Raw genomic sequence first — 58,974 nt, forward strand, 5'->3', positions numbered from 1 at the left:
GGGCTCATTAATTTTAGTCTGTTTAACGTTTTTTGACTGTTTAAAAGAAAAAAAGCTGCTACAGAAGCTCATAATCATGCAACCCGTAGCCTATTTACTGTTTCCCAATCCCCGACAGTGGCCTACTTCTGTTTACAGTACATGGGCTCACGCGTATTCATAGTTCGTGCAGCGTTTTTCGGTTGTAATTTTACATGTTAAATTAACATTAACTGCAGACAGTGCACACCGTTTCGACCTCCCGGTCTCATCAGTGCAGTAGTTACACTGGAATAATGGCCATGGAGATATATATAGCTCCATGTGACATTTTCCCATTTGTGGTACCTTATCAGTAACCAAAAATGGTACTACTGCCAACTGTTTTTTTTCTTCCATTTTTACAAAAACTTCTCGTTTATTTTGCTCGCTCAATCACATTTTAATCACCACCAGCGATGTTGAGCCTGCATAGTTTGAGAAAGTGGATTAAGGGAGTAAAAGTTTTTTTTGTGCCCCACAAAAACTAACAAAATAGCGTAATATAGCGTAAATAGCTTGACTTGACTTGACTTGACTTAGGCTATAGGCTAATATTCCAAAGTAAAACTACTCACTTAAATAACTTACTTAATTAACAATCCAATTGATAAATTTCAGTGTTAATGGAAATAGGTTATAAAGTGAAATGTGCCATGAAAAAACTTTAGGTGAAAGCAGGGCCGTTGAGACTATATTTTGACCCCGGTAGGCTGCCAAAATAGCCGTACGATACCAAACCATTTTGGGGGGGCAGAACCTAAATTTGCCCAAATTTACACGTTTTTATAGAAATTGCCCAAATATAATGTATGCGGTGCATGATAACAGTGAAAAACTAACATAACAAGATCACCAGCTAGCTAGAATTTCTTACCAAAGCAATAGAGAACAACTGAATTCATCTTTGAAGATACGCATGCAGCTCGCCGACATTTTTTTTGCAACCAGAAAAAGCAGGTCAAGTTAATGCAAACAACTGGATCTGTCTCCACCGAACAGAAGTCAAGATATTAATGAAAATAAGTGGAGCTGCCATGTTTCACACAAGATCTTGCAAAGCAAATAGGCAGTGGCGCCGACAGAGGGGGGGGGGGGGCAGGCGGGGCAGCTGCCCCCCCCCAATGTTTTGGGCATCATCTTTTCATTTTTTTTTATATTAATACATATTGTTTTGTTTTTTTAATATTTGGATCCCAACCTGAAGTCAACTCAAGGTGCAATGGGGGGGGTGGGGTAAAAGCTTTCTCTTTTATTTTAAACTTGCTCTTCTCGCTGCTGTTATTATTACGATTTTGTGATTCTATTCACGTACTTCACCTGCTGCCTGTCACGTAACAATTGTTACCGGCTGTTCAGCAGATTGGCTCTTGCTTGGTTCTTGAGTGGTGGCAGTGCATACAGCAGTGGGTCATTCAATGTTTCAAGATATAATGTAGATTTAACTCAACGAAATCTACTAAAGTATTACAGTAAGTAACCGGTGGTTTGATGGCTATCTCTGGCTGGAGTATTCAGAAGCAAAGGATGCCACATTTTACTTTCCCTGTCGAGTTTTCAACAGCTTGGTGTGTTATAGTCCTGTTAATATTAGTTAAAGTTTATTCTATTAAACTGCAATTATGCTCCACCGGTGTTAAATGATTTTTTATTCTTAATGTTTCTTTATCCTATCCACGAAGATTTCATGTGCAATATGATGACGATAAAGTTTAAAACACAAAATGAGCGAACAATTATATTATATACGTATTAAGATGCAAAAAATGCAGTATGACGAAATAATGCAACTAAAGTCAACATGTTCCTACGTTTATCAGACGTTGAAACACGTTTCACTTGTAGTAAAATTATTTTCTCATTTCTTTATTTCTGAGGATATTGCGTTACTTATTGCCTTTAAATTGGAAGACTTGTGTCCCCGCGAGCAAGATTGTGCATTTTTTACATCAATTCAACGCCCTGCAACGTTGAATCGATGTAAAATCAGCAGATTTAGCTGGCTGGGGTTGGAGTTTTAATTGATTATTTTTACTTTCAGTGAAGCTTGTTTTTACGTCTAATAAACGTAGAAACATCTTGACTTTAACTGTATTGTTCCGTCATACTGCATTTTTGGCATCTTAATAAGAAATATAAAAATTGTTCTCTAATGTTGTGTTTTAAACTTGTCGTTTGATATTGTGCATTTTCCTGATGAAATCATCGTGGACAGGAAGAAGAAATATTAAGAATAAAAAATCATTTAACACCGGCTGAGTATTTATTGCAGTTCAACTACGCCCGGCGGCCGTCACAGTATATTTATTCCATTAACTTTTATTAGCCTCAATTCTCGCAATGTCATAGGCAGGCTACGCAATACGCATGTGATCGCCTCTGCGTTTGATGTATCTACTTTTATTGTACTATGTTTTGACATCTGTATTTCTATTTTCAAGCATGGAAAAACGTTTTCACAGCGTTTCAGTACAGTATTTGATAATTTCTCTGTCAACTAACAGACTAGTCAAAATCATGAGGCATATTTAATTAACAGACTGGTGGAAGCCCTAGCAAACAGTGGTGCCACGCGGCGTGGTGTAAACAATGGTTAAGCAGCACGTCCCCACTTCGCCAAGTATTCAGATCCCCGTCCGAAAACCAGCTAGGACATGGCCTCTCTAGACTTGCCTCATCAAGGCGTAACCGTTTGCTCACTGGTGTTGGACGCTATGGTGCAGACATGTTGCGCTGGGGCTTGGCAGAGAGTGCTGCTTGTGAGTGTGGCAAAATGCAGACGGCAGCCCACATTATCAAGGATTGCCGGCTATATAGACCACCCCATGGTATGGAAGGCCTAATTTCCATCGATGACGACACCAGGCAGTGGCTAACCAACGGATGCCCTGACATATAGCGACAATACGAGAGAAGAAGAAGAAGATTGTTGGATAATGAGAAAGTGCATTTGTAAAAATAGTTTTTCAATCTGGAAAAAAGCTACGCAGAATTTCGCTAGCCATGGCAGTTGCAAGTCCCATACGGAATCAAACTGTGATTTATTTAGAATTTTATTTTTTTCACCAGATCAGACATGACAAAAATGTGGAACTTTTGGTAGGCTATATTGCAATAGACAATAGCAGTAGAAAACAAGAGAAATTAAATAATATATCACTGTCTTGCATGTTTTGCACCAGTGGCGTAGCCAAGGGAGGGAGGGTTTGGGGGTTTCAACTTTTCAAATTGAATTTACGGATGTTAATACATTGTTTGCAAGAAAAGCTTTAGTCTATGATGTAATTTCACGTCAAACTGTGCAAGGATGCAAGCCATCTGTAACTGCTGAGATCGCTTGTTCGATCTAGTTTAACGTCTAAACAGCTATTCGTTATACAAAACTTGAATATATCAGAAATAAAGTAACTTCATTGTCTCAAAGCTTGTTGTTTGACACTCATCAAGATGTATGACGTCTATGACGTTACATTTTCTAAACTTTGGGTTGATTTAGCATAAAAGTTAGTGACTTACCGGAATAAAATCGCTTTTTGGATCGACCAATGAGAAAATTGATAAATAATCAAACAGTAATAATCTAGCAAAAAAAGCAATCAACCTATGTCTCTAAAACAAAGTTTGCCTAATTTTAAACGAAACTGCATTAAAAGAGCGAGTTTGGCCAATACCAAATATTCAAATATCTCAGTCTGGAATTACCAACAAGAAAACCTATAGAGACTTAGCTTTATTTCCGAAAAATGCCGAAGAAAACATGATCTTATCCTTTTGTTACTATGCCACCGGACAGCACCATTTTACAAGAATATTCATACCCACAATTTTGTTGAAAATGCTCTCAGAATGCACCAAACTGAAAGTAATTTTTCAAAATTTTCTGGGGGAGGCCCTCCAGACCCCTCGTCGCTAAGTGTCGCTTTTGGCGAACACGCCATCGGGCTTCGCCCGCCGGCCGTCAACACCCCCCTTCAAAATTTCTGACTAAGCTACTGTCTTGCACTGTCAATATTTTGTCCCCCCATTGTTGAAGGTCTGGCGGCGCCACTGCAAATAGGCTATTTTGCCAGCTTGCATGGCAGGTTTTGAATTTGGAAAGCTTTGAAGTAAATGAATGTAGCCTATTATGATTGGTTTGAGATTATATATTTCAGCAGTAGCATTTTAAATGTTGGTGAAATTAACATGACACAGTTGCATAAACAAACTACATATTTTTTATCAGGATCTACAACGCACGGTTATTCAATTTGATTTTTTTTTTATGGCACGAACACGTAGAAAACTTCAAAGTAAACACACGAGTTTGGCACCAACAAAAGGAAAAGATGGCAAAACCAAAAAGTTTAAAATATGCATAAAACAATCTTTAAATCTTCAATTTGCACAGCCACCAAACCTAAAAAAAAATAATACGAAAGAATTGACACTGCGAGAAGAGCACAATAAACACAGCAATGTCAGAGACTTTAAAGAGCCGGCCTGCTACACCCCCGCGGGAAGCAGTGTGATTTTGAAGTGGCGATGCACCTGGGTGAGGGTCCACCAGCTTAGGTTCCGGGGCCAGGCTGTGGAGTCGAGGTGCCAGTGAAAAAAAAGTGGAAATTCGAGGACTGTAGGACTCGTCCGCAAAATTAAAAATGGCGGAACAGGCCAGGAAGACAGGCTTAGCTTTCCGCAATGCAAAAATGTATGGCGGTCCTCGGGTTAATTCACAAGTATTCATTTGGCCCTTACAGCAATTTGAATTTGAGACCCTTGCTATGAAGGCCGTTTTTACGTGGACTTCAGAAGTCCATGGTTTTTATCTTCAGCAGTGCTTCTTTTCGCTGCTTCCTGTCTGTTGTGGTATTTAGATAGCTATGGTACTATTTTATTCGTATTGTTTATAATTGTACCGTACTATTGTCGCAACAGACGAAATAAAAGGTTTCTCTCTCTCTCTATGTTTTAACTTTTCCTGTGCAATTTGTTGCTGACAATGCTCATAATGATATCACAGTGCATTGTGTCGGACGGCTTGTAATAAAACGGTTTTGTTAAACAATTAACTCAATTCAAAAGAACCAGCGCAGCCTGGAGAGTGGGTGCTTGCACTAATCTCTCCACGTCGATAAGTGTTTTAGGGGTTTTCATAGGTCAAACAGCTGGCCGTTTTATTGATCTCATACTAAAGACGCTGTCATAAAACTTTTGAACAATTTTAGTACTACAATGAGATATGCTTGGGAACAACTGCTGAAAGATCGTGGGTTCAAAATATTTGACACATTGGGAGAAGGCGCATATTCAAAAGTAAGTAGGTAGACTACAAATAGACAATTTATTGCTAGGCCACAGAGCACCCTTGTTTCTTCTTGCGTTTGAGGCCGCCGCAAGTCACGTTGTTACCTGTATATCCAGGCACAGTACGAGGGCCAATAGATTGTGTGGTTACCAAGCAGGGTGAGTTCTTTTCGTTGGACGCCGGGCTGAGGGTTTGTCTTCTTGACGCCGCGGGTGCCCTGTGAGTTGCTAATACTGCAAAATAACACCAATAGACTAAAAAATAAGGGCAGTGTTTCTCAAACTTTTTTTGCCACGGCCCAAAATGTATTTGTGGTGGCCTACTTTTTTGCAGCCTACTTGTAGGCTAACCTCATATTGCTTTTATTTCACTTGCTATCAAAGGCTTTGCGTCTCACATTCAATGACTCCCCGCCCATGGTTTGAGAACCACTGTGCTAGAATGTTAGGCTTATAGACGTTCTGCTGTAGCTTTGCAGGCTACACAAGGTAGCCTATACGTAACCGCTCCTGTGTGCCTCATAAACGAATCGAGTTTAAAAATTGTGTACATGTTAGGTCAAAGCAGCGTATTCCACTGAGCTGGGCGAAGAAGTTGCCATCAAATGCATCAGTTTTCAAGGTGCGCCCAAAGATTTCATAGAAAAGTTTTTGCCCAGAGAGCTGAAAATATTACCGTTGTTGTGTCATGAGAATATTGTCCAAGTTCATGAAGTCCTAGAGGTAGGTCGTCTGGATAAGAGCAAGTGTTTTTCCAACATTGTAGGACAGTTTGTCGCCCACAAATGAGCATAATAGGTTATCATCACATAGGCCGGTGTCAGTGGTGGCCTTTGGGGTGGGCGAACTGGGCGACCGCCCAGGGCCCGCGCTTATCCAAAATATACACAAATAAAGTTTACATTAAGCACTTACAGAAAGCAGTAGGCTAACTTAAACTTTTCCACCATAGTTTATAGTTTGTATAAAAAAAAATGCTCAAGACCTTGACAGACCGCGCTGGAGACCTTGACAGTGAAGAACTTTACACTGAAGTGCAGAGCTCCACGAGAATATACTCACCATTGAAAACAATAGAAACTACAGTTCTTTCTGTTCTACAGTATCTGTATCAAAACAAACTGAATGTTGTGTACCCTAACTTGTGTTTGTTACTGAGACTATTTCCTACTGTGCCAGTTACTGTAGCTTCAGGGGAAAGATAATTTTCTAAACTAAAGTTGATAAAAAATTACCTTCGCTCTACAATGAGCCAAGTGTTCACGAAATTATGGCCAAGTTATCTGTCTCCGTATTGTGACATAGATTGTCGCGCAATGGTGACGTCATCATTGCGATGCACTGTCACGCTTGAGCGACAATCTCTTGTTATCCTTTCTCTATTTTACTGACTTGTGTTTTCCAAACGTGTTTCGTCTTTACGATGTGTGAATCTAACGGACGGACGTAATAAGAGTGTGAAGTGACTATTCCACATCACAATTGAACCCGTCTCTTGTTAACAATATACAATCAATCTTCACTCAACACATGTGGAACTTCAGTCGAAAGTTAGGAAGAAGACAGGTTGGATAGCAGTTCATACATAGCTGTTATCAGAAAGAAAGAACATCAAGAACGCTTGGTTGGACTAGCTATTGTTTCAATTGAGCACAACGTGGGCAAAACATTGGACAATGCTTCTCTTATGAAAGAGTTTGCCGCAATAAAAGCTAGAAAGGTGCATTTTGTGTAAGTGCTGCAGACGAGTGGTGTAGGACTCGGATGGCACTGGGTGAGGTGGTACTACATAGCATCAGAGTGATGTGAAGATGTCACAGGCTCACAGCATGAAATATACCTTTGTCTCTTACCATCGCTGTTTGTTGTTGTATCATGTTAATTCCTTTTTGTGTTATTGTGATTTATGGTTATTAGAGTTTGGGTATTTTAATTTGTCGATACGTAGGCGGTAGAGGGCCCTCATATTACTTTTTGCCCAGGGCCCACATAACCTTAAGGCCACCACTGGCCGGCGTCCATCCAGGATCTTCAAAATAAAAGTAGCTTATTTCGAAACACACTTTCGTGTAGACACAATAATCCTTTTCTCTTGAAAACATTTGATTTAATTTTAAGATATCTGGTTTCGTTTCAAATACTTCTACCGCAGTCTGGATTTTAACCATATCTATATTTCCTAAAGAGATATGTAGTTAAGTAGCCTAAATAAAATAATTCAAGGTTCGCCTTAGGCTGTGTGGGCAACTCGCTGGATGAATAGGCCTTCAGTTTAATCTAGGAAAATACAGGAGAATGCGGAAAATCTCAACGAGGTTGCCAGGTCTATATATGATAAGATAGTTATTTATGAAGCGATTGAACAAGCATATAGCTTACTTAGCTACAGCGTAGCATGATGTTTGTGCACGTTACCCCACAGACCAAAGCAACGTATTTTTTGCATGTTATACCTTGCAAAAGGTTTTACGTCATAAATTTTTCTATTCCACTGTCACCCTTTTTGTTCTTGGCTTCACCAATGATGCCACATTTTTTAGTACATTCGCAAACATTCATCTGCTGTTATTTTAACCTCTTGCTTTTGAAGTTGGTCTAGCACTAGAGGTAAGCTTTTCGATCAGCCTGAGAGTTGCCGTTTTGAGCAAACCTTCTTCATGTGGAGTTGAAAATAAAAGTTAAATGTAGTCTAGTGCAGGGCTTCCCGAACGGGGGTCGCGACCCCGCAAGGGGTCGCGTAACGAACTGCTGGGGTCGCAGAGAGTACACCAATTTTAGCCTACATAAAGTAGCCTAGTGCGTATATCCTATGGTACTTTTCAGACGTTTATTTTATAACGCAGTTGTTAAAACTGATAGCCTATAACTGTTAGCTAAATATTGAAAAAGTAAAACTAATCGAATCAATCGAAGGCTGGTAAAAAATCGAACGGTACGGTAACGATAATTTCGTCAATTTTTGCACGGAAGTGGAGCTATTTAGGAAGGACTGTGTTGGCATGTCTACTGAGGGAGCTTCTGCAATGACAGGACATACACCTTAATAGCTAAAAAGAATATATCCTCATCCAAATGCTATTGCACTTGTGCAAGATGCTATGAAAATATTAACTTTGAGTCGTGCATTCAATACCCGTATTTTTGCAAGTTTATATGGTGAAATGTAATGAGACTTCAGTTTAAATCCCTTTTACTGCATTGCGAAGTAAGATGGCTCTCAAAAACAAAACTTTAAAAATGCTATTAACGTTGAAAAATGAAGTCGTGGTTTTTCTAACGGAAAAAAATCAAACTTGGTCCATCATTTCTGCAATGACATCTGACTTTCAAAATTATGCTATTTGTGAGATTTGCTTGAAAAATGGAAAGAACTTAATTTATCCATCTAAGGAAAAAACACCAATGTTTTTACATTGAAATCAAGAAATCAAAAACTTGAAGCGTTTGTTAAAAGTCTAAACATCTAGAAAGAAGAAGTTGAAAATGATTCATTTGCAACTTTTTCATCTACTGTAGAGTTTTTGACTACCGGTAACAGTGATGTGGAACCAAATGTTTAAGCCTGTGGTTATCGACCACTTGTAAAATCTTTTGAAACAGTTTTAAAAGTATTTTCTTCTAGAATTAAACAATGCCAAGTTAGATTGGTTCCAAAACCTATTTGTAATACAAAAACAAAATACCGAGCACCTCTCTTCCAAATCTCAGGAATAACATGCTGATCTATTTTCTGACTATACATTGCAGCTTGAATTTTCTGGAAAAAGTTTTACACTTTTTGACTGGTTAAAGCGGATTATCTATGGGCCTAATTATCTCACTCAGCACTTCAGCAGTGACTGCACTCCTGCCGTTTGTGTTCACGCGTCAGTACGAGTCAAGGTTATCAAAGTTGACGACAATCGCAAGAAAATACTGTACTTCCAGACTAAGCAAGATTGAAACCGCCTTGGGACCAGCAGTAACAAACATTGAGCAATGATTAGATTTGCTTTGCAGCAGAAAGCAGTCGCACTCATCACACTAAATAAATGTGTTTTCGGTTGTGTTTTGTTTCCAGTGGGTTACGTGTAAAGTAGCAGGTTTCGAGTATCGGTAGCTTGATGCTAGCCTACTCTAGTTTCGTTCGAATTAAGCCTTTTAATAAATATCACAAATGTATATTTCGCACTGTTTATCATGTCAGCTGTAAAAGATCGCGAAAAATTTTAGAAGATTAAAAGGGGTCGCGAGCAAAAAAGTTTGGCAAGCCCTGGTCTAGTGCCTTCGTAGACCAACATGACCACGTTGTTCAGTTTTGACTGTTTAAATCTAAGTTTATGGAGTTTTTAAGTTTTTCAAATCAGACCTGTGAAACTATTCATGTTTCAGGTCAAGATTTTTTATTCTTTTAAGCTAAACAAAAAACGCCGAGTTCTTTGAATTCAATTTTGAGCCCTGATTGATATAGACTACGCTACGTTTAATAAGTTATGATAAACCATTCACAGTCGACTCAATTGATCTAGATATTGTCATAATTTAATTATTCGCTTAATTAGATAACTAATAGCCTATGTCTAACTAACTAAGATGTTTTGTTTTAAATCTTTTTTGAATTATTAAAGGGTTGATTAATTTATTGTCCTGGTCATTTCATAGCTCCTGCAGGCGACATATTTTAATGGCACACTATAAGTAGTTGATGTGAGGATTACCTAAAGATTAATTTTGCAGCACTATGATGCTGACCAAAATAATAGCTACGTTTGCATTGTGATGGAACCAGCGAGGCACGGAGATTTATTGGAGTACATTCAGAAAAAGGGAGCTCTTCCTGAAACCGAAATAAAAAAGTTTTTCTGGCAGCTCTGTCAAGCCATCCATTACTGTCATTCCCAAAATATATGTCACAGGTTTTTATTAGCCTCGTAATTAATTATTTGGTTGGTGATTAGTAGTGTGTTTGTGATTCCGCGATAGGCCTATCATATACAGGGTGATCCGAAAGTAACTCCCTATTCTAAAATAACTGTAATTTATTCTTGAAGTGTAATTTCTCCAATTAATGAATAGGAGAAGAAAATATATTGCATGGAATTTTATTTAAAGTTCAATATGGCCACTATCATTCACCACAAGCTTCTCAAGTCGACCATGAACAGCATCAACTGATGTCACAAGAAACTCTCGCGGGATGGAACTCATAACTTCACGTATTCTCGCTTCAAGTTCTTCCAAAGTTTTTGGTTTGGTTGAGTACCGTAGACTTGTTCTTTTAACCAACCCCAAAGAAAAAAGTCGCAGGGTGTTAAATCAGGACTTCTGGCTGGCCATTCGTGTGAACCACGACGACCCATCCATTTTCCAGGAAATTGGGCATTCAGCCATTCTCGAACAACAATAGCAAAGTGTGGAGGAGCTCCATATTTGTTCATTAGTTCATCCTTCATGATGCCATGAATGCCGAAAGGTACCTCACCATGCTGAAAAATGAAGTTTGGCCAATTATCAGTACTTGGAATAATATTGAAGATTTAATTTTCATGCAAGATGGAGCTCCTCCACACTTTGCTATTGTTGTTCGAGAATGGCTGAATGCCCAATTTCCTGGAAAATGGATGGATCGTCGTGGTTCACACGAATGGCCAGCCAGAAGTCCTGATTTAACACCCTGCGACTTTTTTCTTTGGGTTGGTTAAAAGAACAAGTTTACACAACCAAACCAAAAAATCTGGAAGAACTTGAAGCGAGAATACGTGAAGTTATGAGTTCCATCCCGCAAAAGTTTCTTGTGAAATCAGTTGATGCTGTTCATGGTCGACTTGAGAAGCTTGTGGCGAATGATGGTGGCCATATTGAATTTTAAACAAAATTCCATGCAGTATATTTTCTTCTCATATTCATTAATTGGAGAAATTACACTTCAAGAATAAATTACAGTTATTTTAGAATAGGGAGTTACTTTCGTATCACCCTGTTATTATAGAGGTAGAGTGAAAAGAAATCAAAGACGATGGAATTTTAAATAATCATCAGCTTGTTCACATTCGTTTTTTTCAAACACAATTTTTAATCAACATTTCATCCACATTTGTTTCTTTAAAGATAATAAGGTCTCTCGCTAAAGGCTTCGCTGAGAAAATTTCGCTAATTTTGCTGAGAAAATGACTTCACAGAACTTCGAATGGGTTGCTTCGTGTTATAGTAATGATTACTCTGTGTTTGCCATAGTTGATTTCTGATCGGTTTTGTGTGGTGTTGTTTATATTCTTAACTAGTAGTTTTCGTTGAACTGTTTTTGTCACTTTGGTCCGATTTGAGATTTCCAGGTGTTCTCTTTGGTTTGGTTTAGTGTTGAATCTTTATCCTCGGACTGACGAAGGGTTGATAGGTTATTCCTGGTAGTTTCGCATACTTGTAGAGGCTCTTGACGGAAGGCCGGTTACAGAGATTGGCAGAGTGACGTTTTCCGATTGTTGAAGTGTTGTTGCCAAGGAATTATTCCACCCATTAGGTGTTGATAAATGGAGAGCAGTCGTTGCGTTGCTCAAGCGCACACCGCGAGAGCCGAACCACCGTCGCGTGATTTTGAGTTTGGCGCGTAACCACTGAACTAACTGGGCGAACAAGTTCTGTCCAGGCGAGAAGCGTTAGGCTACGTCAAGAGGCAATTAATTACGTTTTTTCACTTTGTTGCCTCAACTGAGCGATTCAATTTAAAGCTTGAGGTAAAGCTTTGTATTTGTTATGAGTTGTAATTGTGCACTCTCAAAGGTCTTCCTATGTCTTTTATGGAGTTATGATTAATTTGATGTGGTTACCAGCGCAGCCAACGCACTGCTTAAAAAAATATTTGCAAAACTTAAAAAGTTTATTGTGATATTAGTTAATTTGAATTATAAGTGCAATTTACAACAGCTGTGTTTAGAACAGCTCAAAATAGTATACTTTTTCTTGTAAAGTTTTCAGTTTTTTTACCACGTGAACCTTTTTTTTAGAGACTTGAAATGCGAAAACTTGCTATTGGACAGTCAAAATAATGTTTTGTTAACTGATTTTGGATTCGCGAAGCCTATTCGGTTCAACAATATTGGAGATGTGGTGTTGAGCACAACATTTTGTGGATCTGCCGCCTATGCTGCTCCAGAGATTTTGCAAGGTGAAAATTTCAGCAGGCTATTTCTAAACGTTCAAAACAAAACTTCGTTATTAAACTTTTCAGCAAACCTTAGCTTTCGCCACACAAGTGTGGCTTCGTCAGTATAGTCTGTAACTTACTAGTGATTTAACGAGCTTCGGTTTTGGTTCTGGCTCCGGTCAAAATCGGGCTATTTTTTCAACTCATTCGGTTCGGGCCGGAGGGGATAGTGAGCCGGAGGTGTATGTGCATTGTGCAAGCTGTGTGTGTGGCTGTGATCAGGTTCATCACTTTGGATTTATCTATTTTTTTTGTATTGCTGTGGTACTGCAAGAATAGGCTACACATATTGCCTGTAACATTGGTCAACCCCGTAGCCAAGCACCCAAGAAACAAAGTCAAATTTTTCACTTTTTTTTTTCAAAAAAAGTGTAGTTTCAACAACACAACCGTACAATGTGTTGTACATTTACAACATTGAGTAATAAAGGGTAAATTAAAAATATTTTTTGTTTCATTTTCTTCACCAATATATTATATTCATTCTACTCTCCCAAAGTCATGCATTTTCCAAAAATTTTTATTGCATATTTGCAACATAAAGCGCTAATGTAAGGTTGAAAACGGGGTCAACGAAGTCAGTCAAAAATCGCAATAAAGCTTTACACTACTTAATAAACTTGAGTTTTCCAATTTAGTGTGTTACTGTCTACTTTTTTGTTTCTAAATTTTCGCTATTTTTCATAATCTGCGTCGCACTACCAATTCTTTTGAAGAAAGGGACTGACCTTTTTGGCTGAAAACGGTTTGTTCATGAGACCTACAACTCTTCGAGCTACCGGCCAGGTTTTTTGCACTTGTCCATCAATTTTTAGTAGAAAATAGGCGATTTCTTGTTTTTCCACTGTGCAGTTGTGTAGTATTATGACACTATAAGAAAGTATCATTGACTTTGATTTGGCTGTGTCTTTTTTTTTTATAGATGTAGTGCTGCAATAAATTTGATCTTTCAAAAAGGTTTTTGTCACGTTAGCGTTGCTTTGTCTTTTTGTTTAGCCTACTCTTTCCAAAATGATGTTGAAGTTACTTTTTTAGACTTATTGTTTTGAAGGCAGACCTTACGATCCTCGTGTGAACGACATGTGGAGCATGGGCGTGATCTTATACATCATGTCTTGTGGTCACATGCCTTTTGACGATTCAAACGTGAGGAAGATGTACAAAGTTCAACTTCGCAATCGCATTCGTTTTCCATCCCGAATCAACGCAACTCTTTCTCATAACCTGAAGGTAATTGTGGGTTTCCCCGAGGCATGCTTGAAACGATATTAGCTTGTTTCAACGAGAATTGACATGTTTTTGGGGCTTCTTTTCTAGTTCCATTTTAAAGTGGAGAATATTGATTTGCCGAAGAAAATTCGTTTTAAACACCCCCGTACGAACGCTCTAAATCTGGTCGTAAATCTGAGCTTACGTTTTTTGCAAAACAGACTCTTTGTCTGTCATTACAACATAAATCACGTAAAAGTTTATTTTTGTGGCGAAAGCGCAGAGGCTACTAATAGGTTCTACAATTAGCCTAATTAAAACCGTAGTTTACGTGAGCTGACTACAAATATTTTATAAAAAAAAGATTTTATTTTTAGACAGTAGGTTGAATTAAATTTTTACCGAAATGTCTATTATTTTAAATACCTCAACAGGGTAGCGTTTAATTAGTAAATGTGGCCTGTATAACTAGAGAGCTATGCAGTCACCGCTATGGGGTAGGCTATTTTTACCAAGCTTTAACTACTGGTTTCACAATATATTTTTTTCTGTATAAATAAAGTTTAACTGTAATTAAAGAATAAAGTTAAATCGACTTCATTGGTTCCAATAACAGAAACAATCACTTGCAGTAATTTTCTGAAACCAATAGATCGATTTCAAAATCGAATGAATGAGAATGAAAATGAGAGTGTTGATAAGTTGACAAAGGCGAATGGAGTGAGATGGTATGGGTTTGTTTTGAGATGAAAAGAAGATGATGTTTTGAGAAGAGCGCCGAAGTTGCGAGTGGAGGGTCGTAGAAAACAAGGAATACCCAAGAAAACGTGGAAAAGGCAAGTTGAAGGGGAAAACAGCAAGGTGGTCTTGACAAGAGAGGACGCGTTGGACAGATCGATGTGGAGACAGGGTGTGAAGGCACTTGGAGGTGAATCCGGCCACCTTCGATAACGGGGACATCAGCAGATTAAAACTGGTCTACTATTACTAAAACCAGGCGTTTCAGTCACCAACTCAGAAGTTATGACAGATCAAACCTTGTTTCAGTTGCTGTAGATATATTAGTGAATGTATTCCGTCATTCCTAACTAAAAATTAATTGATTGATTTTATCCTCAGACTGGAAAATCTTCTTTGAGAGCTTAATCCTGGCCGTTTCGCATACTTGTAGACTTGTAGAGGCTTTGAATCACTGACGCAGTCCCGGTCACCGAGATTGACATCTGGATTGAAGTTTCCTATAGTTGTTAAAGTATTGTTGGCGGGAAATTATTCCATCAACTTGGTGCTGCTGAAAGGAGAGCAGTCCTGAAATGCGTTGCTCTTGCGCACACCCCGAGAGCCGAACCAGCGTCGCTTGATCTTGGCTGAGTCGGGCTGAAAATACCGACTTAACAGTTGCCTTAATGAAACTTCTGCCTCTTCATTTGGTTTACCCTAATGCAGGACCTTGTGCGTCGTCTCATCGAAGCGGATACAGACAAACGTTACACAGTAGAAGAAGCTTTGCAGCATCCGTTTTTTGACTGTTACCACGGCTATTCCTTTGAAAGGTTTGCCTGTTCAGTGTTCATTTAACCTAAGATAGTTATTTTGTTAAAGAAAATAACGTGTAACAATGTCAAGCAAATTCAAGAATATCATTCCAAGGTTATTTTATTTGGAATCACTGAGCGTTTAAATCACTGGTTCCCAACATTTTTTGAATTATGAACCTTTTAAGAATTGAAATGTAAAATTTGCAATGGTCTAATAGTAATGTAAGCTACATATTAGTAATTTGCAATTATAGTAATGTAAATATACAAGTTTTAATGTTTAAACCATGTAAAAATAGTTTTCCTGAAATAAAGGCATTTACCGACCTCCTTCGGCAGAGTTCCACGGACACAAGGTTAAAAATAAGCTCTTACTTTTAATAGGGACTTCTAAATTTTGCAAAAAACTAGAACTCTTCAATTCTTTCAACTTCTGCCGCTATAAACGTGATTTTGTTAGTGATTTTATTCAAATTGAATTAATAATAGGCTTGAGTTGCTTGAAGTAAATCATTGTAGCCGGAAGAACTTCCGCCGTAACTCGGACGATATTTTCTGTTATTCCACTCTTGGACAGTTGTGGCTTGCGATTGCTATTTAGACATCATGTGACAAAATAATTTTTTCTAGTGGGAAAACTGACCCCTGCTGCTCCAAGGAACAAATAAGACAATGCGAAAGCTATCATCTTCATACTAAGACTCCTTCTCTGCGACCGTACCATGAAGCGAGTGACTTTTATCATCCTACAAAGAAACGCACCTTTTCTCTCATATGCTGCCGCGATGCGTCGGCTAAAAGACATTTCGGGAAGCTGAAAAGATTGCAGTGCAAGAGGCAGGAAAAACATAACTTTCTTTGAGAATAAACGAATTGTCCACATGGCTTTGTTTCTACATATGCAACCGTCCTGAGGTTTTGACAGAAGAACAAGCTTTAGATCTAAAAGTGATTCATATTTGTCAGTATAGGGCCTATACGACTTGCACATCGTTTGTACGACTTGCACATCGTAAACCAAAAATCACTTAAATTTCTTTCAGAGTGCACATCGCATGCAAAGCCATCATGTTGGAGTTCAATCAGTTCCTCTTGCATTCCTGTCCCAGCCTGCAGTGCAGGCTAGCCTTTGTAATTACCGTATGGTTCTCATAGCAATCAATCGGCTGTTTTATCTTGTGTGCTGTGATTGGACAAAATAAGTCAAGTAAACTTGGTAGTCACTGTAGTTGTAGTTAAAGCTTCTACTGTACGGGTGAAAGTGTGACTTACTAAGGAGTTCTTAATCTCAGGTCTTCAAATTATTAACATCATCAGGTGATAAAAAATATTTTAAGGCAGATTAGAAGTTATGGAAAGAATATTCTCATACTTAAATAATCTAATGTACCTCTTGAAAAGTCAAAATGTACCCCTGGGGGTACATGTACCCCAGTTTGGGAACCCCTGGTATAGGCTATACGAAGTATTTTTTTGCTTTGAGAAACAAAACCTTTAAACATGTAGCCTACAGTGGACCTACTGTTAAAAGTACATGCCTTTAGTTTAAACGATCAACCTCAGTACCGTAATTGAACTTCTGTCAGTCATTTTAAATCAAAAACTATGTAAGTAGGCTATGTGAAACTGTCAGGATTAAGCTTCTGGAAACGTTTTCTTAGTGTGAGGATGAATATTTCTAAAGTGTAGTAATATCTGATCTAGTAGAAGACTGGTGAGTGTTGATGTAAAACGCTTAGGATCACGCTGAAAAGTAGGGCTATTGCAGCTATTTAAAATGCATTTTGTTGATAGGACAATAAGACTTCTGTTGATGGTTTAGTAAACTTTAATAGAGTGCTCTGCTCTTTCATGAAACACAGAAGTATATCTCTCAAGCAACATATGATCATCGAGCCACATAAGTTAGTAGCCTACCGGTATACCAAGAAGGAATCAAAAACAAAAATTTCTAATTCAACAATTAAATTGTAGCCAAGTTTTCCAAAATGATTTCGGGGTTAATATGAGGACTGAAGAGTGCCGCTCACATACAGATAGTTTGAACTTGTTCTGAAAGTTTTTGTGTTTCAAACTTTTAAATTGAAAAAATGAAAACTTTAATTAATATGATCAAACACGGATTACAGTTTTCAGAATTTTTTTGTTTATCAATAACGTGCAAAAACATATTTCCTTTCAATGTTATTTCAGAAGATTATATATTTACTTTACACGACATAATTTTTCAAGACTATCATGTTATTTTTGTGTTTTTGTTGCTGCAGTGGTTAGCGGATCTGATGACACGCTAGTACACTAGTATAGACCTAATAAGAAAAAGTAAATCATATTATATACGAAAAACCCAACAAACCAACTACATTTGTGGCGTAGGCATGGACAGTCATACATACATTTTGACCGGATTTTAAGCAATGATGTCAAATTTGCAAAAAAATATGAAAGCTAAATCAGTGACGTAGCTATAAAGATAGTTTTAGGGGGCAAACGTCATTTAATGCGAATTACAACGGTGCGATATTAAAACGTTGTAATAGCATTAAAATGTATTTTTTGGGGGTAGGGCAAAATAAATTAGGAAGGAAGCGATTGTCACCCCCAAGGCCTCTTGTGGCTAGGTCTCTGAGTTAGCCTAAGTTCGCTTGGAACCAATGTCAGATCTCAATTTGTAAAACAGCAAGTAGCCTATTTAGCCCTAAACATCGTTGATTTGTGAAAATAAACATAAATACAAGTAATAAAAAGCTTTTTTCTTGAGTATAACTGTGAAGTTTAATGTAGATGGTGATTATGCATACATTTTAGCAAAACAGTCCTCTCCAGCTCACAAAATTGGTCTTTTTTACAGTCACTCATCGTCTAACTAAGATGTCAAATCAAAACCTAAAAAAGAGTCATGTTGCTTGCTGGGACACTGTTTTGCATTCAGGAACAAAGTGACACATAACAAAAGAAGAAACGTAAAGCAAACATACAATTTTTAACTAATTTATGAACAATTAACTAATTTGAGTCCAAACTGCTGTTAGGTTTTGTAGTTACCATAGACTGCATCTGTCGCCCCTTGTTACATGTTTTAAGTGGTATGCATAAGACTTCAATTCAAGGTCGTGGAAAAAATACTGTGGGCTCGTATTGAATTGTACAGTCACAAAATCTTTTAACAGCAGAAGGTTACAATACAACTTTATGAAATTACATTTTTATAGTGACTCTTAATATTGCGATGCATATCTGGCATAGGATACGTATAACGCAACACAATTAACAAGTGCATTAGGCTACTGTCCATCTCTTGCTGGTTTTACAAACTTACACTGCCAATACGATATTGATTGTTATACTGCAATAGTCATAACCTAACAAGTTGTAATTTTCACGCTTTATCCAAATTGTGTGCAGCTGAAATGCAGAAATAAAACTCTTTAGTCTGGGGTTAGCTTTTTCGCACTTGATAACTTTTTCCAGATACACAGATAGTCTGTAGGCTATGCAGTGTTTCAGTGTCTGATACCCCTTAGAAGTTTTCAAAGTGGTGCAAGAAAGATGGACCCTCATATTTGTTCAGCTGACTGCATGTCTCATCGACCCCGTTGGTCATCGGTGGAGGACCACAGCTAAAAACTCCAAACTTGTCAACCTTAAAAAACAAGAAAAATTGCATAAGGATATATCTATTCTATGGTCAATATCACTCTTTCAACCAAACCGAAGTGTTGCTAGTTTTTCTGCATTTTTGTTTCACTTTGTGTAATCCCTGTCTGCAAGGGTGTAGGTGAGTGCTAAGAAAAAAAATCTTGGAACTCACATTGTTATATATACCATAATGAGTATTCCAAAATACTTGATTATATTTTTAATAACACTTCAGATTTACTGCTATGTTTTGGTAAGCTAAAGTTATGGAAAATATTTTTTTCGTTATAGGGCAATTAAAGGCAATTGTCCGCCCCGTTAACGCAGTAGTTAAGCGCCTGACTCAAGAAGATGGAATAATTCCCTGGCAACAACATTTCAACAATCGGAAACTTTACCCTGTCAATCTCGGTAATTAACCCTGCGCAAAAAGCTTCTACAAGAATGCAAAATTACCAGAAATAACGAATCAAAGACTTTGTCAGTCCGAGGATGAAGATTCAAACTGACCAACCAGCCTATACTTCAAAAAAATTGTGCTGAATCGTTTTTCTTTAGGCTATTACAGCGCAAATGAATACTGTACCTGTTTATGTGTTTAATGTAATAAATTAAATATTTCCTCGAAATTAGATTTGATTCTTGATTTGTGAATACGCAGCATTTTCTCAGGTTGGAGAAAGTAGCAATGTAAGTTGATGTGCGTACAGTAGTAACAAAAGAGTTGTAGCCTATAGGCCTACTACCGAAAAAAGTGTGATGTTAACAGTACGTATACATTACAGCAGAGTAACCAAATAAAGTTTTAATATTTTATGCTTACATCCGGGTGTTCATCAGACAAAGAAGCAAAAAAGGCTTTAAAGTCTGGACGTCCAAAGTGGGTAACAGCCCTAAGTCCGGTGAAGAGGGATTTTCCAGCAACTTTTTGGAAGTGTCTTTCACAGATATACTGAAACGTAATATTACGAATAAGTTTTATGTAACAACCTCAACAAGCTGATGGATTTTAATACACGGAAAGATCCCCTACTCAGTTGCTGAGCTTCGAGGAATGAAAAGACAAAGTTTTCATCACACTAGGCCAGGGGTCACCAAATGGCGGCCCGCGGGCCGCATGCGGCCCGCCATGGCATATCGCTGCGGCCCGCGGAAGGTACCAGCGTACAAGTATAACCAAAAATACTTTTCTTGAGGAGTCAATGAGCATGAAGGTAAAAAATACTTTCCGGGAAGAATATTTTCGCTGTGCATACGATTCCACCGACCGACCATTCAGATTGTAGTTCTAGGTGGGGGTCGCTCAACGTTATTCCAATGCGATGTCCAGCCACACTGTCCCAGTGGTTGATTAAAACGTCTGTTTTCAAATTTCGAAATTGTCTGTGAGCATAGGGTTGCTTATTTTAAGTTTGTAAGTGTCATGTAAACACTAGTGTGCGTTTCACCGTTATTGTGTTTCACAAGCATTGTTCCCTTTAAGCAAGTTTTTGTTAGCAAAATAGGCCGGTGTGCCAACTCAATTTATAATAAATTGGCAAAGTAAGCTTATTTGCCTACCGGTATATATAAATTTAAAGACATTTTCTGGTGGTATCAAGAAAATGAAATATCTTGTCACAGGTATTGGTTGTAGGCCTATTATTTCTGGTTGTATTTTCATAAGACAACTTCTGCTTGTATTATGAAATATTTAGTTCGTTACTGCAAAATTTTGTTAATCAACAATTCTTGCCATGCTGATAAGCACTGCAAGTGACAGTTGTCTAATAATCAAGAAATACGGTTTTATAGACTCTCACAAAAAGATGAAAAACCAACTCATTGCTTTTTTAGAGGGAACACCGTTCATGAGTTACGATAGAACGTTTTTTTAGGTGATTTCTACAAGCGTTTGTTTCATGGTGCCTAGTTTCTTTCTCCGCTGATATGTTAGCAGCATAGCAGGTCACTGTTGTTGCCTGTATTGCGATGTGTCAAACATTTCTTTGGTTACTGAAACTGTTAATTGCAAGATATCTTTTGCGAAGCAAAGTGACATCACTCTTGCTTGGCGATGAATATTCTAATGAAACCGTTCGCATCGCTACAAGTGCGCAAAACAAGTGGCCTTGTTTATTAGACATTGTTAAGGAAGTCAAAAGTGTTGTTAAAGGAGCTTGGCCTGGCGGTAGCGTTGTTCGACTAATTTTGTTGCTGCGGTATTCTAAGATAAATAGTAACAACATGTAACGATGAATACTGGGTACGAAATGCGTTCATTTCTAGCATCAGAGTCAACCTACCTAAAATTTTATTAGTGCGGCCCGCCACAGCTCTCCTTAGTGCCAAAGTGGCCCGCATGCAAAAAAGGTTGGTGACCCCTGCACTAGGCCATCGGCACTAACGAGAGTAGGGGGGCCAGTTGCTTTTTCTCGGATGCCTTTTCTTCAGCAATTACGCCCACCTAATTTATTACGCTCTGGCTAGAGATAAGCAGACAACAAAGCCCGGTGTCGATCCAGGTTTACATTATTGGAAAACCGAAGCCTCATCCGCTACACCATCCAACCGCCGAGCCATTCCATCTTCCATCAAAAAGGGAAACAGTTTATGTTTTGATACATTTGCAAAGTCATGACTTTAGTTTCTTTAATTTAGGTTCTTTAAGGTTCTGCATTAAGGTTCTTCAAAGGTCCCGATCCCAAACGTTTTGCATTTGGGTTATTTCTGGTCTAGCAGAAATTGTTTCAATTTACATAGGCTATAAAACAGGCGTTTAATAAACTTTGAAACTGACAACTGTAAAACAATCTGACAAACTGTAGCCTACCAAATTATAATTTTATAAAAAGGGAAAAATAAACCACCCAAGTCTATGCTTAAAACTGTTATCATTGTAGTTATTTTTTTCACTGGCGACCGTTTTTGATACACGAGTCAAAAGTGTCACTAAGCTTTTTTCTAAAGTTTCATAATTAAACGGGTGAAATATATTTTAAACACACCAGCATAGTGGTTCTTAGGTCAAACTTTTGGGGGAATTGTGTGATGAAGATATGGGTGTCCAGAATTCCTTTCACGTCCTTCTCCTCTGCAGCTTGAATGATGTCAGTCAGCCATTCGTATTGCTTTTGATCACGGGTAATCCAAATAAAATAGACCTGCACACACATATTGCAAATAATGTATTTGCAAATCTCTGAATGTCTGTAAATAGCTTTCCAGATGCCGTATCAAAATCGGTATTTTTACATTGATTCAATGATTCAACAATTCGTTTAGACCAGGGGTCACCAAACTTTTTTTTAAGGGCCTGATTGCTGCAAGATTAACAGCTGCGGGCCGGATGCAAATTGCCAAAAATATTGCAAAATATTGCGAAAAGATACACAACTATTTAAAATCTCCATTGACTTGAATTGAGCACAATAAATAACAAAGTCAGCGGTGGAATAGCAAAGTTGTGATGAAAATCGAAAGGTTGCTGGAAAATTTATCCCCTGCTGTGATACACTACAGGGCATCGTGCTCTTGAAAAAACATTACATCTTTCCATATTTGGCTTAAGCTGTCCCCATTTGTGGTGGCCTAATGATAAACAGCAACGTCAGTCCTTTACAAAAAGTTTGGTAACTTTTTTCCTTAACAGTTGTAGTGCAGCTGTTATTTCCGCAGTACGTGGCGGGCCGGATGAAATCAGTTCGTGTTCCGGATGAAATCAGTTCGTGTTCCGGGTGAAATCAGTTCGGTTCCGGCCCGCGGGCCGTAGTTTGGTGACCCCTGGTTTAGACTACGATAAGTTTTATTTTAGCAAAGCAATAACAAGCCTATGTTGTTACCAAAGCGCAGAGACAACATCAACGAAGGGAAAGTATGGGAAGTGTATCAAAGAAATTAAAAATCTTCAGGCAGGTGTAAACCACAACAATACTTGATATGAACGACTCGGTTACATGTCTTGTAATACAAACAAATTGATTTTCACACGAATCAGTTCAATCACAAACAGCTAAAAATCGATTTCGATCAGCTAGCAGCTAGATCATCTTCAGTTAAGCTGAAAGCAAACAGTTTTGATTGTGCTGTTTGCTTTCAGCTGAATTGAACATGATCTCTGCTAGTTGATCGAAATCGATTTTTAGCTGTTTATGATTGAACTGACTCGAGTGAAAATAAATTCGTTTGTATTACAAGTGTAGTATCGTTCTTGATTTCAGGCGAGTCAGTTCAAAGTTAAAAGTTCAAAGTTCAAAGTTTAAAGTTAAATAGAAATGAAAATAAACTCATTAGCGCAACCAAGGAAACGACCTGAATTAACTGGCGCAACCAAGCATCTTGGCAGTGCCAATTTTTTTTGATTATGTGGTAATTGTTAAATTGATGTGGAATAACAGATGCTCAATGGAAATTTTTGAACGCCAGACAGTCAGACCGTGCGACATATATTAGCCGTTTTATAAATCGGATTTAGAAAGTATTTTACTAAAAAAACATTGAATTTCAACAGCGGCCACGGCTTAAAAATTCCGAAATCATTGTCACACCTGCAGCAACGGCATGATCCATATGAAACATGCCTGACCAAGTTTTAAGTTGCATCGGCTAAAACTAATATCCAGAACGGACTTATTATGACAATCAGTAGGCTATAGGCCTAGGCCTAAACCATGGCGACCCGGATTGCTATTGCCTAATAAACTATGCAAATTAAACTAAATTGAGGAATTTACTGAAAAAATTAATCTACCTTTTTGCATGTAATCTTGGTTCCAGAATGAGTGACACTGATCAGATCCTTGAGGATGGATGCGAACGGAGTTACACCAATGCCGCCGCCAACCAACACAGAGACATCGTACTTGTACCAGTCCTGATGTCCTTCTCCAAATGGCCCGTCAACCAAAAGCTGAGATCATCATAAAAATGAAAAGATTGAAACTAAATTTAAAACTTTTTTGTTGAAAAAACGTTAACAATACTGTTCAACGTATTAAGACTTGCAAGAGTAAGAAAAAAATTAATCGAATAATTGCGCAATGTGATTTGGATATCATAGGTTGTGAAAGCCAAAAAAGGTCCAAACTTTTTTGTACCTTAGGGTAAGCAGCGTCTCGTAATACTTCCGGATTATAAATGTTTCTGAGGTTGATTGTCCAAGGTCCAACTGCACGGATGTGGAGCTTGAGAGTGTCTTCACTCGGAGCAGATGTAAGAGTGAAAGGATGGTATTCACCAGGAGATTGAGCAAGGCAAGCAATCCGAACCTAGTCAAGTATGGTCTTATAAGTTCTGTTGTTATAAAATAAACAGCCTACAAAGAACGGAGTAACAATAACGTAAACCAAATATCATAAAGGGCACAAAAAGTTTGCCTTACTTATTGTAAAAATACTAAGAAAAATAATAATTATTAGGTTATCTATAGGCTAGTAGTTTGTTTAAAAAAAGAGCAAAAGCGAAAAGTTTATTATTTTAAGCATTTCCATACAGTGAGTGCTAATATTCATGATTTCAATTTGTTAAAAATAATTCCTTTAAGTGCCTTCCGTCTAACGTCATGCAAGACATTGTATAACATCTTTGTCTCAAATACTTAAGAAATTTGATCTATAATTGTTAACCTAAAACTTTGTCCATTAACCTATACTGAGAGTCTACTTTTCTTTAAGCTTTGATCTTGTCCTTCCCAGGTGGAAGTATATTTTTTTTTATAAAATTTTTACTCAAACAAACTTGTTACCCATTGTCCAGCTTTGTAATCAAAGTTGGTTGGTCGTTTGAACTCAAGGTACGTCACGTCGGAAGGAAGAAGCTCTGCGTTCACCACCGATATCTCAGCTTTGTTTCTGCTCAAGCTGTAGAGCTTATCGAGCGTGTAAAGTATGAGCGGTCCCAGCAAGAAGTAATAGGTAAATGGGTTCTATACAAAAACATCATTAATGTGATGCTTTATAACTTATATATTTTATTTTTGGTCATTTTGCCACAGTATTTAGAGATGCTTCTTTAAGGAAACAGTGGTCTAACCTAAAGCAAGGCACTAATTTATACAAACTTATTGTGGCCTCTCAGTTTAGTAGGCTATAGCTTAAAAAAGTAAAATTTTGATGCAGACTAAGCAAATGAATCTGGTTTCGTCGGCTGGGTGGCCGAGTGGTGAGATCATCTACGCTCTACGCGACATTCAAAAGAACGTTTTCAAGAACGTGGGTTTGACACCGTTCCAGAGCACGCGGCTGTGTACAGTATCCATAAAGACACTTAATGGCAACTGAAAATAAGGGGATCAGCTGACTCGAAAACTAATTTTATGTCATCTCGCTGCTTCTTGTTGTCTGTTGGTATCGCATCTGTGATCACAGTGTAGCCTACTGTTGTGTATATGTTGTCGCAATTGACGCAAAATAAAACATGATTATTATTATCTGGAACTGAAAGTGGTGAAGTACCTGCACCAAAAATCCACTTCCGTGAAGGATCATAAAAAGATAAAGGATAAAGTACCCAGATTTGTGAGTCCACCAAAACCACTGGAAAACGTGCTGTCGAGCATAGGGGGTAGCAAAGGTGTACCTTAAATACAAAGTAAAAACCTGCTAGTTGGAAAGTCATAGGACAATATATGCATGTATGCTTACTGTATGTTACTTATGTATGTATGAAGTGACTTAATTACTTTAAATTTCGAAGTACGAAAAGCATTTATTTGGTGTTTATTTATTGAGAAAATATGTTGAACTAATAAGCTATTTTCACTTGAGAGTAAAAGCAAAAAACGCAACTATTTTTGAGTTAAATCCCTTACATGACAATAAGGTTCAGGGTCAAAATCACTCCGGTGATTCCAGTAATAGTCTGCCAGCACCAGTAATGGAACTTGGGCAATACGTCACTAGGTCGGAAAAAGTCGCGGAAGAGGCAGGTCAAGTCACCAGCTGGTTGAGTCGCAATCGAATAGAAATTGCAAGAATGTCCAATGATATGAATCGCTAAAAATATTATGATTTAGTTTAGCTATGAATGTTAACTTTAATCAAACGGTACAAATGTGAAGGCATAAGTTTTGACTAAACGCAGTACAGCTCCAGACTGCACGGCCTTTGAGAAAGTATAGCAGCATCAGCCTACTTAAACTTACTTAGATTTAATAAAAATACAGAGGCATAAGCTACAAATCAGTTCACTTTTTTGTTTATACGGATCTAGACCTTGAAATGCATTGTGCAAAACAAATATTCAGTTTCAAAGCGTTTTAATTCCGTCTCTGAAACTACAAGATTGATATTGTGTGACTATGAATACATATACACACAATCTCAGACCGAATTGCATCTTCACGTAGACGCACACTTTCATCGCAAACACTTCATTAGCATTACACATTAAAAAGAGTGATCTTTCCACTACAAACGTTGTCATCTTACCAGTGACCAGAACAGCAGTCCAGGCGATGATTCTATGCATTGTCACAGCTGAGTCAAAAGGAATGAAGCGATGAAGAAAAGTCTCACGAAGAGCAGTGATCGTGTTCCGGCTCATGGTGACGAGGAGCGAGGAGTAAGTGAACATCATTGCTGAGGCAGCCCCACGAGTTATTGACACACCAAAGCCAGCAATTCGACGAAGGCCTGCCCATTCTCTCTCCACAGAGAAAACTAAAATATGCATCGTGCATTTATTATGTCTCTGTGTAAGATTAGCCAACTTTTAATAACTTAGATAAATATATAATTGGTTTATAAAACGTTTGAAGAATGGTCATTTTTTTTTTCGCATTTTTGTATATTCAAAGGTGGCTGTATTCAGCGCCGTATTTACCATTAGACTAGAAAGGCTGAAGCCTAGGGCCTCAAGATTTAAGGGCCTCAAAATTTAAGATGTACCACGTATATTTAAAAACTTTTAAACACCATTGTAAAAACCTTCACCTGGTAATAAAGTGAAATTTTCTGGTGAACTTAAAAGTTTCACCAGTTCATAATAGTTGTATTTTTTAATTAAATTTATAATACCAATGTTGGTGTACACCCATCAACTGGATCGAACATGTATGATATACTTGATACCTTTAAACAAATTGAAACATTCAAAAAGTAGTATTTTTTCGATTTTTAGTTTAGTTTCTAACTGGTAAGATATTGAAGAAAAGGATTTCGATGCCGCAATTATCATTCAGTGACATTGCCCTTAACAGGACTGCAACAACCGGAGCAAGATCTTCGCAGAAGTAATCAAGACATTTCGTTTTTGAATTTTGCATCTTTTTTTTGCATTTTCTGGGGCCAGTCAATGGCATAATAATATGGTCTATCCTCTAGTCTAGTAGACTTACATTTGAATACCTGAAATGAGAAGGGTCCAAGTCCACATTTTTGGCAAAATGCGTTTTACCCACCATCGTAATACTAACGCCTAGAGCTACCTTATGAGCAAATCAAAGGTCCAAATCCACGCTTTGAAACGTGTTATCGAAGGCAAATAAATTTGTATGATTATCAGAATGGCCCAAGTCCAGGACTTCGGCCATTCTTTCATAATATTTTTTTTTTACATTTTTAGGCCATATACATTCTTATTCTTAGGCCATTCTTTCATAAATTGACGTTTCAAAGAATATGATGGGACTCGTTCGAAATAAATTTCGGATCCTTAAGCCTAACGCTCTTCCTACCTTAGAAGCTATAGTCAGTGCTATACTAGCCAAGTGCCGATTAAGGCTGCAAAGAAGCAAGATGTTATCAAACTGAAAAAATACTTGCGCCAAGAAACAAGAGACATGATAGACCAACTCGTTACAACGGAAGATGCATTCTTTGATGCACGAAACTTAGACTATGAAAACTAAAGAGTTACTTTTTACACAAACTGCTTTTATCTTACGCAATGAACTGAAAAACTGCTTTTACTGTACATAACAAAAGTCTCAGATTTCTTTCATGATGAATGTATTTTGATATGACAATGGGGCAAGGTCAGTGGCGTACCTAGTGAGAGCGCCTCCTCCCCCTGCGTGGCTTTTGTCACTGCATCTTCAGCTAAGAAACGCTCCGTTTTTAGTCCCAGAAAGTTGTTTTTCAAAACAAAAAAGGTCTTCAACCTCGAGAGGGGGCCCTTAAACGTGGAGCTCTTTAGGTGTGGGCCCCCCTGCGACTGCAGGGGGGTTACTACGCCAGTGGGCAAGGTGCTATCTATCAATATATTCAAGCAAAGCGCAGTGCATTACAAATTTGTGAGGTCCTGAATATAAGAAGGGTTCAAATCCAGTGAGTTTGACGATCCGCACCGCATAAACTATAACGCACAGCAACACACAATACAGCTTTTTTGTTGTCTATTCCCATGAGTAACTACCCACATTAACCAGGCTTGGATATCTTTAACAAAAAAAAAAAAATTGTGAAGTTTTTTTTTGATTTTCTCAAAATAGTATCACTTGGACTTGGGCCATTCTCATTTTCAGGTATTCATTTGTCAAGACCATCTAAGTTTTCATCAAGTCTATAACTTACAATAAAAGCGCTCAGCAAAAATAGCTGCTGTGACGATCATGTACAGAGCCAACCAAAAGATCTGAAGACGGTAGTTTTGAATGTAGTTTTCAATAGCGTAGATCTTCTGCCAAAATGGACTTTTCTCGTACGTTCGTTTTTGGACATCGACTCTGATCTTTGATTTACGATCTGCTCTACTGCGGATGCCTCCTGTTCCGGCGGATGAACTTTTACTCCTGCCAAAAGAATCAATTCATTTTTTGATGTCAATTCGCTTACATAAAGCCGTAAAGATTTTAAAGAATGCAGCAAGTAGCCTATAGTTGGGTATGCAAATCATGTTTTGCAGCTTGTATCCTAAACAACCTTTCAATCTACACACTGTAAATATCAAGAATCATTAATGGCACTAAGCAAACTACTACGTTACATTTTAAGCTATTTGGTCATTTTTTTGGTTTATATTTTCACTAACATGCAAGCTATAAAAACAAAATTTAGAAACCATAAACTTTATAAAAAAAAAAGAAATATCGAACAAGAAAAGTGAGAAAATAAAATGACACGCTGCATCATTTCTATAAAGAAGTTAAGTCTATCTCCAGGCAACAAAATACAAAAATATCTACCCCAACAAGGAAATACAAGACTACTACTGAAAACTGCTTCTGTGTAAGATGTAACCAAACAACTTACTTGTCAGCGTATGCTCTGACGGTCCGGCGTGCTCTCACCCCCCTGTTCTCACGAGCAGGAGCAGAATGCATCACAGTTTGCTGGCGATTCTTGTCAATTCCTGAATGGTAATAGTATTTTTATATAAATCAGCAGAAGTTTAGTGACTGTCGAAGTGTGCGTGTGCATTCCATTCATGTGCAAAGTTAGTTAGGGAAGCACCAGAGGTAACTATTTTGACATGCTTTAGCTAAGTTTTATTGGTCAGATTTAGCATACAATATCCTTTAGTCAAAAATTTAATTTAAATTAATTTCCGTCATGTGCATATAACTTCTATAATAATTTCACCATGACAATCGATACATTCAAACTTGAAGCTTGGGTCACAAAACTAAAAGCTTATGATTTCACTTGTCAACTAGAAATGAATCTATTTCTAATGAATTTAGCTAATTGCTGTAGCCAATTATTAAAAATAAAGGAGGTAGCATAAAGTTATACTCATGGGTTTATATTTTTGTAGCAATCAAACATGCAAGGTTAGTTTCAATTCATCTTCTTGAAAGGAAATTGTTTTAATTATTTGTAAGAAAAGGAAACTGTGTTTTATTTATAACGTATTTTTATTGGTTAGTGTGTTAGCGTTTGAATTAACAGAAAACGATTGAAGAATCCATGAATTAAATAATGTAAAAATTAGAAGCAAGGTTACTTATTAGTAAATTCATTGGTAATCACAATGTATTTCTGCAAGCTATTGGCTTAATTCGTAAATAGTATTAAAATTATTATCAATCATTTCAGAAATTTCATCAGGTTAATAATTCTGAATCAAGGATTTCACCTGAGGTTTGTCCGCTGTCCGCTTAAAAAAATAATGTCAGGTCATTTAGTTTATTGCTAGAAAAATCCGGAAACAATTAAACAAAAACGGAACAGCAGTAGACTACCAAAAATGACCAATGGAAAGTAAGCTACTTTAATTTATTTCTCCAAACACAAGTATTCTTAATTATCGCGTAGCCTTCACGCTGCAATAGCTAGTCATTATAGAATTGACTTCCATGACTTGTGATTCCATGGATTCTATGATATCTGTTATTATATTGACTACAGAATAATTTTACTGGTGACGAGTAGGATATCACTAAGCTAAAATTGTACGAAAGTTTTCACACAGTATAACAATAGCCTTTGAATCTATGAGCGGCTTTAGGATCAAAATAAAGGTGTGTGATGTAATAATAAAACACTAGTCTCTACCACCTAAAAGTAACGACTTCGATTTTATTAGTGTTGTATTTTATACCAATAAAATAGAATTGTTACGTTTTAACATTGAAATATTATCAACAATGATCCTATCTGTACGACTCTGAGACTAGCGCGACAGGCTATAAATGAATTGTTGAGTTAGCTAGGTACCGTCATCTACTATTATGCAATTGATTGAGTTTCGCTTTTAGCAGCATGATCGTAGCTTACTTCACAATGTAGATTTAAACGATCTGTCTTAGCCTGATGCTGCGAGTTTGCTGTGGCAATAGTAAGTTGCGCAAGCTTTCGGAACACAGTTCCCTAGTCATGTGCTATGATGATCGTTCATCAGTTCATCATAGCACATGACTAGGGAACTGTGTTCCGAAAGCTTGCGCAACTTACTATTGCCACAGCAAACTCGCAGCATCAGGCTAAGACAGATCGTTTAAATCTACCTTGTGAAGTAATCTACTATTATATAACACCTTGACGTCTATAACACCTTGATGTCCTATACAACATCTTGATGTTCTAATATATAGACATAATAACATAAAAATTGATGAAAACGAGATTTGTTATAGCCTACACAGTCTATGACTACTGTATATGCGACAACTTTATTACTTGGTGTCTGGAGAGAAGCATCACTGAGTTCCGCATTGTACTTGGACATGAGAGTTTGGAAGTCTTGGAGAGAAAGAGATTGCTTGTTTCCGAACCCATGAGATGACATCATAGTGTTGACAAGGTCATCTAGTTGCTCAGCAGCCACCGAGGCATTCACCATTTCCATCATGGACCTTTGACATCGCGTTTTTTACGTTATTGCTCAAATGCATTGTTTTACGTTTAATGGGGGTCAACGTTTTCGGTTAAAGCCAGAACAGGAATCGCTTAGTCATGAAAGTCATTTTGCTTTAAGCTTGCACTTGTACGTTATTCTAAATTGTCTTCTTACCTTTTAAATACCGATATGCTTTATATCACTCTTACATTGTATTGTATTGTGATCGCCATAAATATAAAAGTTACATCTTTGCATTATGTCTTTATATCTTTGCATTGTAAGGTACAGTATACTCATCGCTTTAAATTTGTAACTACGGTAGGTTATAACAAGTATCATTTTTGCTGTGATGATCAGAAATACAAACAACTACCATTGAGCAAATAACGCTTCAAGGAAAAGTCAAAAAGAAGAAAAGCAAAAAAACGTAAACTCAGGCTGTTAACACTGCCCCGATTATATCCACGTATACAAATAAACGTTGATTGAGAATGAAAAACATCAGATCCATGTTTTCCAGATCCCACAACCAATATGCCGAATACATTAGGGTAATACTGATTAGTTGATATAGCACCGAAGTGTTTATATTTTTAATTGCTTACTTCAGCATGGTTCTGAACTCTGTGACCGAAAGGCTTCCGCTCTTATCCAAGTCGTACATATCAAACATTAGTTTGGCTTTATCCTGTGGTGAACCTAGAACATATGCAATTGATTGTGTTGTGTACCTACTTACGTACAAGGCCGTTAAGGGGGTAATTAGGCCCAATACCAATAAGATCTTCGGGCCCCAAATCAAGACGCTACGCCACTAAATAAACGCACTATATATAAAGAATTCAAGTTCTTGGACCCCTGAAAATGTTACGAGCCCGTAAAACTATCTCATAAAATTATCCCTTTTGGTTTGGTCGCTGTATAGTGTATATGTCTTCATTTGATAATGTTAAGGAGCTGCAATATTTCATATTGTTGTAATTACCCTATCAGTATTCTTTATGTCCAGTGTTTTTTCCCAGCATATTTATACTTAATGCCCCTTAATCAATCCACCCTATTAATAATTATTAATGCTATTATAATAGGCTATAACTTTCTTTGACTAATTTGACAGTTTGTATTTTGTTTTCTAATACAAGCTTGCATATACTTTATATATCAAAAAAATATCCAGTTTAAGTTTTAAATACACTAATAGAAATAAACAATAGTTTTCTCAATACTTTTTTCTACTTTTTATTTAGCAAATAGCCAAAAAATAGCCTGTGTTGTTTTGGGGAAGTCTGAACAACTGAATAATATTCCCCAACTAGGTTGACAAACACCCGGTAGGCTTACTGGGTTTCCAAATAGGTTACCTTGCTGTAAACAACAGGTTTGTTTCAACAACTACACATACATTTCAATAATCAAAAACGTACCTTTGGTAAATAAGACCATAATATCTAAGAATTCTCTGAATGAAATGGCTCCACTTTGGTCAGTGTCTGCTGTATTGAACATCTGTTCGACGAACATGCTGCTGGGTTTCAGTTTCAGGTACTCCGCAAATTCCTGTTTGCTCAATTCAACATGAATAAACTTTCGTGATTCTCTGGACGCTTCGATTTCCGTAATCCCTTCTTGGTTGCTGTCTCTTTCTAGCTTCACTGACTACAATTGAAAAGTGATGTATCAGTTATCAAGAAAATGAACTTTTAGGGGTAGGCTACAAAGGTAGACTAAATATGTTTGTTTATTATATTGTAGTTGGAATGTATTAATTAGTGGTTTACTGTTGATAAAATGCCAATTGATCAAAGTCAACTTATGTTGCATTTACAGAAGTTGGTGGACTTAATTTAAAAATACAATTTTGGTGAAGAGGTAACTTTCTTTAACCATAATTTAAAAACGTATCCACAACCAATAATTTAATGTCGTTTTCAAAAGTTGATGTATTGCATATAACTTGTATTCAGTAATGTCAGGAATAGTTTCTGACCGGTTCGGTGCAAAGCTAGTGGACTATTTAATATTAGAAAGCAGCTTTTTTAAGCAACATAATTTGCTGCTGTAGGCTATCCTATGCAGTATACGCTTCTTTAGAAGACTTATTGATATAGAATCTGTTTGTAAATTTTTTGGATTTTTCTGCCGGTGATATTGGTCTGTAGTCTATACCTGCTGTGTAGTGAACGCTACAGTAAAGCAATGCGGGAGAAAGATTGCCAGCAAAGTGTTGAATTTGTTTAAATAAATAATCCACTCCTACAGTTTTACAGTACAACCTCTTGATCAAATGCCCGTTAGCTAAACGTTTCCAAATACAAGGTGACCGGCCTATCTACAGTGGGTCGGGGTACAACATCTTGTGATGATCAGTTCACCTTAACATTAACAATACAAAATAAAAGATGAGAGCTTACAAGTGGCATGCTTGAGCTAGAGGTATAAAAAAATAATGAAGCGCTTTTTGAGTAAGCAACTTCAAAATGCGATTTTTGTAGTTTACATACAGCGGCCAAGGCTGTTTTGAAGAAGCGTTGAAGCAATTCATCTCTCATTTCCTTGGTACTCGCTTGCGCCATCAACTGGCTGAGTGACACTTCGTTTTCGATAAACGCTAATCCGGCGCCTTGAAGGAAAGTCTTCAATCGGACTATGAAACTATCTCTTTCTTCACCGTCGTTGAAACGGAGAACCTGCAAAACAAGATTAAACTAGATTTGCTCTTTGGTATGTAAAGGTGCTATCAAACAAAGTTTTTTGTGGTGCAAGCATGAACTTGCTTGACCTTGCTTTCTTGGCTTTGTCATATGTCTTACTATCTTCAATGTAACTATATTGGCAATAAGCTGCAGTCATTTTGGCATGCCAAAAGAAGCATTTCAAAAGTAGTGTAGGACACTTTAAGTGTGTTTGCAAAACTTTCTATACCAGTGAAGAGTGTGAGCTATAACATTTTTAATAACGATTAAAATTAAATTAAATTGGTCAAATCGATAAGCAACACTTTACTTTTTATGCTAATGCTGAAGTATACAATGACTACTGTGGTAGATCGACAACTACTTTTTCAAACGTTTCCTATGTAAGCTATAGCATACTACACAAAAAAACTGTTCGAGAAAACAAATTGCATAAAAAACCTGTATAAGAAAATCTGTACTTACCAAATCATGAGTGTCTCCAGATGCTCTCAGGAACATTGTGTCACGACCGCTGTTGTATGATCGGGACAGTTGGATTTGTTCGGATTTATTCAAGTCAACTGTCCTCAGCAGCCTTCCGCTGATGGCTTTCACTTGGATTGTTTTTCCAGGGCCAAGTTTCACCTAAAATTAAAATGCTATATTTACCACAGCGTAAGCCATGTGGCATATGCAGGATGCTAACTGGCAGAGCAGAAATAACACTGACCTTTTTATTTTGTGTGTAATATAATAAGATGGTGTACACTTGTGTACAGTAATAAATACTAGAAATATAACACAACAAACAAGCAGCAAAAGACAATACAATCATAGAACCAGCTGCTCTCACTTAGACATGCCATTAGTTTATTGGCAAATTAAAAATCAGCTCATGAGCCACCTAAAAGCAAAAAAACGAGGTCATTGATCACACTCTTCTTCATAAGCATGGCACAATCCTAGTTATATAGTAGTAGGTGAATCCATTTCTCTTAACTTTGATGTCCAAAGGCACAAAGCTTTAGATACGTCTTTAGCAACACAACAAGCGTTTAGAACTGGAATATGTTAATTATTATTTATTAGTTCAAAATATGTGTAGGCTACGGATGTAAGAACACAAATGAACCCGCACACTTAACGTACTTTAACTTCTCTATTGGTTTTCTGTCCAAGAATCTCAGTCGCAATATCAAATTCTTCCCCACTTTGTTGAGTGCTTTTTTTCTTATTGATTGCTGCCGTTTTCTTCTTCATTTGAAGCTTTCGTTTTTCTGCTTGCTTACCGAGCAGAAACAGAAAACAGATTGTCACTGAAACAGAAAACACAAGCGTTGACGCCAGGGCCGGATTTAGACCGTGAGAGGCCCTAGGCTATTCCATTTGTGAGGCCCCTCCCTATTTTGAGCTCAGAAATTTTCTCTAAACAACATCACATGTCATTGCTTAATGTTAAAAATATGAGTGTATTAAACTCTTCGTTCTTTTAATTTTCCACATTTATGGGTGCAAATTTTTAATTAAAAGAATAAAAATTTAGTTAAAGCAGTTTTGCTTTTAATTTTAATTTCTCTGATCAAACAACCGTTACAATAATTGTAAAGTTTATTTACGAGCAGTGGCGTAGCCAGGAATTTTGAAAGGTTTTTTTTTGACGGCGTTTTTGCCTAAAACGACACCCAGCAGCGGGGTTCTGGAGGCCTCCCCCAGAAAATTTTGAAAAATTACTTTGAATTTGGTGCATTCTGAGAGCATTTTCAATAAAAATGTGGGTATGAATATTCCTGTGAAATGATACCGTCCGGTGGCATAGCAAAAGGATAAGATCATGTTTTCTTCGGCATTTTTCGGAAATAAAGCTAAGTCTCTATGTTTTCTTGTTGTTACTTCCTGGCTGAGATATTTGAATGTTTGGTATTGGCAAAACTCGCTCTTTTAATGCAGTTTCGTTTAAAATTAGGCAAGCTTTGTTTTAGAGACATAAAGAGACTGAAAGCATCATTCTCAATATCATGACGTCGCACGCGTGCCAAAAGAGGGGTTGAAACCCCCAACCTCCTCCCCTGGCTACGCCAATGTTTACGAGGACATAAGAAATAGTTACAGCAATCAAATAGAGTAGCCTAACACTAGGCTACCAAATTTTTTTTTCTAGCTTTTGTCAAAGCAAAATCATGCAACTTGAGACATTGTCGACCTCAGTTTATTTTTGATGCTTTTGAGCCTTGAGAAAGATCTCTCTCCTGAGCAGTTAGTGATCATTAAGCTTAGAAACAGTCTTCCTTGCACATAGAAGTTCATCAGTTAGTTTCGGGACTCGGGTCAACATCTTCCGGATACGCTTCCTTTAAAAGTTTTAAACCTTGGTTGTCCATTTTCAGTTTTAGCCAAAACTCTGGTGGGCTAAGGTTATCACTATCATGCAGATTGCAGAGCATTGCACGCTTGAGGCAAAGCTCCCTATTCTTCCTGCAAATCATCTAAATCTTCTTCGTTAACAACAGAAGGAAAGTTGATGCTGCCACTCTCAAAATTAAAAAAAAAACACTAGATTTTCCAAGAAAACCATTAGATCAGTGGTTCCCAACACATGGGTCGCGATCCAAAGTTGGGTCGCCTGATTATTTTTTTGGGTCGCTTGTTTTTCAGGCATATTGTATCTTCGACGAAAAAATAACAATAAAAAAAAATTAAAACGTGAAAAGATCGATCACAAAACTGGAAAATATAAACACAAGTCATGAAGCGTTTCATGTCGAGACATCGGAAAGCTTTGTAGCATGATCGTGGTGCAAGAAGTTTTAACAGTTTTCGTTTTTATTATTGGTAATATTATTATTAAACGTAAACCCAACAAAAGTTTCAGTCTCAAACATAAATTAACTTGCCAAAATTACGGGATATACATTGCAACGTGCACTATATGTCACGAACACTATGTAGGACAAACCATGACAAATTTTTCCACACGTTGGGCCACACATAGTCTGATGTGGTAAAACGCATCAAAGACAAAGCCCCAAGTGCTGTATGGACTCATTGCTTTCTTCACAGTGAGGCCTTTGCTGCAAAAAAGCTGTCTCAAGAGCAGCACGAAGTGTTGAATGATGTTGTGAAGTGTGTAAACTTCATAAAAGCAAGTCCACTAAATCGGCGTTTGTTTTCGTCTTTGTGCACTGACATGGATTCTGATTATTATCAAGCATTGCTTACACCCGGTGACCGGGTGTAAGCCTGGATACGACAAACAAAAAAATCAAGCATTGCTGCTGCACATAGAAATGCGATGGTTGTCACGAGGTCGTGTCCTGAAGCGAGTTTGTAATTTGTGGGAGGAAATTGCTATCTTCCGGAAGCAACAGAACTTGTGAGATTAGCCGAGAAGTTTTTGCAAGAAGATTTCAACGCAAAAGTTGCTTACCTTGCTGATATATTTGACTCTCTGAATTCTCTAAATTTATCTATGCAAGGCAACGGTTTAGCGGTGATTGATTGCGCTGCCAAAGTTTCTGCTTACGACAAAAAACTTTTATTCTGGAAATGTTATGTCACCAAAGATGAGTACGATGTATTTCCTCAGCTAACGCAATATATTTGTGGCAAGGAAGTTGATATTAAGCAAACCATAATTGGACACCTGGAACAGTTTGCCAAAAAGTTTGTGCACTACTATGGAGAATCTCTAACACTTAATAGCCAAAATGATTGGATAATTGATCCATTTGTTGGAAACGATCTGCCTCAACTTCCCATCCATGTTGCAGAACAGTTTATGGACATAACGACAAAAGCAGCAAATCGTATTTCTTTTGCGTCCTTCAAAGACAAATACCCCAAAGATTCTGCAAACATCCACTTTAGGACTTCCATGTACAAAGCGTATCCCACAGTTTCAAATTTAGTGATTCAAAAACTGATTCCATTTGCAACAACTTGGCTTTGTGAGACTGGATTTAGCGCCATGTCTGCATTGAAAACTAAACAGCGAAACCGGCTGAAAGTTGAAGCCGACAAGTGGCTAAGCAAAATAACGCCTCAATTTCAAAAACTCAATGATAGCAAGCCAGCACAGCTATCTCATTAGTGATTTGATAAACATATTATTTTCGGAAAAAGTTACTGCTTTTGTAGTGCTGTTTGTTTGCAACGCCATCTTGTATGGCTTTAAAATACTACGACAATTTGCTTGGGTCGCAAGATTTTATCGAACCGCATTTTTTTTTAAATGGGTCGCCTTAAAAACGAGTTGGGAACCACTGCATTAGATTATTTCATATTGTTTTTTGCAGAGAAGACTGCGGCACTTTAACATAGAAGCTTCCAGCAGAAAGCGCGCAATAATTGCCTCTATTATGATGCAAACGAGTAACGACGTAATAATGACTGTTTGCAACTTGTGTATAGAATTTTCTAATCTGAAAAGCTTGATATATATAGGTACTTTAGGTAGGGTTTAAACTTGTCAAGTTTTTAAAAGAATTACAAACTTTGAAATCGAATTTCGAAGCCCCTGGACGTTGAGGCCCTAAGCTTCAGCCTGCCTAGCCTATTGGTAAATCCGGCCCTGGTTGACGCAGATGTTGAGCTGGGTTGTAAATTTGTTTCTCGGCAATCGAGTGTAGCAAGAATTGACAGCGATAGACACGTGTTTCGCCCATGGGGTGGGCTCATCAGCATCGCATCACTAATTCATGCCGCATAGTTCTCAACCGCTGCTTTTGTCAGTCATTTTATTATGTAAAATTGTAAATGTCCGGAAGAGTTTGAATGTCAACAAGAATTTTGAATAAAAATTATATAAGAACATTATCAGATCAAGCATGTTTTTACAACTCATTCTGGTAATGTGCACCCTGCTTGAACATGTCCAAATAGAACGTTGTTTAAATTTAGCAGATGCTCGGGAAAGAGCAAAATTATTCACAATTTTTGCAATATGACCAGAGATGGGCGTGATCTTGATCTTGAAGATCACAAGTGATCTTGAAGATCAAGATCGTGATCTTGATCTTGATCTTCAAGATCACTTTTTTTTTGGTGATCTTGATCTTGATCTAAGATCACTTTTTTTTGTGTGATCTTGATCTTGAAGAACAATAAGATCAAGATCACTTTAAAATTAAAGTTTACTTCCTAGATAGAGGCATTTTTTTAAAACTTGTACTGTACAAAGTAGTTAGTGGCGACTACTAACATTAAGCCACTGCTAATCTGGTATGTGTCGAACAAAAGACGATTTAAAATCTCCATCTAATCTGGTCAGTGTTGCCATTTCAAAATTGAAAAAGTTTTCGGTGTTGGTCATAATAAATAAGTCAACTTCCGTGTACTTTATGTTGACGTATAATAAAAAATGATTTAACTTTGTTCACAATTTCCATGTGTGAATTTTAAAGAAATGTTTGCTTTCTTTGACCCAATTTTAGATGTTTCAAAAGTGTAGAATGGCGGTGTTAAAAAATCTGGACTCTAGCCGACTTTGGTCATGTAAAGTGGTTTATTGCAGCAAATCAACCAGACCAAGACTTGTTTACGGTCTGAGTATGGAGCGGTTTGTTTGACCGCAAACCTCTGGAACTTTTTTGATAGCAGACAACAGTATCAAGGTTGCCAGATGGGTAAATGGTGCAATAAACATTGACATAACACAGTAAAAGTTAAAACAACTTAGTAACACGAATAAAAACTCCAACATAAAGCAGACAAAAATTTGGTAAAAAATGATGCAGTTAAACTTTATTATTATTTATTTATTATAAATAAAAAGCATAAAACTAATTGCTTTTTCAGTAGGCTACTATTGTAATTAACCTCGGCCTTGGGGTGACGTTGCGATTCTACGCAATCTACGTCAACAATTGATAGGCCTAATAGCAACAGTCACTAACTCATTACAATTCTTAGGCCAGCGATCGAGTAGTTAAAGGTAAAAGTTAGCAATACCAACTATATACCTTTACCCGGGTTGCTTATATACAGTATAGTAACTATTTTTTGCAACATCATTGACCAAAAACTTCATTTTTTTTCAAGTACACAAAAAGTGATCTTGAAAGTGATCTTGATCTTCAAGATCACGATCTTGATCTTGATCTTCAAGATCACTTAGTTTGGTGATCTTGATCTTGATCTTCAAGATCACCTATTCTTGGTGATCTTGATCTTGATCTTCAAGATCACCAATACTGGTGATCTTGCCCATCTCTGAATATGACACGTATACTTAGCCTATTGCATATAAAACAAATAATTAAACAAACAAAGTGAGAGGTCTATTAAACTAGAGGTGTAATCAAACTAGTATAGTGAGAGGTCTACAGTTGTATTACCTCTCCCTCATGACTTGGTAAATATAAACATGTTATCATATCTTAACTCTAACATTTTATAAAAAAACCTTTCGTTTGTAGGCTACAGTGTGAGCACTGAGCAGGTCTGGTTAAATAGTTGAGGATTTAGTTTAAGTGGACGGGAAAGAAGCCAATCTTTGTAACCACCTTCAGGCGTGCCTTTAAGTGTCTTGCCAAAGACACAGCATCGTGATTTTGAGCGGTGTCGAACTGACAACCTTTTGAACGCCGAGCCATGGCGCTCACCACCTGGCTATGCATTCGACTATGGCGATGGAAGTCGCGCTATATTAGTAGCCTAGGCCTACATGAAAAACTTCATCAGAATATAACCAAGCACTGTTTACTTAGTCTCAGTGTTAATACAGAATGTGTGCCAAGAATTTAATAAGCAAAATTACCATATGAAAAGATGCCATTAGAAACCATCTAGGTTTTCCAGTAATTTTATGTAGAAAAATAAATTTGATCCACCAAAAATTTAAAGTCTTCATCTTCTGATGGTACAAATCAACTTACGCAAAGCAAAGAGACCAATGGCAGTGAAGCTGAGGGCAAAAGACACTCGACTTCCATCTAAGTAATCAAACCGTTGAGGCGGAGTACAGGCTTCCATGTCGGTTTCATTCAACTGCATCGGTTGGGGACAGAACGTTCTGTTGTCAGTGTCTGTGAAATTAACGAGTGAAAAGACAGTCTTCAGGGCTTGATTCATTCAAATTGTATTTATCTTTGAAAAATAAACCAACCTTGTTCAGTTTAAAGGGAACCGTAACAGTTTTGCTTACCCTTGTAAAGGCTTTATTGAAAAAAGCAAAAGGCCTTTGTGTTCGGGAAAAAAGCTGAAATGAGACTACGAACTGCAATTTAATTTCTATATAAAAACTTCGAATTTTACATTAAGCCAAAAAAGTGCTTTCTCCTGGCTCTGTTGTTTAGTAAGCCTATGGAAGGCTAAATCACAGAGTTAGAGAACGTGAAGTTCTTAGTCATAGTTAACGGGTTGTTGTTTTGAGTAATGAATTACCTTCTACCAAACATGCTCTTTGTATTTCAAGGTAGCAGCAAGATCAAAATGAGCTTTCAAATAGCGCATTTCAAAAGTTGAAAGTTGAACGGTTGCCTGATCTACATTTTGTCTGACAAGTCAAGTGCTCAGTCATTGAATTACGGGGAAGGTAAGTTGTTAGATATAGATTGCAAAATAACAAAAACACTTTCTCACCAGGATTCCAACCAAACGGGTCGTTCTGAATGTCATCTTCGGTCATGCTTGGATTGGTACGCAAGATGACGTCACGGATGGTAGTGTTAGACACGAATTCGAACTGGTTCTCATCGAGGAGTCTGAAAGATGATGTTAGTTTCAATTATAGACAATAAATCAGGAATTTTTTGTATTGATTCAACGTCTACAGACGTTGTAAATGTAATGTAAAGTAATGAATCAATCTAAAGAACGACCGATTTGATGTCTGGGTGGTAGCCTATACTTTCGTCATAAAATTAATGTTTAATTTTAAGTTAATTACTGTTTAATTGAACACAATTATTGTTTAACTTTATAATTCAAAAAGTGAAAGTGTTCAGCTAGAAAAGTTTTGTTCTTTTTACATTGATTTCACATCTGCAAGGTAACATTAATGTCTTCAATCAAAAAAGGAATAAATTTGTCAGCTGCACAAAGAGCTGGCGTAATTGAAAATTCGTTAGTCTTTTGATTTGCAAACAACATGCGTGGTCAGTGAAGAATATGTTCAATTAATTAATTCATTATCTTTTAGTAATGTTGAATCGTGGAACATCCTTTACGTAGCCTATTGGTCAAACTAGTAGCCTAATTTCGAATTTATGCGTATTGATTTTATAAAAAGCTTTTTAAACTCACCCATTAGATTTGTAGTCCTCATACCAAAACCTATCACCATCTCGAATTCGAAGAAACTGATCCAAAATAATCTGGCGGAAGAGTTCTCCTGGACCTCTTTCAACCGTCTCCAGCAGCCCTCCAGTCCAAACATCTACTCGGCTAATATCCTCACCATGAGCTTCTTCAAGTCGTTGTAAAACCTAAGAAACATGCATTTTAATTAACTTATAGTTTACAAAAGGGATGAAAAACATTTTCAACTGAATGTGGCACACACAAGACTTTGTCCTGGCTTAAAACAAAAGTTGATTGCAGATTCTTTTAAATAGGTCAATACCATTTCAATGGAACATTTGATAATGCATTTTCTTGTCAAGTCTGAGTTGTTAATCGACGGTTTACTGTCATTTTTGTAATATTTGTGTCAGTGGTTCACCAGCCCTTAACATTCAACAGCCCTGGTTTTAAAATGTTTCAATGCATTGGTTTTCAAATTTTGGGTGCAGAAGGACCTCAGGTGTTTTTAGTTACTGGTTTCAAGCTACCTGGAAAATGGAAATGTCCTCATTGCTAACATTTCTTGGTCGGTAGCAGTTTGTTTTAATTTTTCTGACTGTCCCTAATGTGCTATGCATTGGTGATAAATAAGTGGCATCAAGCTTTGACTTTAAAGTTATCGTATTGACAACTTACTTCAGCTCCTGTTTCTGCCTGACTGTTTGGAGGTGGGGTCATGTGGGTTTGGCTACTAAACAGCTCCGGATTGATTTCTTCAAACGTTGCTCTTGGGACCATTCCTAACGATTTTCTTGCGGTATTGTAATCAGGAAGACCATGATCACGACCTCTCTGAAAATCACAAAGTTTTTGTGTTGATCTTGATACAATCTGGTATGATGTTGTCAATAATTAAAGCTAATTGTCATACTTCAATCCAAGCAACGGGGAATGCGATGAAAAGTTTCTCACATTTCTCAATATAGCCAACTACGCCTTCCGCACTAGTGAGAGGGTGTCCGACGTTTTCTTCGTAAACAGTTTTTCGTAAAGCAATTCTTCGTAAAGTTAATTCTTTGTAAAACAATTCTTCCCAAAGCATTTATTCGTGCATGCAATGGAGATTTGATGTCTACGAAGAAATGCTTTACGAAAAATTCTTTTACGGATTTCATTTCACCAACAACTGTTTACGAACAATTGTTTTACGAAGAATTGCTTACGAAGAATTGCTTTACGAAGAATTGTTTACGAAGAATTCGCCTATAACCAGTGAGAGTAGGGTGGCTGGTTCTTTTCTCTCCGTCGCATTTCCATCAGTAACTATCCCAACCCTTTTTATTAGACCCTAGATCAGGGGTGGGGAACCTGCGGCCCGCGGGCCGAATGTGGCCCGCGTGACTGTTCCATGTGGCCCGCGTCAAAATTTCTTTACCCAAAATATATTGAAACAACAGCTCAAAAAAGAGTAGGCTCTGCATTCTCGGTATATTGCGAATGGCCGTCGATGAAGAAATGAAACGAAACGAAGTCGATCAGTTCATGAATAATCAGGGAAACCATGTCGTCGAACTCACTGATAGCCAATGGTTGTGTGACCTAGCGTTTATGGTTGACATTAGCGAGCACCTCTCCGAGCTCAACGTCAAGTTGCAGGGACCGAATCAGCTTTTGAACTCCTTGTTTGCAAAAGTGAAATCATTTGAAGCTAAACTACATCTGTGGAAAGTACAACTTGAAAACAATAAGATGTTCTTAATAATGATGTTCCTAATAACTTCCAACATGAAATAGTAGATCTCCAGAATGACGGTACGTTGAAAGCGATGTACCAAAACATTCCACAGCTCAACTTTTATCAAAGCTGCATAAATGCTGGTGATTTTCCAGTCATGCGTGAACATGCTTTGAAATATGTGTCTCTGTTTGGAAGCACCTACCGCTGCGAATCAGTTTTTTCTGTAAATAAAATTTCGAAATTTTTAGTGGCCCGCTTGTGTTATTTCTCATTTTATGTGGCCCGCAATACTGAAAAGGTTCCCCACCCCTGCCCTAGATAGAGATAAGCGGTGTATTTTAACAACCAGCTGACGCCGGGAGTTGAATCAGGATTAGGCTACGTGATTGGAAAATGAGCGCCTTATCCACTGGCCTATTCCACCGCTGTATTACAACGAAAAACCAAGCCACATAGACAAAAAAGGAATGAAGTTTAGAGATGACTACGTAACTTCAAACCATGGATCAACTGCAGTACTTAAACTGTGAGAGTTAATGCAATAGCCTAACAGAAGAGGAAAAGCAACGACTTGGGAACAGGTACCATTTGTTGCGTACCATGCTTTTACAGTAGCCTACTCTGTATTGTAAATAGTAGGATAAGCTTCTGTAGTCTACTTTGGGCTACAGTAGCCTACTTGTTTTGAACGGTTAAGCCATTGTGTTATTCAATGCATTACTCATCTTCAAAAAACTTGTGTAAAGGTGATATAAAGCGCCTTCACAAAAAAAGAGTGTCTAGTAGGCTAGGCTATGTTGTTTCGCAATAAGAGTTCGCGAGGTTTTTCTACCAGAGTTATTGACGACAAATTGTTAAAATGCAATTTATTTTTTCACAAAGCAACAGGCCTAAATATCCAAACGTTTTTGTTGAATCAGCAATTTATTTAAAGTCACTGTAAAGTTGAATTTACATAACAGAAGGAAACAACCCAAACAACCACTTTATCTGGTCCATATCTGGTAGAGATCTAGTCAGATCAGTAGCCTATCCGATATGGTGAAAATGTGGAGTCCTGTGGACCAGATAAAGTGGTTATCTGGAAAGTCAAGTTCTTTGATTACCTGAATGTTAATAGCCATGAGATCACGTCTCGTAAAATCAAGAGGTCCAAATACGTTTCCTCGAAGATCAGGAGTGATAATGTTGTCTTCCCTTTCGCATATTTGACTTGCCATGCCCATCAAGAGTTCACTTATGTCCGATTCTTGCACAGCTTCCTGGCAAGAAAAAAGAAACGTAGTAAGATTTCTTTTTGAATTTAAATTCGTTCAATATATTTATTTTTTTGCACAATATTAGTAATTTACTTATCTGCACCAATACGCCCCATACAGTACCCTACCCACTGCGCTGTCCGCCCACAGATAAAGATCTATTCTATTGATATTATTGCTATATTAAGACTGTTGCTTTTCTTTTATAATAGACTACGCTACATGTAAACTATTTTAGTTGAATTGTTGGTTTCCAATAAACAGTCATGGATCATAATCTTAGAATTTTTTTACTGAGTGAAGTAGCCCAAATTATTGCATCAGCGGAAGCGTTTAAAGTAAAAATGGTTCAATATTGTTTGTTACAGGCAGTCAAGCGTAAACAAAATTATTATTTTTGCTTTTTGAATTTCTTTTACAAACATCAATTTTTCTTTAAACAATTATCCGACAGCATAGGCTGCTTGTAGACGACTAACTGCACGTTCAAATGGTACTCACAATAGAATTCCAATAAGTATTGCACGTCCGAAGTCCTAATTTACCAATATGGGCTTTGTTGATATCGTTAAAATCTTGGTTGGATCCAGCAGTTATGTTGGTGGTTGTCCGAAATTGACAAGTTTGGCTGAAAAGAAATAGATTTTTACCGAATTGATTGCAGTAAACAAAGCTTAAAATACTCAATAGAAAAATACCAAACACCAAAATGTGCTGCATATCCCACAATATGTTTGACACAACACCAAAGAAAACTAATCGCCACTCAAGATAGTCTGATATCACTGCGTGTCAGCAAATGGTAAATTAGTATGCTTTGCTAATGTTCAGCTCTAAAAGCAACGACGCTCTAAACAAGATCTAAGAAGGAAATTTAAGTCACAATTTTAAGTTTATAGTTTGCTTTGAAACTGCAGGGCTCAGCCATTAACCCTAGAAATACCGGATATTTTTTCTTCAAGAGCTACCAAAGGGGTCGATTGACCCTAGCACTTAATATTGCTTGAAAACAATTTCCTGGACACTTTGCTGTAATAATCCTAATTTAAGTGTATCTGAAATCATTTGACAAAAAGGAATTAAATTATGTGATCAAACGATATCTAATTAACACTTTAGTCCAGGGGTTCTTAACCGGGGGTGCCCGCACTCCTTAGGGGTGCGAGAGCTGTTCCTATGGGATGCGGAATGCTGAATGATTAGGGTTAGTTATAAAGGAATAATTAGGGAATCAGGATATTCCTGCCTGCTTCTTATAAAGAAAAAAAACAAAAAACGTTGATTCGTTTCTTGACTTGCGAACAGTAGTTGGCACCAACACACCACGGTTAGATGCCATCATCAACAGGAAACAACATCAAAAACGCCGCTGAGCATGTTGTTTAACCACCACTACGGAGAAACTATTTTGCATTTTTCACATAACAAACAAAATAAAGGCAGCTCTGGAGCCAACTGCTGACAATTGGTGAGGAAGAATTCGACGTCGTCCTCGACTTTTGCTATCTTAAGTGACATGATTGGCCAGTCTGGAGGCTGTAAGTAGGCTATGTCATGGTAGTGAGGATGCAAATGGTCTGGAAGAGTTTCTGTGAGTTTATCCCTGTTATGGACAAGGATATTTCTTTCTGTGGTCGAGGTCACATGCATAATATGTATGTAAGGACTGTTCTACTGCATGCACGTGAGACCTGATCCACCACTCTTGAAAAGCGAAATCGGCCATGTTGCAATAATTTCCATAGAACGATGGATCTATTCAAAGTGCCTTTCTAACCAGGTGACGATGGAAGAGCTGAGATCCAGGTTTGGCAGCCATCAGCTTGAAGATGTCATTAATGGAGAAGGCTGCGTTGGTACCGACACGTGCAACGCATAAAATAAAACGCGAGGCCAAAGAAAGTTTTGTTCTTTAATGTCCATGGATATAACCCTTGTGAGTGTCCTAAGAAGCATTGACTAGACTACATTGGAGAAGATCTACGGTTGGCAAAACTGCAGATTTCGTCTCGGTCGACCCTCGGGGCAGGTGGAATGGAGAATGCCATCACAGAATAGAAGATTGTTGGCCACCAACCTTCGCACTGCGGGGAACAGGAGACGTTAAATTGTAGAGATGGATAGAGACACAAATCACAAAAAAAAAACGCAATTTTCAGGTCCCCGTAGTCTATAAGGAAAGCATCATATTGTGTCATTTTAGTGTCCGTTATATGAATAAAGATTAAAGAAACACAATGGTTTTGTTATTTACCTATGAAAACAACATTACTTTTGAGATTCTAGAAAGGGTGCGACAACTTGTCTGTGATTTCAAAGTGGTGCCAAGGAGGAACAAGGTTAAGAACCACTGCTTTAGTCAGAACTATTGTTTGATATCTGATTGAAAGGACGTTTGAAAGGCAGTTGTTGAAAGGGGGTTTGAAAGCCGTAGTTTTGGCTATAGGTCGTACAGTCGTACACAGGGAAATAATTACTGAACAATAGATGTTTGGTATTGCTTGCTGGTAGTGCTACAGGAAGCTCATTATCAGATCGAAATATTATTACTGGTTGAATAATATCACTGAGCAAGTATTAGCAGTCTTTATTGCGTAATAATTTATTGCGTAACTATGTTTTTGAGAGCATTTATGCAAGGAAGTAGTCGTGGGGGTCAATCGACCCCTATGGTAGTTGACATAAAACTGGACAAAAATGCACAATTTTTTCATCGAATTTTTTTGCTATTCAATTGGAGTGTGTAATAACCAAAATAAGAAGAAGTCAAAAAAGCAACTTTCTATGTTATGTATGTTTTGTTTATTTAACAAAAAACAAAGCAAAAAGGGTCAATTGACCCCTTTGGGAGTGCTAGGGTTAAAATTTATTCTTGTGCCAAAATTTATTTTATAAAAAGATTGATTTTGTGAGAGTGACATGACCTCAAAAACTGCTATTGCAACGCGGCTTGTAGAAATTTATTTCTATGTCTTGATGTGGCACTGAAAAACTTTAACTTTGTGTTCTTTAGCATTCTTTAAGTCTATTTTGTGACATGAGTCCTTTTTACTAAGACGTTAAGCTCTTTGATTTAAATTTAGTGCAGGAAATTTAATTAGTCAAGGCTATTCCGGTAGAGTTATAAGCTTAGAATATTTTATTCTATTCACGATAAAATGTTATAAAAATGTTTACTTGTTAGGGTTAACTTTTGATCGACGGAAGACGCCAGGTGGCACTAGAGTGTGACCCCATCTCATTGCAGCGGATTGAAATACGTGGGTTATACCGGGGTGAACAGCCGATTTGTAACCTAAAAAATTGTTTTATTTTGATTGAAAAATAGTACAAACACTGTAAACAACTTTTATTTACCAATTATTAAGCCGGTTTTGGGAAAAATACATTTACTCAGAGCTATGCAGACTGTGGATTTCGTCTAACAAATCAAGGAGTGCAAAAACCACTTGTGCATCGGTTATCCTACAAATTCGTATTATTAAGATGTGGTTTATTTTAAGATTAGGTTACTTTTACAACAACACATCTTGTAAAGTTTCTGTAAAATGCTAAGTCGTGCACCTTTAGGTGGAATAAAAAGATGTAGCCTAAAAAATTTCACTAAACCTCTATGACTTGATTTTTTTAAAGCGACATACCAACAGCCACTTTTTGGTTAGGCCTAAGAGTAGGCTATTCCATACAAGTTTTACTCAGCCGTAAAAAGTTGAAACCTTGTGTTTTGAGCAGTAAATTCGTAAAAAACAAGCCTAAAAATTAAGCATTCAAAAAGTACCTGTGTACTCTGTAACATTGTTACAAATTTCTCCTTCACGAAGTGGTCCACAATCTCCCAACAGACGAGGGAGCCAATCGTAAAGAACAATTTTCTACGAACGAAAAACGGTTAACCCTTTGAAGCACAATGTAACACATATGTTACATGATTTATCGTCTAATTATACTTTTTGACTACTCGTTTTAGAGTTAGAAAAACTTTTTGACAAATAATAAAGGTTTAGTTATTTTTTTTTATTCAGTTGGAAACACCTGTTTTTCTCGAGCTTGCAATTTTGTTTTCCACCTTATAAAATACAATGCGCATTGTAAAAAAATTGTCTCATTTTCTTATATGCTTTTAATAGGAAAAAAAAAAAAAAATTATGAGCATTGTGTCTGCACCTGTTTGTACCTTAGATTCTTATACTTGTACTATAGACACACAAAACCGAGTAAAGGATCCGGATTTAACATAAGCACGTTTATTTTTAACACTTAGAAAAAAAATACACTAAAACAATTTGTAATATCTGGTTGCGTTACTTAGCTTTGTGTGCTTATAGCAGAACAAGACAAATTTTTTACCGAAGCTTTATCTTGACGTTTAATCAGACGCAGTAATGGGTTGTCAGTTTAAAATGCATAGTGAAGACTCATTAAAGTTCAATACGTTTAATTTTTTTGTTTACTTGCGTTAACTTTTCATATTTTTTTATTGTTTTCGAACTTAGAACTGTAAAATCTGCCTTTGTTACCATACTTTCTTGTAAATTGAACAAATTCATGAACAGCCATGAACCATTTTCGTTGCCATATGGATAATTTTTTATCACTTTCCAACTGTTTTGTTGATGATTAAGCTTTTAACTATAGGCTTTCGCAATTTTACCAAAGATTTTCATTTTTTGCAAAAGTATGGTAGCCTATATGAGATGGCGAGCACAATTGATATTCTTGCAACTGATGAGATTAGCTAGAAAATTTAACCATGTTAATCTGTTGGTCAACGTAAAAGTACAAAAAGGCATCAATTTAAAACAATTAACTAGTGAAAGCAATGGGCAAAAATATCCCCCTTAAAAAAAAACAAATTACTTGATGCGTGGCGATGTTCATTGCTCTTGCTTCATTGAAGACTTTTTCACCGCTATATTCTGGATGTTCATCTCCAATTTTCCTTGCCAGGTAGTTATGATAACGAAACCATAACACACCAAAAGTGAGGAGAAAAGGATTTTCGTTTCCACGAGGGTTGCCAATCCCTAAAGTAAGAATTTTCAAACTAATAATCTGTCCCAGAAATGTCCACGTTTATAAATCCATTGAAAAAACTCATAAACTAGTCAATCAGAGATAAAATATAATTCATTTAACCTGACGTAATATTAAAACTACTAGAAATGTTCATCTAGTGTTATTCCATTTAATTACATTTGCATTAAAAAGTTTGTTGAAACGTCAAAAAAGAAAAAAAAAAATTCAAAAAGTGATGCCACAAGTCTGTTTTAATTTTAGTTAAAGGCTAAAGTCAAATAAGTACGCAACTTAAGAAATAAAAAAGTTTCCAACTTTTTATTCCAGTTTATTTCTGGCTGACGCTTTAAATATTTAAATTTATCTCAGCTTTCTATTGTCTGATTATTAAAAATTAAAATATAAATATCATCATGCGGTCAATCTTTTCTGTTATAATCGACTAATCAATTCAATAAAAGCAGCTTAACCCCCAAGTGCACTCTATTTGGCATGATCGTGTCATTGTAAGATTCTTTATTCTCGAACTGAAAAAGCCTTTTTGAAGCTTTGTCTGGAAGTCTTGCACTCTTGTAAAGGCTTTGAATCACAGACAGAGACCTGATCACCAAGATTGACAAAGTGAAACCGTCGCTTGTTGCTTAGAACTCTTGACTTTTAGACTATAGATATTATAGCACTATTTAGGTTGGTGAGGCTTTAGTCTGTGCCAGTTTCTTTAATAAATTAATAGGGCCATGGTTACCTGTACCCAGTACTGTAGTGCAGTGTTTCCGGAGCTGCGCCGCACTACCTCACCGATGAAACTAAAAAAGCCCTGGCAGTACTGGTGCAGTAAAAGTTGCTATTATTTTATAAAACGTTAAAGCCAAAGTGACCAAAAAAACTCCGGTACCTTTAAACTTTCCGTTACACCCCTGCCTGTACCGACAGGTTAGCATCATAGAATTAATAGCACAAGTTGCAATTCAGACAGGAACAAACAATGCAACATCTACTCGAATGCCCTGTATTAAAAGCAATGCTCTTTGCATAGAATTTGGCCGAGCTCAACGACAGAGCAGAGGCTTGCGTGATGCTTTGGGCTGCGGTCGTGTGACACACGACGAAGAAGAAGCTCACAAGAACTTACTAAAAAATCGATATGCAGATTTCAGCTCATTATCTCTTGGAGGGGGTGGATTAGCCAACGGCAAACCGAGCGAATTCGTGGCTGGGAAGCGGCCTTCATCATTCAGCGAGATCAATTCTCCTCGACAGTCAGTTACATTCATCTGTCATGCAACGTACAACAAAGCTTTAGAATTAACATAGCCTGTTTTTTTTTAAACAATATGACAAAATTTAAAGCTTTAATGATATTTCATTCAATGAAAAGTCAAAGACATTTTTCTATCTTGTTTAAGGTTAATTAAAACTTTCGGCTGATACAAGAAGAATTTTTAAAGTTTTGAAGTTGAAATTTGTCGCTTCTTTGACATTTTGTTTGTTATTCTATTGAACAGGTATTAATTTGTGGCGCAATTTGAGCATGGCAATCTAGTTTTGACTTTTAACTAGCGGCTGAACTAGTGAAAGCAATGCCTACATCCACTGAGTTGAGTAGGTTAGTAGCCTACATCCACTGATGGGGTCTCTCTTAAGAAAATGGTCAAGACATTAGGCCCATTTATACTGCAAGCAGTTGTAGCGCCAAGTCTTAGCTTAACATTGTTTTTAAGCTGTCTTGCCATGCATAAGGTAGAACAATAAAAATTTAAAAAGTTTGAACAGTGGTATATTACTTTGAATATGCATTTGAGTTTAACTCGATGCTGGAAATCGAATTTTGTAAATTATGTCACTGGTTCGATAGGATAAAACATTTATAACATTTACCAAAATAAAACTTGGAAAATGATTGTTTTAGTTGTGAGCGCTTGGTGCTATTGGAAGGTATTTAAAATATACATCATTTATTTCGTATTCAACATGGCCCTTTGTTTCATTCATCAAATGACAAAGAACAGGGACTGCTTATGTCAAAGTGCAATAAAAAATCCACCACGCGTCAAGACTATCCGAGCATACGTATTTTCTTTTTAAATCTACACCATTAAAAGTTTTGTACAAATTGCAAAGTTGTTTACAATTTTATCGGCTACAAATTTGTTCAGTAAGCCAGTTTTAGGTTCCATCGCTCCAAGCACGAGCAGTTTTTCTGATATCGCCGATTATCCTATATACGCCTATAGCATGTACTGTACAAAAGTAAGCAATGATAGTGACTTATCTGTCATCACACAAGATCAAGATAAACTGTGAAATTCCATACTTTGCTAGCTAGAATATTTTCCCGGTAGTTCTCATCACTCGAGCTGCGACTTGCACAATTGTCCTGATGGAGTCGCAAAGCATCCGCCCATGCTTTGCTAACCCCGTATGTCAGACCACCGTCAATGAATGGAGTAATCTCGTTCATCTGCAAAAAATCCGCAATTGTCATCCTTTTAACAGAAAAGTAGCAAAATAGAGAGAAAACAGTTCACTGGGAAGTGAAATTAAAAATTATGAAATATATTTTGTAAAGTTATTTAAGTTTTGCATTTTATACAAAGCTGAAAAGTAAGTCAGATTTCATGTTTAAAATCTTTAATATATTTTTTTGTTGATATTCATTCCACAACAAGCAATTTCACGTTTTTAACTGCGGTTGCTCTTATTAATCGCATTGCTGTAGAACTCTAAACCCGTCTTTACATCTTTTTATCTTTTTCGTCATAAAAACGTCTTTGGACACATAATTGATGTGCTGGCGCTTTCTTTGACAAATAGAAAATAGAATATTGTATAAATGTTGCCCTGATCAAACTCTTCAACAAAGTAAATGTTATTCATAACAGTTTTATAGACTTTATAAAGAAGAACGTGGCATAACCCCCGCAAGGTTATTGTACAGAAGAAAAAAAGAGATGCCAAAGAGAAAGTAGGTAAACTGCACAATGTGGATTTAGAGACGATGAAATCGAGGAAGAAAGGAGAAAATCTAGATAAGACTAAGTAGGCTGCAGTACTGTAACAATAACCAAGCAAATAAGATCTAATAAGATTCTGGTGGAAAAGTTAATTTTATCTAATTTTTGTGGTCTATTCAAATATCAAAACTTGATTGAGTTTCGCTTTTAACAACATGATTGTTGCTTACTTCACAATGTTGATTTTAACGTTAAAATGTAAATTTTAACGTTAAAGTATCAAAACTTTTTCATACAAAAAAACAAAAAAAAACAGAGGAATTGCGCACATCACAGTTGAACAAACCGTACTTTCCATTTAAATATTTGAGAGTAAAATGTTCCTATATTTTTTGAACGTTGTTTACAACATAACCTATAATGTTAATAGTCTCCCGGCAATGACAAGTGTGCATATTAAAGACAAAAAAAAATACCTTATACAAAACAACAACTGGGTTATAGGCCTACCTGCTGTCTTGGGTTATTTGGATTATAGCCGGTGATACCCTGGTCGTATCTAGATCGTAGGAATGGTATTTCTACATTTTCCACATTTTCAAATGTGTAAAGCGAGTCTTGATCTGGGATCTTGATGTTGAAATACTCAGGAGGACATCCAGGTCTCTGGGCGTCCAAAATTTCTTCGACAACTTGCTGACCTAAACGTTACCAAAACTTAAAAGGATAACAGAAAGCAAACGTTTAAGAAGACTTCAAAAACTATGCGGTGTTTTATTTCACTTTCAGGTCTCTTAAAATACTCTGGAAACTGAATGATTCGCGTCACGGTACAAAAGAACCCCCTGGACCCCTTTGTCAACGCTATTGATGTGAAACGCTCCTGTTAGTTGCCGCTCAGGCGTGTCGAGATAAATTGCAGCTTTCGGCAAATGAATTTCTCTGTTCTGAACCCATGAGTTTTCTTACAATATAAAACGTATCAGATCAATTTCAGCAATTCTTGGACAAAAATTAAGTTCTGTACGACAATATGGGCAACGAAAAAAGAGATTTCTGAGATTTGGCTGAGTGCGTTTACAGGCTGTAGCAGCAAATTCTGACTTTTTTTTAACTAAATAAAATAATATTAATTAATCAGTTTATTGAATAAGATTGTCGGTGTGTCAAAAAAATCTTAAAGCAAAATCACTGCTACCGTATAGTTGTTCATTCACAATTTTGCAAAAAAATACAACTGCCTGACTGTGTTTGAAAAGCTTTCAATGATTTGAAACTTAAAAAAGAAATCACAGCCTATTCATTTCCTTCAAATCGAAATTAATTGTTAGACAGCAAAAAGCGAAATCTTACCGAAAAAAACAAGAAGTGCGGTTCGATTGACATAAGAACCCTCTCCGGTCGAGCCAGCCATTGTCTTTTCGCTCACAGTTCTAGGGTTAGGCCGATCGTCGCCAGATGGTGCATATGTGCCATCTTTGTAGTGAGATTCCAACAACCTTGTCAATGCAGACTCTGTGACGTAATCGGAGAATTTGTCAAGTGAAACTGATATAGAAAATCAAATTGTTTGCCAAGTTGGCAAACAACCGTTCTGAAAGCACGCTTAACTTGAAATGACGTCAGCACTTGCACGCTGTTATTCCAGGAATAGTGGATTATTGTTCAAAACGAAACCTAGACTAATTTAATCTTTCTTTGACTGACAAAAATTGAAAATTTCAAAAAGGGCAATTCACTTAGATCGCTTGTTAAAAGATTTCACTGACAGAATAAATATTATATTGAAACTTTTATACAAGGCCACACCTACATTGAAACCATTTCCTTAGAAATTGCAAAAGCAGATAGCAAAATGACAGTGCAATAAATAATTATAATTCACAACGTAGTTTAGTATTGTATTAAATAATAATTATAATTAGTTACACAGCAAAGTCATCAACATTTTGTGAGGTTGTCTCTAATGTCATAAGCCATAACCAATGCAATCTTTATGTTCCTTTAAACAGGATTAGGTTTGTCTGTTTTGCACTTTGTGACATGTCGTAAAGTAAAAACTGATCAATCCTTATTTTGTTGCTCAGTTTTGTTTGTGGATCGTTCCGTCTTTGTTGTAAGAAAATGTAGTCCGAATAAACCGTTACTTACTTGCCTTGTGTCGTTTGTTCAAAAGTGTCTTGGGCAATTTTTATACCACAAACGAAATTGAAGTCTTGAATGGGGTCATAGTTTTGTCATATCAAAATTGACTACTTCTTTTCTTACACAATAATTATGAAAAGTCTTGTTTATTTGAACTTTTGTGAAGTAATGCATTCTCGTCACATCAAAATTTCGCAATTGAAGTTAAAATCTGTCACTGTGTGTCTGCATGTTCGAAAAGTTACACAAAATGTTCATTTATACTGTAAGAATGAATAAGTGATTGCTTAATGAGGTAGAAAATTTCCTGTAATTTCTTACATGAACGTCCAAATATATATTTTTCAGCTTAAACAAGCAAAATAATAAAAGTTTGTCTGGTAAAACTTTTTACAATTGTTAAGACAAGATAAAGTGAAAAATAAAGAAAACAATAAAGTATTGATCTTAGTTACAATCAAATGCTAACTCAGAATAGTTTTGGAAATTTGTTTGTTGAAATTTAAAAAAAGTATTGTTATAACTTTTTTTATCTATTAGATAAAGTTAAATCCTTGTTTCCATTCTGAATAGCGCAAAAACAAAATAAAAAAGTATGATGAAACTCTCACAAAAATTCACAGCAACAAAATAGTCAAAAACTTACCTACAACACCCCATTCAGGGTGTGCCCTGTTGTTATACCACCCATCGTATGGGGGGTATTCTTTTTCATTTTCTTCTTGGGTTTTTACCCCTGCAAGATACCAAGAACAAAAAATAACTTATTTACATTGATTTTTTTAATTTAGTATTTAAGAAAACTAACAAATAATTTGTTTTGTATACAGCTGGTTTGGATTAATTAATCATAATTATTTTACTAACCGATAGTTGTCGTGATGCAGTTAAATCAAAAAACAAAAACATCATTGATAATGGTCTGCTGACCAGCTTAGGTGCCCAGACCTCGTTTAAAAACTGCTAAGAGAGAGAGAGAGAGTCCACATAGCATGAAATTATTCCCAGATAAAAAGTGTGCAAACTGCAAACAACATTTCACTCCTACTACGGTTCTAAATACTTTCACTAGTTTTGCCTCAACTTGCCTGTCACAAAGAAGATTAAGAAAAGACCGAAAGAGAACAATCGGTATCTTCGGTTCATCTTCAAAAACTTCACAATGATTTCGTTGTCGAGATTGTCGATTTAACAAATTTGCAAAGTTCTAATTTAAACAAGAAGTTCTGAAAGAAAAGGATTGGAATAAAGTAACAATGTGACATAAAGCCACCCTTGTTCAACAAATTGGGTTCTGGTAGAAATTAAAAAAAAATAATCATGCATATAAAAAATGGATTATTAAGTATAGGCTACCTCGTTCACTGCATTGCTTGTAACCAAAACCCAACAGTTACTATAAGTTTAACTATCTTTTGGTAACGTTAAAACACTTGTAAGCATTTCGATTTTTTACAAAGCAAACTGCTTGAGCTCCACTGATAGTCTTTACAGCCTTAGCTTGTCTGAGTTTCGCTTCATCCAAAACAGCAGTGATGAGTGTTCCCTTTGTAGATGTATAATGCAATGCAGAAATCTTTTTCTATTGCATTTAACAACATAACAGTTCACAACTCGCAACGGACGTGACAATAAATAGCACAGCGGTATTCACATACGCTGCAACAAAATATGAAAAACGTAGGCTAGCAAAAGATTAGGCATTCATGCGCTTTGTTGTAGAGTTATGATCGATTCAACATTAAAATAAAGTAAAAAGGGATTCTTGAAGAACATGATCAAGCCCTTTCTCTTTATTAAGTTTGTTTTCAAACTATTTAAACTAGTACTATTTTGTAGAAAGAAAAGAAACAATATGGAAATACATTAAAGCTCTGATTTCAGACCGATGCCTCTCGATTCAGTTAGCTACCTGTGAATAACACTTTTTAGACAGCTGAAAGTTCGTTACACAACTCAGCAGGAATAGTCATGTGATGAGTTTAGTCTATTTGCAAGCGATGCAACGCTCATTGTAGTTGGATGAATGCAAAAAATGTGAAAATCGCTTCCGCCTACGGAAAGTTTACTTCTTCCGTGGAGGAGAAAGCTCAGCTTCTGTTAGTCACAGGAAGAACGTGACAAACTACATTTGTGTGATATACCTTTAAACATCGGAGTGAACTACTTCCTCGTTTATGGACAATTTTTCGTGTTCCATTACATTATACGCCTAATAGTATTCACCTGCGCCTACTTTCTTGAAAAAAAGACGCATTATATATGGCTGCCATGTGAGAGCAATTTAATGAAGAAAAATTTCATTAAATTCTGAAGGAAGAAGTTTTAAAGTTTGAATTACCTAACGACACTTTAGAAGTTAAAATTGTTGAAAGTGAAAAAAACTTTTTGGACAACATATAATTCTATTTAATTTCTATCACAGTTCTCAGCCCTTGTCTACTCTTCAGCAGAGTAGGCTACTGTGCACCTGTTTGGTGCCGCAGTAGGCCTACTCACTGCCGTAATATCGACACTGCCCTAAACAGCGCCCTGCGCACAGTGACTGGATGCCTGCGTCCCACGCCATTGCACAACCTCTCCATTATTGCTGGCATCCAACTTGCTGAGCTTCGTCACAAAGAAGCCACTCTGTCTCTCGGCCCGACGCACTGGAGTCTAACCATCTTCTTCACAACAAGATCCCTGCTCTCCCAAACGAGCACTCTCGTCGACTGAAATCAAGACAATCATTCGTGCCAACCGCTCAACTTCTGATCAACGAAGTTGATGAACAAGACATCTCTGTGGCTACTAGGGCAGATCATAAATGGAATTCTGAGTGGAAGTCAAGTACCATCAGACTCCATTCGTTCATCTCCTACGCCGACACACGCCCCATCGGCCTGACACTGCAAAGACAGGCATAAGTGCGCCTCAAAGGTCTCCGTACGGGCGTCGAGATTTTCTGCTTAACCATGGACCAATGGGGAATGGCCCCTTCCTCATCCTGTGAATGTGGTGCCGAGGAACAGACCGCAAACCACATCATCAATGACTGCTCCATCTTCAAGCCACCTAACGGAGTAAAAGGTCTGCGCGTCTTGGATGATGAAACCAAAGACTGGCTGCTGTTCAGTAGCCTTCCATTGTAGTCCGGGAACATTGTGAATTTGAGGTGGTAGGGGGATAGACCCCTCGCCTCTAGAGTATCACACGACGACGACCTTTGCTTTTAGTAGTGCAAAGGTGAAATACAGTACACATGAGGCCGTCTCCCTCTATACGGGATCACCAAGCAGGAAGAGAACCGACACACAAGAGTTAAAGACAAGTATATCATAATGATGTATCATCAAACATCTCAGTTAGAGAAAAATCTTTGTTTTTGAGATTGACATTTCCTGGGCCTTAAAACAAGAAATCGCTAAAAATGCACTATATAAAAAAACATCATTAGCACTACAAGCTATAAAAAGTTATTTCCAACATACCTAAACCCTGAAAAGTTTTCGGTCTCCTAAAACCATCTCGGGCCCCGGTTTAAAAGTATCCTCAAAACCTACCAGTCAACATTACTGCTTTAACAGTCACAGAACTTGCGCAAAGCGAATATGCTGATCAGGGTAGCTCCATTGTTGAGCTTGTACCGTACTGTTTTAATTTCTTTTTCTAACAAAAAGTTCTTACTCATCTTTAATATGCTGCTTTCCGCTTCGTCGTAGCACAAATCGGAAAAGTGGTTACTTGTTCAGCAACCCATCTATGTTGTTTTAATGTTATTTTTTCTTCACAGAACGTCGTTTAATCAGAAAACACGTTTGTGACTAGACGGAAGTAAAAGGTGTGTAGGAAACAAGGAAAGAGCATGACGGCATGAAAAGCAAAGCAGACATTTCTTTGCGCGTTCTCAATTG

At 37.1% G+C, this 58,974-nt stretch overlaps 2 protein-coding genes across 2 annotated transcripts; one reads left to right on the top strand and one right to left on the bottom strand.

Moving 5' to 3' along the window:
* Window positions 1-5,084: 5,084 nt before the first annotated feature.
* LOC145765291 (testis-specific serine/threonine-protein kinase 3-like) lies at window positions 5,085-16,116 on the top strand. The gene is made up of 7 exons (XM_082577093.1): window positions 5,085-5,313; window positions 5,863-6,027; window positions 10,021-10,199; window positions 12,285-12,445; window positions 13,536-13,714; window positions 15,140-15,246; window positions 15,862-16,116. The coding sequence occupies exons 1-7, from the start codon at window positions 5,233-5,235 to the stop codon at window positions 16,091-16,093; spliced, it is 1,104 nt and encodes a 367-aa protein (XP_082433219.1). The 5' UTR covers window positions 5,085-5,232; the 3' UTR covers window positions 16,094-16,116.
* Window positions 16,117-18,168: 2,052 nt separating this feature from the next.
* LOC145765290 (dual oxidase 2-like) lies at window positions 18,169-56,305 on the bottom strand. The gene is made up of 33 exons (XM_082577092.1): window positions 56,167-56,305; window positions 55,725-55,814; window positions 54,287-54,448; window positions 53,444-53,634; window positions 52,294-52,440; window positions 51,112-51,253; window positions 49,821-49,987; window positions 48,742-48,835; window positions 48,141-48,258; window positions 45,465-45,591; window positions 44,811-44,966; window positions 42,663-42,818; window positions 41,988-42,169; window positions 41,325-41,446; window positions 40,619-40,768; window positions 34,896-35,062; window positions 34,230-34,391; window positions 33,573-33,758; window positions 32,496-32,727; window positions 31,677-31,770; window positions 30,909-31,084; window positions 29,866-29,886; window positions 29,040-29,139; window positions 28,362-28,579; window positions 26,277-26,507; window positions 25,658-25,841; window positions 25,302-25,425; window positions 24,593-24,772; window positions 23,946-24,116; window positions 23,600-23,758; window positions 21,858-22,013; window positions 19,694-19,822; window positions 18,169-18,874 (listed from the first exon to the last, which is right to left on the bottom strand). The coding sequence occupies exons 1-33, from the start codon at window positions 56,222-56,224 to the stop codon at window positions 18,752-18,754; spliced, it is 4,875 nt and encodes a 1,624-aa protein (XP_082433218.1). The 5' UTR covers window positions 56,225-56,305; the 3' UTR covers window positions 18,169-18,751.
* Between the last annotated feature and the right edge of the window lie 2,669 nt (window positions 56,306-58,974).

The sequence above is a fragment of the Aplidium turbinatum genome, chromosome 2 (genome assembly GCF_918807975.1).
Source record: "Aplidium turbinatum chromosome 2, kaAplTurb1.1, whole genome shotgun sequence".
Classification (NCBI taxonomy): Eukaryota; Metazoa; Chordata; class Ascidiacea; order Aplousobranchia; family Polyclinidae; genus Aplidium; species Aplidium turbinatum.

Excerpts from the sequence above, each read along its gene's own strand:
- LOC145765291 (XM_082577093.1), top strand. The coding sequence starts at position 5,233 with ATGAGATATGCTTGGGAACAACTGCTGAAAGATCGTGGGTTCAAAATA. Across the intron at positions 5,314-5,862 it reads GAGAAGGCGCATATTCAAAA|GTCAAAGCAGCGTATTCCAC; the intron begins GTAAGTAGGTAG and ends TGTACATGTTAG. Across the intron at positions 10,200-12,284 it reads TCCCAAAATATATGTCACAG|AGACTTGAAATGCGAAAACT; the intron begins GTTTTTATTAGC and ends CCTTTTTTTTAG.
- LOC145765290 (XM_082577092.1), bottom strand. The coding sequence starts at position 56,224 with ATGAACCGAAGATACCGATTGTTCTCTTTCGGTCTTTTCTTAATCTTC. Across the intron at positions 48,259-48,741 it reads CAATGTTACAGAGTACACAG|GTTACAAATCGGCTGTTCAC; the intron begins GTACTTTTTGAA and ends ACAATTTTTTAG. Across the intron at positions 18,875-19,693 it reads TGTCTGATGAACACCCGGAT|GTTGACAAGTTTGGAGTTTT; the intron begins GTAAGCATAAAA and ends TTGTTTTTTAAG.